Source organism: Sebastes fasciatus, chromosome 12 (genome assembly GCF_043250625.1).
Source record: "Sebastes fasciatus isolate fSebFas1 chromosome 12, fSebFas1.pri, whole genome shotgun sequence".
Lineage (NCBI taxonomy): Eukaryota > Metazoa > Chordata > Actinopteri > Perciformes > Sebastidae > Sebastes > Sebastes fasciatus.
The window spans coordinates 12,098,770-12,170,104 of NC_133806.1; the positions used below are offsets into that span (position 1 = coordinate 12,098,770).

At 40.3% G+C, this 71,335-nt stretch overlaps 5 protein-coding genes across 9 annotated transcripts in view; 4 read left to right on the plus strand and 1 right to left on the minus strand.

Moving 5' to 3' along the window:
- The first annotated feature begins 16,500 nt into the window (after positions 1 to 16,500).
- On the plus strand, positions 16,501 to 35,372 carry ctps1b (CTP synthase 1b). Of its 2 annotated transcripts, XM_074653140.1 has the most exons (19): positions 16,501 to 16,693; positions 19,168 to 19,348; positions 20,888 to 21,058; positions 21,228 to 21,328; positions 22,988 to 23,104; positions 24,328 to 24,411; positions 24,650 to 24,730; positions 26,392 to 26,543; positions 26,790 to 26,922; positions 27,109 to 27,197; positions 28,150 to 28,244; positions 29,637 to 29,699; positions 29,830 to 29,873; positions 29,964 to 30,060; positions 30,145 to 30,200; positions 30,402 to 30,498; positions 32,231 to 32,375; positions 33,041 to 33,139; positions 34,586 to 34,726. In XM_074653140.1, the coding sequence occupies exons 2-18, from the start codon at positions 19,183 to 19,185 to the stop codon at positions 33,108 to 33,110; spliced, it is 1,761 nt and encodes a 586-aa protein (XP_074509241.1). In that variant the 5' UTR covers positions 16,501 to 16,693; positions 19,168 to 19,182; the 3' UTR covers positions 33,111 to 33,139; positions 34,586 to 34,726. The 2 variants fall into 2 exon arrangements, with proteins under 2 accessions (XP_074509241.1, XP_074509240.1); XM_074653139.1 differs by having other exon boundaries at positions 33,041 to 35,372.
- A 1,630-nt stretch (positions 35,373 to 37,002) lies between these two features.
- rab42b (RAB42, member RAS oncogene family) lies at positions 37,003 to 40,285 on the plus strand. Of its 2 annotated transcripts, XM_074654886.1 has the most exons (3): positions 37,003 to 37,299; positions 37,494 to 37,720; positions 38,542 to 40,285. In XM_074654886.1, exons 2-3 carry the CDS (start codon positions 37,503 to 37,505, stop codon positions 38,987 to 38,989), a joined length of 666 nt encoding a protein of 221 aa, XP_074510987.1. In that variant the 5' UTR covers positions 37,003 to 37,299; positions 37,494 to 37,502; the 3' UTR covers positions 38,990 to 40,285. The 2 variants fall into 2 exon arrangements, with proteins under 2 accessions (XP_074510987.1, XP_074510988.1); XM_074654887.1 differs by having other exon boundaries at positions 37,291 to 37,720.
- Positions 40,286 to 40,782: 497 nt separating this feature from the next.
- Positions 40,783 to 45,602, minus strand: taf12 (TAF12 RNA polymerase II, TATA box binding protein (TBP)-associated factor). Its single transcript, XM_074654888.1, has 6 exons — positions 45,454 to 45,602; positions 44,011 to 44,230; positions 43,267 to 43,344; positions 42,865 to 42,979; positions 41,724 to 41,812; positions 40,783 to 41,602 (listed from the first exon to the last, which is right to left on the minus strand). Exons 2-6 carry the CDS (start codon positions 44,086 to 44,088, stop codon positions 41,567 to 41,569), a joined length of 396 nt encoding a protein of 131 aa, XP_074510989.1. The 5' UTR covers positions 44,089 to 44,230; positions 45,454 to 45,602; the 3' UTR covers positions 40,783 to 41,566.
- A 4,301-nt stretch (positions 45,603 to 49,903) lies between these two features.
- On the plus strand, positions 49,904 to 60,858 carry LOC141779865 (basal cell adhesion molecule). The gene is made up of 7 exons (XM_074654889.1): positions 49,904 to 50,144; positions 50,832 to 50,953; positions 51,818 to 52,016; positions 53,053 to 53,198; positions 55,835 to 55,979; positions 59,125 to 59,269; positions 60,199 to 60,858. The coding sequence occupies exons 1-7, from the start codon at positions 50,093 to 50,095 to the stop codon at positions 60,284 to 60,286; spliced, it is 897 nt and encodes a 298-aa protein (XP_074510990.1). The 5' UTR covers positions 49,904 to 50,092; the 3' UTR covers positions 60,287 to 60,858.
- A 5,084-nt stretch (positions 60,859 to 65,942) lies between these two features.
- cadm4 (cell adhesion molecule 4) overlaps positions 65,943 to 71,335 on the plus strand; it is a 198,029-nt gene continuing 192,636 nt past the window's right edge. The window contains exon 1 of one of the 3 annotated variants that reach the window (XM_074654891.1): positions 65,943 to 66,342. In XM_074654891.1, the coding sequence (XP_074510992.1) occupies positions 66,267 to 66,342 (76 nt within the window). In that variant the 5' untranslated portion in view covers positions 65,943 to 66,266. The remainder of the gene's footprint in view (positions 66,343 to 71,335) is intronic. The other 2 variants (XM_074654900.1, XM_074654896.1) reach the window with 2 other exon arrangements.

Here is a 71,335-nt window from a genome sequence, read left to right on the forward strand (position 1 = left end):
GTTCTGAATGGCCACTAATCGCTGTTTTTTTCTTCGCATTTTGCTGTTTATGAGGAAATGGAGTGGCTTTATAATTGGGGGCAGAGAACACTTAGGGCTACTGCTGCGCCTCCATTTTTCCATCACTGGTGTCAATGTTGTGATGCTGGGCCTGCACGCAAGGAAACATTCATCACACCCACAGAGAAGACCGAGATAATGAGTTTTAATTGACAGCAGAACAAACAGTTTAAGTTGCCCTAATGTGTTCGCGTGATGTAAAGCACTTAATAATGTGTTTACATCTAATGCTAATAACACGGTAACTGATTTGATAGGTCTTTGCAGTACGGTGGCGCAGTAAGCAAGAGAGAGCGAGGGCATGGGGGGGTGAGGAGATGAACAGAGAAGCAGATAATGACCTCAGCTTCCATCTGCTGGGCACGGCGGGGCGGAGACACCTTCAACCTGCCACCGGTCGGTCGCCACGGCAATCTGCCGCTCCCCATCGTCCTGGTGACATCTGCTTTTGGGTGACTGAGAGATGAATGCAGCACCGGCCGCATGGGCACAGAGCAGACGTCACGCAGACCGCTAGACACACACACTAACACTGCGGCACAGATGGCCAGAGACACACTACTGTGGAGATTACAATCCAGGCATTCTCCTCTGCCTCTAACCTCTCAGTAAAGTGGATGTGATATAATGACAGATTTGTAGCTGTGAATATGTTTTGGGTCTCTTCCTAAAGAGCTGGCGTTGGCGGCCACTGGCTGACATTCCAGAAAACCTCGCCATATAGTTTATTTAATACCCTCCTGTTACGCTGCTCACACACACACTTTCACCCGTGAAAGGAATCAGGATCATGTTTATGTCTGTTTGAGTTCATAATACTAATTTGTTTGTTTTTAGAGCGTGGGGAATAAATTGTTTACAAGTACTCTGTATCTATGGCGATATCGTTTTGCTTGACTAGAGTCCCCAGCTACAGCTGTCACAGTTATTTAGTGCCACTGCGGTAACCTTGGAAACACCCACCCTGCATACAAGTGTTTCCACAAAGTGAGATCCTGAGAAACAGGTGAAGAGCCGGGGATGTGGTGATTACACACAAAAACGGCAAACAAAACCACCTTATGTTTTGGGTTCACTTTGAGGAGAAGGACAGCTGGAGGGAGGACAGAAAGAGAGAGAGAGAGAGAGAGAGAGGAAATTAAGGGGTGTGGCGGCGGTGACAGAGGAACAGTGAAGCAGAGGAAGCAAAGGAAAAAGAGGGGAATTCAGGTCAGTGTTGTGGATTATGCATGCCGAGCTGGGCATTTTGATTCACCTCTGGTTTGGAGAGAGAGAATGAAACGCTGGGTGAGAAAAGGCAAATGAGTGATGGATAAACAAACAAAGAGACGGAGAGGAGCAGCAACGTGAAAACATGATGAATTATAATTGGCTTTCATAATTTCTCAGGGAGCCGGGCTGAAACTTTGTCGCAATCATCTCATGAGACAGCCGGTTAGATTTAAAGGCAGTGCTGACAGATTATGCCAGGCCTGAAATATTACACTATATGCACAGTTGGATGAATGGGATCCAAGACAACAAGACAGCTTTTTGAAATCAAGAAAGTAAAGCTGTGGATCTGGCATTTTTTGCAGGCACCACCAAAGTTAAACCCAACTGTAGATGTAGAAGAACACTAATTGTTAGCTAAAACAGGCCAAACTTTAAGGGTTGGGTTGATTTCAGTTTTCTAAAATACCAGGCAAGCTTAGTTTATAAATTGTAATTCCAGGAATGACTCCATGTTTCCCCGTAGTTCGGTTAAGCAGAGCTGTTTAGAGTCCAGAATAGCCCTTTTATGGGTGTTAGAGGAGCTGAATACCTCCCAGGCCAGTGTCACAGGCGTCAAAGTCTAAAAATGTGTCAACCATCAGTGTTTACTGGGTCAAAACTATTTGGGTCAACCTGGTTGCACTGATTTTTGTGTTGTCTGATCCAGCTGGAAGTGTCAGCGTTTACCACACAAACATTCAAGTACGCGTTTGATGAATAGGCAGTTGCTATATGGTAATATATTACATAAAACTATACTTAATTGAGTTACAACCCACATATGACAAACCCCACCCTCGTGGCATTTAAAGGGCCATGTCATCCTCTCATTGAAATGTGGGTGGACATGGGAAAATGTGTTATTAAAATTCCAATAGAGTTTTTACATTGTGCCCCCTCATCTCAATGCCTTTAGCTCTGCTGCATCTGCAGGGGTTAGAGGCCTGGCAGACAGGTGACTTAGACTGGGCTTTCTAGAAAGACCACCTCTGAGAACTGTGTCACAAAGGTCAGAAACAATGAAGCTCCTCTATCTAGCCAAGTTTATCAAACACACACCATGTCAAACGACCTTATTACATGACCTGTCATAGATAAACACTTACTCAGAAGTCCCCTGCTCTCTTTTTCTTGGTGGCACTGATTGTTTCTTTCTGTTTATCTTTGAGCCAGCTGATGATCAGCATGATACCTAACTGGCAGCTCTGTGTGTGACCGAATGGGAATCTCAAAATCTTCTCTCTGCTGAAAGAAACAACTATAGTGCTCTCAGGTCTACAAGATCAGACGATTACTGGTTATGGCAAGTAATGTAAAATGTCCCTTCCATAGCTTAGTGGCTATCTGGTAGAATTGAGCCTTTTCAGCTGCACAAAAAATATCCATAGACTTGCGAAGTGGGCAGGGCCGCTGGTTACGGAAGTTATGATACCAGAAATTTAGAAGTCGATACCAAAAACAGTGAAATTCCACAATTCTCATACCAGGGTAAAAACAAAAGTAAAACATTCAATCCCATGTATCCCAAAACACTGTCTGTTAAATTTGTGAGCAAACGATGACACTATAGTTGCTGAATTCATCCAAAATTACCCAAAATTTAAAAGTTAATTGATTAGCGGCGCACGTAATTTAAAACGTAATTCTATCTTGGAGATTGGATGTTTCTTGCCGATAATCACCTTGGGAGTCATAGTTAACTTCACCGTTGAAGGACAAAAAGGAAACGAAGGAAGGAAATAAGGAAGGGAAATGAGGAAAACAGGAAACAAGGAAGCAAAAGAAAGAAAAAAAGGAATTAAAAGAAGGAAGCAAAGATAGATCTCCAACTGTTAAACATGTGCAGTATGTCTATGGGGAAAATGAATGGGACTTTTACATCCGTAACCATGTGCACCAGAAATCACTCCTCTAACTTTGCAACTCTATTGGCCATTGTTGAGTTGTTGTTGTTGTGTATTAATAAAGTAGCCAATACGTTCAACAGTAATCACCTGTTGCATGTGCCATTGCACACAGTATTCTGTGTCACAAATGTTCGTATTCTAAAATGTTAACTAAGGCATGGCTTGATCGACATATCTGAAAAGGCTGGCTTCCATAACCAGGGGTAAATAGAGACATTGCATCGCTGACATGTACTGCAGACAAACAGCTTGAACTTGAAGTTGCATTTCTTTGCTATCTAAACAAATGTACAGAAAATCCAATATTTACTCCCTAGTATTTGACGAACTCCTGAGAAAACATCTGGATGTAGATGTTTGACTTTTCTTCACACCGCTAGTCTGTTACTGTCTGTCTGCCTTCTTCATGCTGGGCAGGTATAGCGTTCAGTAAAAGCTAGAACTTGAGCTAATAAAGCTAATTTACCTCCCTGCGTGGCTTGTTTTTGCTCATAGCAACAAAAACACTGTTGTACACCAACTGACTTGTGGAAGATTCACCAGCCTGTTTCTGGCTCTAGACTCCAGCAAATTTAACATCGCACTCTGAAGATTCCACTCGCTACCCCCAGCCAAGTGTGGAGGCCCACAGCACACACACACACACACACACACACACATAAACACCAACTCATTTAAACACACACGTGCACACATGTTGCCACGAAATCACATGTTCCTCGATACACATGCGGGCACATACCCACACATGCAATCATGCTGCCTTACATGTGCACACACACAAACACTCACATGATCCCTGCTGTGCCTGTAAAATCAGCATAGCTCTCAGAAATTCCACTAACACCTCCCACCCCATGTGGACACACACATATACACACACACACGCACACACACACACACTCCTGTGAACCCACACAATTAATGTGAAATCACATCCATCTTCCACCCCTCTACCCCTCCCCTGTTCTCCATTACAAATAGCTGAGGATTGCATTCTCTCCCTCTGGCCTTGCCTGATGTTGTTTTTACATGTCTTGTTGTGTGCAATACTCTCCCTTATGTAAGACCAAATTACCCAACATGAGTGTTATTCTCAGTGGGGGGAGATTGCACTGGTGCATTCCAAACTCAATGAGAGATGGAGAGAGATTGAGAGAGAGGTGAGCGGGAGATAATCTTTCCTTAATGATTATTTTTACGGCAGCCATGCTTCACTAGATGGCCTACGATGAAGATAGAGAGGGGAGCAGGGGAGAGGGAGGAATGCTGCGAAAGTCATGAGTCAGATTCAAACTCGCGAGCACCTGCTGTGCTACCACGACGCCTTAGAGTCAACAATCTTAAGTGGATTATTTCTTTGCAGATTAACCCCCGCCTCAGCGTGAGCACTGAGGATTCCTTGATAAACATTGACCAAGAGATAAGGAGGCGGTGTGCGCAGTTAAGATCCTGTTTACCCTGTACAGAGTCACAGGGGGATGGAATCTAGTCCAGCACACATTGGATGGAAGAGATTAAAATAACCTGGACTGGTACCATATATAGTGCACACTGTATGGAAGGAGAACCTAATGCAAGGTATCCTAACACAGTCTCACGGCAGGTCGTGAAATAGTCATGAAATTTAATCTATTTGATTCGTGTGCATAGACACGTATTTCCCTTTTTTTGTGACACTCAGCACGACTTTCAACAATGTTTTTTTTCATGCGTTTTACTATGAATGTCCAGCAACACGTGACACAAATGTCAATTTCCGTTTTTCCAGCCTTTTCAAAAAAAGAAAACGACTTAGTTAGGTTTAGGAAAAAAATCAACGTGGTTAGGCGTAGGCGACAAACTACTTAGTTAGGCTTAGAAAAAGATTGTGGTTTGGGTTAAAATAACTACAGAAATGCTTTAACTTAAATACAGAAGCTACGTGACATATAAATCAACTTTGACTTGTGGTTTCACACGGGACACAAACGGTGGTTAACAATTACATGGATTACATACAAATTGATTTCATACTATCACAAAAAAATGGGAAATTTTTGTCTGTGTACCCAAATCAATACATTCAATTTTGTGACTATTTCACGAACTGCTGTGCGACTGAGCTGCGCATCCTCATACAACAATTCGTATGATATCTTACAAAATGTTATTCCTCCTCTTTCGTGCATTTTCCTATGAATGTCCATCAACACTTGACGTACGTGTCAATTTCTGCTCCAGTCTTTTCAAAATAAACTTCCATCTTCACAAGAAACAACTTGGTTAGGTTTAGGCAACTAAACTACGTTAAGTTACGCCACTTCTGGTGTTGTTTTAACTCAAACCATGACTTTTTCTAAACCTAAGTACCATTAAAAAAAATGACTTAGTTTGGTTCCATCCTCTTTGGTTTGGGTTAAAATAACACCGGAAATGGTTTAACTTCATTACGGAAGTTACGTGACAAATAAATCAACGTTGACTTCTGGTCTCCTGGGCGAAAGTCCGGAGTTTTTTGACCCACCCGTCCACCCTGACCTCCTCCCTATGTGGCGTTTGTCACTTTTTATACTTTCTGGTTCAACTGTGTATGAGAACAGCCTGACCTACAGTATGTATACATATGTAGCGCCAAGGCATAGAGGGAGATCTGCCACAGAGAAACAACAGAGGGACAGGAAATGTCTGTCAGTAGCTTTTTGTTATGCCTCATACGGACAACAACTAACACATTCAGTCTTTTCGCCTGGCATGACCCATAAAAGTCTTTGAAGCGCAGTCCCATGGCGGTCCTTGATGAACCTTTGGTCTCTGTAGAAAGTCAGCGTTACATCCCGGCTTGTTAGCAAACAGTACACAATCCACAAGGGGCCAAATCACGTTGGTTCCGGCTGGGTCATGTTCCTGCATTCTTCCATACATGTGATCCAGTGTGATATGTCCTCTAATCAAGTTATTCATTGTCCTTGCAATCCTTCATGAAGACTTCTCACAGACGAAGCAAGTGGCTGGGATACTGACAGAGACAGATCCTCTATTGATAAGGCGACCAAAATAGAACAGTTCATTGTATAGTACTGTAGCTCGCTTGTGGGCATAAGACACTGGCAAGTGCACATGAGGTATGGGACAGGAATGGAGACAGCCATGCGTGTGTAACTGGGAACATTGTATGGTTATGGAATACATGAAAGCATGGGAGAGTGCTAATATGGAAGTATACAGACATTTGTTTCACCAATTTGGGAATTTGGAAATTAAAGCTTAAAGTTTCACTTATCAATATTTTTATTAGAACAGTGAGTCAAAAGATGATGTAATGTGAAAGATGCTTGTAGCTCTATAGAGCTGTTAGTGTCTTTCAGCTCATTGTTTTGGTTTTCTGGCCGTCACCTTTACTATTTTGGTTTCAGTCCTGCTCTCATCTACCTCGTTTCCAGAAGCAACAGGATGTTTTCTATGAAACAAGCTCACATAAATCCACTGTACGCTACCTGCCCAGCATCAAACAGCAAGCAAAATTAGCTAGTGATCATGGAGGAGTATTTGCAGCTAAAGACTCTAAAGACTATTTCCCTCAGGAGTTGGTGGAGACAAAAGTTAAAAGGAGAGTGAATATTAAGCTGCTTTCCCACTGGACAAATAAACACTAACACACACTACCATCTGACTTTTGTCTTAAATGTGGAAGATTACAGTTGGCATTCATTCCCGGGACAAATGACTCTACAGTAGTCACTGGTATTTATCGGCTCCAGTTCCGATCAGCAGTGATGGAAACATGACACCCGGGTGGACACATAAATTTTCAGCCCTTTTCCAACGTAAAATTGAAGTGAATACACTGTATATCAAATAAAATTAACAGGGATTTGGACAATAACTATAATTTATCATTTATATGCTCTCCTCAAAGCCACCAGACTCCAGTCGGACAATAGTAATTTAACCTTGCTGATCGAAACACACTTCATTCAAACTCAACAAAAACAAAGTAAATCACATCAAAACCATCTTGGTTAGTATTTCCACTGTTCCAACAATCACCAACTCTGGTTTGGTCCAAATAAACCCTTAATCCACTGAGTTAGATGAAAAAAGAAACATCCGTTTTATGTGCTCCTCAAAGCCACCAGACTCCATTGACAAAAACAGTCATTTTACCTCACTGATCATTGTAAAGCACACTTTATTTAAACGACCAAAACAAAATAAATCAAACCTGTCTTTAGTAGTCTTTCCACTGTTCCAACAATCACCAACTCTGGTTTGAGAGTTTGAAAAAGAGACTGAATAAGTAACAGATATAAAACAGAAGTAACCACCGTAACATTTTCACAGTCTGCTACCCAAGTTTTCCGGCGTGTTCGTGACATTGAACACCAGGAGAAAAAAAAGAAAGGCATACTCGTCCAGCTGGCAATGGGAAAGGAGCCTATCACCTATTTTTAGCAGGTTTTCCCATGTTTCAAAACCTGCAAATACGCTCTAATTTTGGTGGTAAAAGAATATTTGACTCTTCAGGTTGCTTAGAAACAGAACTTCAAATAAATGCTAATGTAGCTTATTGTCTGTTGGATATGGAAATTGGCAAACAGTTTGCCTTTCACCATAACAACTTTACAAGGAGATAATATGTCAGTGTTGTGTTAACAGCTCCCCCCAAGTAGGCAAAAAAAAAAAATACAAGCCAATGAATGCCAGTTTAAATAAAAAAGTGTCCCTTCAATGAAAAGGTTTCTCAGTATGAAAAAAATGTTCCCAGAAAAGTCTAAAATGTGATCAGTGAGAAAATGTTTTCCTCTAAAAACAAAAAAAAAGATGTGCAGCAGTGAAAACATCTTTGAATGATACCAGGACATATGCCTGTCTTGGGGCAATATGAGGAAGGAAGTAACCTTAAATGGCACCAAACTTTATGGCTGTGAACTATTTTGAACTTGATGGCAACTGAAGGCAGTCCCACCTCTCCTCCTGTAAAGCCGGTAAAGAATGCTGCCACGGCTAAGTGGTGGTAGCAAGCTGAACAGTCTTCGATGCATGAAGAGGTTGAAATGATTGAATAACTGAGTTAGTGATAAAAGGGCTGCTTGTTCACCCCGGTCTAGCATCTGACTTGAGAATGACATGTGGTCTAGAAGTGCAAATGCACGTGGTCACAAGGCATCAGGGTGTATCTCTTCTTTATCTTTGGTATGATCTGTTATCAAACTCGATGTCCAGGCTGTTGTGAATGCCACTTCAGTTATTTTGGAGAGCAACATTGAATATGAAGCTAAAGACGAGAAAGGGAGATAATCTCTCAGTGTGTTTTGATTTAAAAAAAACAAAAAACAGTTATGCTACTGAATTGAATCATCCTCTTTTACATAAAATGAGGCACATTTCTGTGGCTGTCTTTTTTATGTGAAAACCTTTTCATTAAAACAGAGCTGTTTTTTTCTTGGAAGAACAACAAAAGCATCCCTCTGTGTTTGGTCTGGCTTTGACGTATCGATCTCGTCACTGTTCCACCATCAAAAAACTCTTCACAGAACATATAATAGCAGTCCCGGTCAAAGGCCACAACCCTAATGCTGGGGGCTTGTTTGCACATTACTCACATTATTTATAATGGAATACACGGCTTGATGAATGAGCTCCCATGATCTTCCTCTCAGTCTCTCATTGAGCAGGCATGTCCTCCTGAAGGGGGGGCTCGGTGAAGAAAAAAGAGGAGAGCATGCGTTTTAAATTAATCAATCCTTCTCATTTCCCCCTCTCCTCCCAGGCAGACAGACCTCTCCTGGAGGGGGGTCTGCGGCAGTGGGGAGGAGAAAAAAAACAAAACACTGTCATCTGTTTTCATGGAGGTGGCTGAGGCCCAGCCTCTCGCTGTGCTTTGGCTAGGAGAAAGAAAAGAGAGATAGGGAGAGGACGAGTGAAATGAGGGTGAGGAGGAGGAGTATGGGGTGGAGGAGAGAGGAAGGATGGGATAGGGAAAGGTGCAGGAGGAGGGGAGGTCACAGGAGAGAGCAGGAGGCCACATGCTAGGAGTTGGGTCGGGATAATAGCCGAGGATCATGGGATATGCTGGCCTCCATACGTGTACAAAGGCGGCTCACAGATGACAGTGCAGTGGCATACCGGGCACCGATCCAGAGCCGCGTCCCCGATGGGAAGAGTCTCTCTTTCACTCCATCTGAGTGTCTCTCTCCCTCTCTCTCACACAAAATCACTCAATTTGTATTTCTCTCTCCATTTCTCTCCCTCTCATCTCTCTATTGTCATCCTTTAGTCCCATGTTATCCAATAAACTCTCTCCGTCAATGCCTTTCTTCACTGGTGCTCATAATCAAATTAGATTTGCTCCAAGTAGCGGGAGGAAAGAGTAACTCTCTCAGTGCCGACACCAAACAGACAACGCCCTTCAACTGACATTTGTTTTCTCAATAACTTGTGGCTTAGGCAATGAGATAGAGCGTGGTAGATGTCACACTCCCACACAGGCGTGTGTGCACACACACACAAAAACACACAAGTGTAGCGTAAACAGAGTATTAACTAGGTTTAAGACAATGACAACAAACTCAGTGTGGGTTTCCCCTAGAGGTCTATATGAGCTGGATTTCTCAGTAAGGCCATTGTCTCACTCCTGTTTACAACCGCACCTGATCTTGTTGTCACATGTGTGTCACAGCTGACAGGAATTCAGATGTGTGTGTGTGTGTGTGTGTGTGTGTGTGGGTGTCACCTAAGAACTTGTAAACTTTCAGTAATATCTCTGATCTCATATTGGTAGAAGTGCACTAAATATAACTTAAGCATTGCATAATGATAAATACATGTAGATCCCTTTATTGACGGGTGCCTCAAATTAATCTTTTAAAGGTCCATTGTGTAACATTTTGGGGGATCTATTAGCAGAAATTAAATATAATTTCCATAACTATGTTTTTATTAGCGTTAGGGCTGACCCGAATGCTTCAAAGCTTTGCCAGTTGCCATGGTAATCGGCCTCCAAATCAGTATTTAAATGTTGTTGTTGTGGTTGTGGTTGTGGTTGTGGTTGTTGTTGTTGTTGTTGTTGTTGTTGTTGTTGTTGTTATATAAGTATGTAAAAAATAATGTATAGATCCCAAAATAACCCATGAAACAAAGAATAATCCCACAACATTATTCATTATTCACATTCAACGTGAGTTATTATTAGTTATTCTCAGGTTATCGCTGTTTGTTGTGTGTAGAGGTGCGTGTATGTACAGTAATTGCCAAATTGGCGCTGTCCTGGGCACTGAAAAGGGGAAGATGAAGACAGACAGAAGAACATGTCAGCCTGCTGCTCCGCAAAGCTTCAAATACCTTCCAATATTTTTCACCGAAGCTTCCAAAAAATGGTATTCAGGACAGCCCTAATTAGTGTGTAATCACCTGAAACTAAGAACCGTTGTGTTTTCATTAGCTTAGAATGAGCCCTTCATATCTAGGGAGTGGGCTCTTCATGGAATCCGCCATGTTTCTACAGAACGGACAAACCGAACACTGGTTCTAGCGAGGGCCTTTCGCGTTTTTTACGTTACCTGAAGGCCGCTGTAGTTCTCAGACATGTTTGGAGGAGTGAGCAGAGGGGTATTCAGTTGCCGGCAATCTGCAACCACACCACTAGATGCCACTAAATCCTACACACTGGTCCTTTACCACTGGTGCTGAATTGATAAGTTAATAATTTAATTAGTTGATCAACAGAAAATGAATAAACAATCATTTTGACAGCTGATTAATCATTAAAGTCATGTAATACATCATAAAGCAAATCAATCAAATTTGCTGGCTGTAGTTTCTGAAATGTGAGGATCATCTTATAGACTAAACCATTATGTGATTAATTAAATAAATTGTCGATTAATTATTTCAATTGACATCAATAGTTATTCACAGCCCTATAACACCTGATATACTGCCTGCTTCTTCTGATTTGTCTGATCAAGAGAAACCTTTTGTATTCTGTCCATCACCTGGTTAAGATGGTTAAGTCTGTGTGTTATAGCTCTGCTGCAGTACTGCACTGATCATCATTATCCATGCTACCCACATGCCTAACCATTTGCCGCCACAGCCACTGTTTATCCAGCCCACCAAGCACATGAGCAGCCATAATGACACTAATTGCCCAAGAGCTCACTTTTCCTCTGAGTGGTTGTGTACTGCATTGTGCCTTAAGAGCCATCTGTGTTCCCGTCTTAAATCGATCTATCTTGCACATTCCAAAACTACAAAAGGACAGGGAAAGGCACCACTCCCATTCATAAATAATGTGTATGGGATGCGGGGGATGTGGGCTACTGTTTCTTTGTGTGTCTGTTTGAGCAGGGAGTCGGACCTCTCCAGCCTGCTGGAGGTCTGGGAGAGGAAAGCAGCCCATGACATCTGACCCTAGTGCTATCTAACTTCACAGGGTGGAGGTGATGAAAACGCTGCCGACACAAACTGATATATTTATTTTAGAGTGTTTCTATCCTCCTTTTAGCCTGTGGACATTTTGTCATTTTTGATATCTTTGCTTTTACAATTTTGTTATGAACCAGTTTAGTTTATTCTTAAACCACCGCATTATATGCAATAGATGGTGAAGTGAGTGGTACAGGGGTTCAGTTAGCCTCCTAAAACATAGTAATTAGTTAAAGATACAGTGTGTAGGATTTGGTGACATCTAATGGTGTGGTTGCAGATTGCAACCAGCTGAGTATGCCTCCGCTCAATCCTCCCTGTCCAAGACTGCGGTAAGTTTAGCTGTCGAGTGCAAAACCGTGGTGACAACGTTCTCCTCACTCAGAGGCCATCCTCACGTTGCCGCAGTTTAACAAGCCTGTCAGAGAACTACGGTGGCCTTCAGGTAGTGTAAAAACGTAAAAGGTTCTCTCTATAGCCACAGTTTGGTTTGTCTGTAACGTGACAGAGCACCATGGCAGAATCCGTGAAGAGGAACCGCTCCCTATGTAGATATGAAGGGCTCATTCTAAGCTAATGAAAGCACATAATGATAATCTGCAGCACAGCTATGAAAACCAAAAATAAGCTTTTTTTGCATTTTAAGGGAAAACAGATCATTTTTAAGTTGTTAAACTTTGAGAAATGTTAAAGGAATAGATCCACATTTAAGGAGATACGCTTTTTCACTTTCTCGCCTTTAGGGTTAGATGAGAAAATTCGATACCACACTATTCTAGCTCCATGGTATCAGTGCTTTCAGTTACCCCTTAGAAAGAAAGGAAATAAGCGAAATTCACAAAATGTCAAACTATTCCTTCAAAATTCCAACCAAACTGAAACAAGAGTCCAAAAACACATCAATTTGTATTTTCACTTTGCAGTCACTGACACACTAAATGATGCTATGTCCATTTTAATAGTAGCAAAGACTATCAATCTTGTATGAGCTCCAATATGATTTCAATCAAGTTTGAATAAAGTTGCATTCAATATTCAGATCTCTCCAGACTCATTGGCTTCCCTTGCTCTGTGTGGAAGGTAGAAAAAAACAACAACATTATATAGACAATCATTAACGAACAAGGATGAGCTGTCACAGCTGACTTTGCCCATAGTCAGACATAAGATCAAAACACATTGCAAAACATGGCACTATCTTGTCCTCCGTATCAGAAAATGAAAACATATTATAGGTGGGTAATACTCTGCGCTGCCATCCACAGATGTGTTTTCCAAAAAGGTGTACTCAAGGGGGTGGAACTACCTTTGAATTGCCCTGTCTGTTATTTTAAGATTGCAGAGAGATGAGGGAAGCACAGTACCTCTTCATGCAGGAGGTTAATGTGTGTCTGTGCTCACTTGTCAGATGTAATTGAAGGGAACAGCTTATGAAAATGAGGTGGCAGGGATGAGGTCTTTAATTAGATCAAGATCATGGACAGAAATGAATTAGAATCACCACTCTCATTACCCACAGCAGAACTGGAGCAGCGCGACAGTGAACACATGAAGGGAAACTTTAATATCTCACTGGCAGTGTTGCTGTATCAATGGGGATTTTAGGGATCATTATTTTGTAGTGCCTCACTTGAACCAAACCAGAAACTATAAGGGCATCTATGATTACAGTGTTGATCTCTTTGTTGCTGTATCTGATGCCTTATTTCCCCCTATAAAGTCACTGGGTTAAATATGTGTGAATTACCATGTTAAATGCTCAATTTAGCCTAGAAATATGATTAATAATGCAACATAGAACTTACATGCCATCTAGTGGTGAAACTGATGTTTGAAAGAAAAAATAAAAGAATAGCAGGGGACACAATCACATGATAAATGATCACATGATATGTTGAATGTATTAGAAAAAAAATTGTTTAAATTATATTATTATATTATTTATTTTTTAGATTATATATATAAATACAAAGATGTATTATTTATTTATGTATTACATTATATAAATTAATAAAATTACATATATGTTTATATATATGTATGTATATATACAGTACATACATATATATGTGTGTATATATATACATTTATGATTTACAGAATTTTATTAATTTATATAATTTGATAAATAAATAATATATCTATTGTTTTTTTACTGATACATTCAACATATCTCGATACTTTTCATCATGTAATATACAGTATATGTATATATGTGTCAGCTTGCCCTACAAGAACAGGACAACTTTATGAAATCATTATGTTTCAATAAGGCTGATCAATGTTTAAGATAAGATAGGATAAAACTTTATTCATCCCGAGGGAAATTGCTGTGCAGCAGATGCAATGCAAAGTGAGAAGAGTGCAAATATAAAAGACTAAGATCACATTAGCAATAAGGTGCAAATAAGGTACAAATCTAAAATATAATATATGCAATGCCAAAATCAGTAGATCATAAAAATATAAACAGGTTAAAGGTAGTAGGGATCTGTCTGGGTGGGTATGTACACTATCAGATCTGAAGTATAACGTTAGGTAGTGTTAGTATATGGTTAATAAATTAAGATAAGATAAGATAAGATAAGATATTCCTTTATTAGTCCCACAGTGGGGACATTTGCAGTGTACAACAGCAAAGGGGATAGTGCAAAAAACAAGAAGCATCAGCTGACACAGTAAAAAAAAAAAAAAGAGTTAAATAAAGTGTAACAAAATATGAACCATTTAAATAGAAGGAAGTATAAAAATAGGAGCAGTATATACTATATCAACAATAAACAGACTATTAACAAAATTGCACAAGTGGAAAATTATATTGCACAGTGAGAATTAAATGAAATTCCACCTGAAAATAATGCACAGTATGAATTACACCTTAGAAATAATAATGATAATGATATTGGACAGTCATTATACAGTATAGTGCAGTTATTGTCAGTTTTTGGTAAGTGTAAGTGTAAGTAATTGTAAATGTTATTTTTAGGTATGTTAATTTTAATACCTATTTATTATATCCTTTTTAATGCACTGACGGGAGCTGGGGGAAACAATATTTTGTTTCCTTCTGTGTATGCAAATACTCAGTGAAATGACAATAAAGTGAATTCTTGAATCTTGAATCTTGAATCTTGAATATATTGCAATGTCAAAGGATAAATGTAAAAAACAACAATAATGCAAACAATATTGCAAAAGCGTCAATTCAATAATAAAAAAAAATTAAAAATTAAAAAAAATTAAAAATAAAAATATATATATTTATACATATATTCAATTCATTAAGCAAATTGCAATATATAGATATTTAAAAAGAACATGCATGTAAATGGAAGTTAACATAAAGAAGTAATTAATGTCTGTTGTGTCAATAAAACAAACAAACAAATAAAAATTATATTGCAATATCAAAGGATAAATGTAAAAAAAAAAAAAACATGAAGTAGAGGAGTAAATAAAAGGCACAGTGTGAGTTACATCTATTATGTGTTGTTGTTGTTGTTGTCTCTTAGGCTGTGTGACATGCACTGACATATCCATCTCGCGAGAGTTTCCCCCAACTCTCTCAACACGGGAACCTGACACTGAATACGTCCATCTGATTGGTGAATCCTGTGGAGGGCGGTGGCTAAATTCTGCCTGAGAGGCTGAGAAGAGGGAATACATTTTTCCCTCAACACTGACTGTAAGGGAAGGGAATTTCGGCTCTTTTCAGTGAGCCAGATCATTTGGCTCAGCTCACCAAGACAGCCGGCTCTTTCGACTCCCAAACGGCTCTTCGTTTTACCACTCCTGCCTTTTATAATTCAGCCAAATTTAGCGCCGTTTTGACCTATAATTAGTATGTGTGCACATATATCACTTAAATTATTCAATATAATTATACTAAACCTTATAATTTCCAGAATATCATAATTTTACATGCTGCTTTGTTTCCGACTTTCACTCATCTTGTCTGCTATTTGCGCACCGCTCTCCTCTGTCTTTCTCTCCTCCTCTCCCTCCTGCTCTGTACCTGTTGACCGTCAGCGCGCCGCGCACCCCCGCCCCTCCCTGCTTGATGGTATAATCCTTACCTGTCATCACCTGATTGGTCGCACGGACGTCATTAACACAACATTCAGTCACAGTCAGTGCATGGAGTGCCCGTGGCGCGGAGAAGATCATCCTAGTGATGGCGAGCTGAAGCTTCATGAAGCGTTGAAGCTTTCCAGGAAATTGGTTCGTTAAAGGGGCTTCATGTGCACATGAAACCACCTGGTGGTCAAAGAGTGTAAAACAGGCAGATGTATTTTGCGTCAGTAAAAGCTGTTGGGAATGACTATAAACAATGAAAAAAATATCTATTACCATGTAATCCATTTATATCTATATAATATATAATATAATGTCTATTTTCTAGTAAGTATATTGTATATAACATACATGTATAATAAACTGTAATTGTTTTAAGAGTAATGTATCTTATGTGTGTAAACCAATCCTTTGGTAAATAATTGTATTGTAGTGTAGTGTAATATAATATAATAATGGCAGGAGGGGTTATATTAGTATTCTTTGTTATTGGTTTAACCAGCGAAGATCTGAATTACTTCCTGAACCAGTCAGCGGTATGGCCGGGCAGCCAGGCTTCGGATGTCATCAATGACGTAATTGGTCTAAAACGATACAAGCCTCGATACGCGCATTGCGGAAAAAACTTCCTGGATTACTCGACACACGCTCCGAAGCCTCGGCACAGCACGTAACATCACTACTTGAATTAATTAAAGAAAGAAAGAAAAAACGTCTCTCGGACGGGAACCGGCTCTTATCGTTCACTTAAAAGAGCCGGCTCAAAGAACCGGCTCGTTTGTGACCGACACATCACTACTGACGGTAAGGGAAGAAAACAAACTGTCCCAGAGACTTTAGAGGACAATAGTTGGATCAGTCTGTCTCCTACACGTGCTTCTACCGCAGAGGGGACATTATTGTTGGGAACTTGGAGACTGGTGCTTCGTAAACAAGAAGTGAAATTCACCACAGTTACCGTGACTACACGTCTTTCTCTTTAACGCTAGGTAAGGCTGTGTGGTTTTGAAGGCATTCATGCTATGTTAGAGTCTTAATTGTAGCATGTTAGGTGTTGCAAGTCTAAACTGTACCTCAGTGTCGATAAACATGTGGCTTAAAACTCAACTCAAAGTCAACATTCAGCCATATCTGTCATTGTTTTGTGTTGTTCATTGATTTCCAATAATCTATATATACATACATTTGCATAAAGCAGCATATTTGTCCACTCACATGTTGATAAGAGGATTAAATACTTGACAAATCTCCCTTTTAAGGTGAATTTAGAACAGATAAAAAAATGTGTGATTAATTTACAATTAAATATATTTTTATTATTATAATATATATTAAATATTTTAATGGATAATAAATAAATAAAAAAGAACAAAATAAAAACATATATATACAATTCATTAAGCAAATTACAATATATAGATATTTACGATTAAATATATTTTATTATTATAATATATATTACATATTTTAATCAATAATAAAAAATAAAAAAAAGAATAAAATAAAAAAAAACATATATACAATTCATTAAGCAAATTACAATATATAGATATTTACGATTAAATATATTTTATTATTATAATATATATATTAAATATTTGAATCGATAATAAATAAATAAAAAATATAAAAAACGAAAAAAATTAAATATATATATATATATATATATATACACAATTCATTAAGCAAATTACAATATATAGATATTTAAAAAGAACATGCATCATGTAAATGGAAGAAACCAATAAAACACAACGTAAAGTCAACATATCTGTCATTGTTTTGTGTTAATTGATTTCCAATAATCTATATATACATACATTTGCATAAAGCAGCATATTTGTCCACTCACATGTTGATAAGAGGATTAAATACTTGACAAATCTCCCTTTTAAGGTGAATTTAGAACAGATAAAAAAATGTGTGATTAATTTACAATTAAATATATTTTTATTATTATAATATATATTAAATATTTTAATGGATAATAAATAAATAAAAAAGAACAAAATAAAAACATATATATACAATTCATTAAGCAAATTACAATATATAGATATTTACGATTAAATATATTTTATTATTATAATATATATTACATATTTTAATCAAAAATAAAAAAAAGAATAAAAAAAAACATATATACAATTCATTAAGCAAATTACAATATATAGATATTTACGATTAAATATATTTTATTATTATAATATATATATTAAATATTTGAATCGATAATAAATAAATAAAAAATATAAAAAACGAAAAAAATAAAATATATATATATATATATATATATATATATACACAATTCATTAAGCAAATTACAATATATAGATATTTAAAAAGAACATGCATCATGTAAATGGAAGAAACCAATAAAACACAACGTAAAGTCAACATATCTGTCATTGTTTTGTGTTGTTAATTGATTTCCAATAATCTATATATACATACATTTGCATAAAGCAGCATATTTGTCCACTCCCATGTTGATAAGAGTATTAAATACTTGACAAATCTCCCCTTTAAGGTGAATTTAGAACAGTTAAAAAATTGTGTGATTAATTTACAATTAAATATATTTTATTATTATAATATATATTAAATATTTTAATCGATTGACCGTCCTAGTGATAATGCAAATAATCACTAGTTAGTTAGATACTTTATTTTAGAACTTGTTCCTATATACATTTTTAAGGACACCATAAACATAATTATATGCATCAGTAATACATCATAATACCATTAGCATACATTACCATAGCAAACACTGCTTGTGGCAAAACAGTTTAAACATCTAGGTCAAACTTCCCCAGCTCTAGTCGAACAGCTTTCTACCTGTAGCCTACTGTCAATTAAAAATGTGGCATCATATAATGACTCACTGGTATTTCCCGCCCATTTGATTTCAGGTCATGTGGTTCAACACAATGTTAAATTCTGCAGCAAACTGTAAGATATGATCTGCTTTAAACCACCTCCTTTTGACATTGTCAGATGTACTCTGTCAATGTCACCATGTGTCAGGGTTGTGAGGACCACAATCTACTATCCAGATGTAAACATATGGGTAGTCCACACTTCCAAGTTTCAAAACTAGTGTCAGAACCTCCATATCGACTGTTATTAATGTCTTCTAATGCAGGTTTATGTAATGTTACATTGATTGCAAGCTTGAAAAAACACAGGAATACAAGGAGTACCACAAGTTTCAAGTTTGATCCAGTGAGAAACTTTATGTAACATTCTTCTACATAAATGTAATTGTATTGTCAATACACGTGTATATTAAACCAATTGAGACTTTTTAATATTAGTAGTCCACTTGGGTAAAATAGAGCACATCCACTCATGTTGTCTTTATCGTATCATTCGTCTCACATGTGGTCGAACAGGTTGAGTTGGCATGTTCTCAATGCCTTGGAAGTGTAGGTAAATTTTTGTATTATTTTCTTTTCAGACTTTACATGCCACTATGAAGTACATCCTGGTTACCGGTGGGGTCATATCTGGTATTGGCAAGGGCATCATCGCCAGCAGCGTGGGAACAATCCTCAAGTCCTGCGGCCTTCACGTCACAGCCATCAAAATCGACCCGTATATCAATATCGACGCTGGTACCTTTTCACCATATGAACACGGTGAGTTAATTGAGTGCTTTCGTCATGGTTGCTTTATATTTGTTTAAAGGGGCTGTATGCAAGAATCAGAAATTGGCTGTTAACAGTGACACCTGTGGCCGTTAAGACAGCGTCCTGTTGCTCGCGCTTGTGCTTGCACTATGTAGACGCGAGCGAGCATCGGTCAAAAACAGTGAAGCGACACACATGACACTGAGGATACATCCACACTGATGTTTTCGTTTTAAAACGGCGCTTTAAAACAAAAATGATCTCCGTCCAGACGAGCGTTTTAGGGCCGTTTCAGAATTGATCTCCTTCCATACTACTGTACCACGCCTGAAAACGCATATTAAATGACCATTCATGTATACTCAGCATGCGCGTGCCGGTGTAAACAGGAAGCAGCGCTGGACACGGGAATTGATGTAAAGCGGTCAAATAATACCTTGTCTCCTGTGCACGTAGGCAGTAGCAGCATTATAAAATGCAGAACTTAACTGCACAACAGCTGCTAGCAGAGACAACAATGTCAGCAACGCTTGTAACTTATTATCCATGTTGAAATTAACCACTGGTGGTCGAGGCTGATGTCGTTTGTTTTCTTCCGGAAAAGGTTCACGTGATGGGGCGCGACGAATCAGGGGAGGACACGTCGTGACTGATGAGACCCAATTAAGTTGGTGTCTGCGTCATCATGTTTAAAGGTCTCCTTTAAACACAACCCTGGAGTTTTAAAACTAAAACGGGGTCAGCAGCGTTTTCAAACTCTCCGTTTTAGGGGCTTGAAAACGTCGGGAGTAGTGTGGACGCTAGGCATAAGCGTAGCAAAAGTTATGCGCTGCGGAACGAAAAGGTATTGGTGTGGATGTAGCCTGAATGTGATTGACAGGCATCATGATGATTAACGTTAGCAACATTAGCCAGCTAAAACCACAATATCACTATATATTTCACATGCTTGGCAGTAATGTTAGCGTACCTGTCCAATACGAATTTTACCAGCTTGGGCAACGCAAAACCAAACAAAAGTCCCTCCATGTATCGAAGGCCCGGCCTATGTTGATCCTAGTTTTGCCCTTAACATCGGTCAGATTCCTGTTTTGCAAGACGGGTTTCACTAGATGATTTTGTTCTTTTGTCCATTTCTAACCAAACATTAGCTATGTTTGCACACGGAGCTGAAAATAAAGGCACTCAGGAGCGCGAATGACATCACGTCCGTTGGACTTTCCCGGAAAAACCGTCCCGCATTCTTCACATTAAATGCATCACAGGCTGATAGAGGAAACTTAGAAAGTTGCGGAAGGTCTAATAGAAAAGGTTAGGTTACAACCGGTTCACACATTGGCAATAAAAAATTATTAGAACACGTTTAAACGTGTAAAAACTTAGATACAGTCCCTTTACCGCATCATCTGCTGTTATGTGTGTTAAAGTAATGCAGCTGAGTGGTGATAGTTGTTATGTCAGTGAGCAAAGCACTGAATTTATACCAGTCTTGGATCTTGCCGTTTCACTAACCCGATGATAAATGGATATAATGTCTGTGTTGTGCAGGTGAAGTTTTTGTTCTCGACGACGGCGGGGAGGTGGATCTGGACTTGGGGAACTATGAGCGTTTCCTGGACATCCGTCTTACCAAAGACAACAACCTCACCACTGGAAAGATCTACCAGTCGGTCATCAACAAGGAGAGGAGGGGAGACTACCTGGGCAAGACTGTACAGGGTGAGCGAGTACACCTAGCGGCACAGCAGCACACTTGTTTGCATTTGTGTTTTTCGGTGTGTCTGCAGAACAGAGAATTTGGCAAGAGCTTTATTCTTCTTCACACACATGTCCAATGAAAAGTGTTGATCGGTTTTACATTACTTTTACTCTGTAAATCTGTTTCCAGTGGTACCCCACATCACAGATGCCATCCAGGAGTGGGTGATGAGGCAGGCCAAGATCTCAGTAGACGACGATGGTGTGGAGCCTGAAGTTTGTGTCATAGAGGTAAGTTGGTGTTGTAGGGGCTTGTTTCTGTTCCCATCAAGCGGGAATTTATGTAAATGGCCAAACAGGATTTTGAATTCAATACAAAAGGACACTGAAAACGTTCAAAAGTGTCGTGTATTTCAACAACTCCCACAGGAAACTCATTCGCTTTGGCTCAATTCTTGAATGAGAATGATTTTTTTTTTCTCAAAAAAGTAGGCTCAAATCACTGAACAATTAGTTTTTAGACAGATTTTAATTTCTCATTCATTCAAGCAAATTGCACGTATTTTTGCACGTGTGTGCAATAGAGTAACTACAATTTGCATAACAACCATATGCACATGTCTAGTTGATCAAAACGGATGAGTTGGTTCGGTGAAACTTTCTTTCATTGTCTGAGCTGTCGCATACAAAATGATCCATTCAATAATCAAACTCTGTCAGACATACATGTATATTCCAAAAATATCTATGATATGGTGTTATGTACTTTGAGGAGGTACAATTTGTTTTTTACTGAACAACCGCAGCTTTTTTCATGTTTTTAAATTTTTTTTATTATTCATTTATTTTATTGGCGTGGATGTCATTTTGTGGCAAATATTCTGTTCACTGTATATGTCTTTACATGAAAGCTCAAAGGTGAATTTTCTTTTAATAATACATGTAAATGCATATCCTCTTTCTGTGTGTATAGTATTGACTTTAACCACGAAACTTTTAAATGCTGTTGAAATGGGAATCTAAACAGCTCAGTGCGATACACAATAGCCTTCACGTAGACAAAACTGACATTCTGCTATTCTAGCCTTCAGTAAACAGTCAGTTTCAGCAAATAAGTAGAACAAACAGAGATTTGCATACACACACATCTCCAGGGTTGACTGTCATGGAGACAAAAGATCTAAACATATTGACCAATATGGCTCACACGATGACAAACAACTTTTCATTTTGGTGACATTGGCCAATTTACTGACATAATAACTAGGTTTTGAAGCATGAATGAAGTGTTTTGGGTGAGTTACTACCTTTTGCAGACATGCAACAGAGTTGCGATGTCCCATCAAACAGTTGTGACAATTGCACTTACAGTTTAGAGAATGCTGAGACTGTTTCAAAAAATGAGCTGAAGCGATTGAGAAAAACTGTAATTGATTGATGTGATTTGTGACCTTTTTTTAGTGTGATTAAGAGAAATAGAGGTTTTTGATCAGCAATGAAACCAAGCATGTTGCCTGAAGCAATAGATCATTGACACCTTTCAGTAAGCAGAGACATTGCTGAACTTAAACAAATGGGTTTGTCAGCGAAGCAGAAACATTTTATTTTGAAAAAACGAAAAAATCAAGGGATTTCAAATTGATTTGTTGAGGAGAGTCTGTAAAATATATATACAATATACAATATATACTGCAAAACTATATCATCTTTAGTGTATATGCAGCTGAAATGGGCCAAATCTTCATAAACAGAGTTAAATTATTACCCTGCCTCGGGCAGTTCTTTTCTTATGGCATTAATCAAAACCTGCTCTGACAGTATTATTGGCTCAGTACAGCTTATACAATTCAGTAATTTCTAAGGGCGTGGCAGTTATATAAGGGGCTGAGAACCAACCAAAGTGTTCGTGCATGCAGTTCTGTGGTCTAAGCAGATGTTTTGTGTCAACAGCTGGGAGGCACTGTGGGGGACATTGAGAGCATGCCCTTCATCGAGGCCTTCAGACAGTTCCAGTTCAAGGTGAAGAAGGAGAACTTCTGCAACATCCATGTCAGCCTGGTGCCACAGGTATGGGACACTGGTGAACACATTTCACGTAGAATATTACTTTTAATTAGGGTTGTCAAAGTTAATGCGATAATAATGCGTAAACGCAAATTTGTTTTAACGCCCCTAATTTCTTTAAAGCATTAAAGCTGAAGTATGCGAGATTGGAGCAAATATGATTTTTAAAAAAAGTTATTTTTATAAAACGGTCGCTATATCGTGACAGTAGTACATGAAACTGGTAACCTGAAAGAAATCATGTGCCTCCGTGTCCTCCGGTGCTCCTAACGGCATCTGCAAGATTTCACAGACCGGGGGAAAACAAGCAGTCAGAGCTTATCTGAGGTCTGCTGTCCATCTGCTGTGTATGAGAGACGGCTGTCAATCACTCGCGAACTCCGACCAAACGGTCAAATTAGGCCGCGCTGATAAAATATGAATCAATATTATGTTACTGTAATGCCTATTTCTCACCTCAAATGTTTTCAGAATCATCTTGCAGTGCACGGTTTCGCTGTAAAATGATGTTTGCCCAATGATGCCAAAAAATATACTGCCTACTGCCACTTTAATACAACTTGCGATTTTTAGCTAGAGTGAAGATAGTGGTATCATACAAAACCACGTACCAACCATGTCATACTAGCTTGTCACGAAGGATATTAAATAACGCTCCAAATTTACGCTACATTTTGGCGAGAAAAAAACTGTCATGGCCATTTTCAAAGGGGTCCCTTGACCTCTGACCTCAAGATATGTGAATGAAAATGGGTTCTATGGGTACCCACGAGTCTCCCCTTTACAGACATGCCCACTTTATGATAATCATATGCAGTTTGGGGCAAGTCATAGTCTAAATGAGGATTTCTGGACAATATATGTCATTGTTTTGTGTTGTTAACTAATTTCCAATAATTAATATATACATACATTTGCATAAAGCAAGCATATTTGTCCACACCTATGTTGATGAGGGTATTTAATATGTGACAAATATCCCTTTAAGGTACATTTTGAGCAGGTAAAAAATTCGATTAATTTGCGATAAATCGCGATTAACTATGGACAATCATGGGATTGAATATTTTCATTGATTGAAAGCCCTAGTTTTAATATTTTTGCTGTATTCGGGTTTTTTTTAATTGAAGGAAAGGAGCTAGAGAACAGTGAAAATCGCCACTGGTTTATTTGTCACGCACACATTTAAGCTACAATTTGAGGTGAATTTGCTTTCATGTCCTCAGCCCAAAACCACAGGAGAGCAGAAAACCAAACCGACCCAGAACAGTGTCCGAGAGCTCAGAGGGCTGGGCTTGTCTCCAGATTTGGTGAGTCGGATTATATTTTGCTTTTATAAACTTGGCACTCCCTCCTGCACCCCAGATATAAACAGGCAATGCCTCTACTTTGCCTGCATTTGTAGAAATCTATTAATTCATCTCATGGTGTACACAACCAAATCAAATCGGACATATCGGACATAAAATCTACGGTATTTATCAAGGAACGTTTGAGACTATAATCTTGTCCAGTTGTATAATAAAAATAAACATTGATTCTTTTCAGATTATGTGCCGCGGTTCATCGCCCCTAGAAACATCTGTCAAGGAGAAGATCTCCATGTTTTGTCATGTGGAGCCCTCACAGGTGAAGTAGTACGACTTTTCTTTTCTCGAACAAACAACCTCACTTGAAGCTCTATGTGCAGAGAATGCTGCTAACCTAAATGCCGTGTAATGGAAATTCAGACTTTTGTTTCTAAACACATTATAAATGTTGGAAAATAATTACTGAAAACATGTGCAAAGGCCGTGAACATTGTAGTACTGGATTGTGGAGTTAGACCGTTAAACTGTTTTTGTACAGTTTTGTGTTCAGGATTTTTTAGGCGGGGCTGAAATTTCAAATAATCTTTTAAAAAGGCAAAAGTTAAAATGTATTCATGCTGAACTTGCACAAGTTTTTAGTATTTCTCATTCTGACTTCAAGAATAACAAGTTATACAAAAAATAAAAACTGCTGCCTGTTACATAGATAGAGGTGGTAGGCTTAGGCGAGCTGCCTTTTTATTTCTCAGAAACTTGCCAATTTCAAAAATATATTGTGCACAAAATAACACTGTAAAACTGGTATTTTTCAACAAATCACAGGCATTATGTCCATGACACCGTGACCTAACTGCAGTTTGAGGCTGTTTGGAGCTGAACTTTTGTTAGATGTCCTGGCTGTTAGTGTTTTATTCCTGTCGCCCGCTTTGAAAGCGCTGCAGCAGACGAGGAACGGCTGATTTGTGAAGGTGAAATGAGAAGTTATCTATACGTTACCTCCACATTTCACTGTAAAAAAAATAAATAAGGTGACAGCTGACTGGAGGGAGATCGCCTGAAAGTTTTCTATTTGCTGTTGGTTATATTGTATGCTAATTCCAGTAAATTTCATAATATATATATATAATATATCCAGTTTCTTGTTTAAAAAGATAGCAAAAACTACTCATCCATCTTGTAAGTGGTTATGTGTATAGTCTGATCTCGAGCGCACAGCTGATACGTGGTTTGTTTACATAATGCAACACTTGCTGCTGTTGTTCAATTATTGTTGAATTATTCTTTGTTCAACTTGACCTAAGGTTACATTTAATTTTCAATTAATGAAAGTGACGTTGGGTGCATTCGGTTCACGAGGCAGTCAACCGCGATAGTGCCGCTTTTTTAAATCTCACAATCAAATACAGTTTTCATTTTCATTAGTTTTGTTTTTGTTTTCAATTTGAATATATATTCAAATTTAGAATATTTGTCGACAGCCCTAGTGTGTAGGATTATTGTCCATCAGTAGCAATATCTACTGCAGGTTCTTTTGTAGGAAAAAAATAATTTTCCTAAATCAATTTTTGTAAGTTGTGAATTGATTCAGAATCTTTGAAGATGAGACTCGATTCCTACATGAATCAATTTTTTACCCCACTCCTACTTATGAGTCATGTAATGGTGCAATGCATTGGTATAATGTTCAAATATAATTTTCAAATATTTGATAGACAATTATATTGTTAATTATACAATTATATATTAATTCTATTGTGCCAGAGTTGAGTCCTTGCCGCAGCGGCCCGGGGTTCGGGTCATCCCCTCTCTCTCCCCCTTTCATTATAAGCTCTCCCCCATTATCAATAAAATGCATTAAAAAAAAAGCCCAAAAAATAATCTTTAAAAAAAATTATACAATTATATTTAATTTATTAAGTTAATGTTGATACAAAAATGTTAACACAAAACTGAAATAAGATGTTTTGTAATTGTTTCCAGGTGATCTGTGTCCATGACGTCTCCTCGGTCTACAGAGTGCCCCTGCTGCTGGAGGACCAGGGTGTTGTGAGCTACTTCTGTCAGCGGCTGAGCCTGCCCGTCGAGGTGAGGCCCAGGAAGATGCTCTCAAAGTGGAAGGTGATGGCTGACAGGTGAGGAAGTTTGTCTTTGCTGTTATGCTTTTCTAACTGTGTGTCTTGTAAGGAAAATGGGACACAAATCATTTACCTTTTACAGTCAGTTAAATCACTCAGGCACAAACCAAAGTACCAAATGTTCCTCAGTCACTACATCACACTGTGGAGATTAAATCACTGAACATTGAATTGTTCTTTGAGTAGCTTTAAAGTTCTGATTAAATGATGCAGTACAGTTAATCCTCTCCCCTCTCTTCTCAGATCTGCTCGTCTCTTGGAGCATGTCTCCATAGCCCTGGTGGGGAAATACACTAAGTTAGCTGACTCCTACACCTCCGTTATCAAGGCCTTAGAGCACTCAGCCCTCGCCATTAATCACAAACTAGAGGTCAAGGTATGGAAACATTTCACATTTTTATGTTTTATATATTGATTTCTGGATTTTTCAACACTGCAGTTTGTGTTGACTATTTGTCACCGAACACTTTTAATACTGACATAATACATTTGCCTATATTTAAACAGCAGTCAGCCTGTCGGCCATGACGTTGATGACTGATCACCTTTGTTATTATTACAGTACATAGACTCTGCAGACCTGGAGGCTACCACTCTGCAAGATGAGCCTGTGAAATATCACGAGGCCTGGCAAAAACTCTGCAGTTCTCAGTGAGTAGACAAACTATCAATATCGAGTTGTTTTATTATGTGTGCCACATGATGGCAGTAGAGTGCTGTCATCAGTGGTTTATGCAGCTTCATAAAATGGTCAAGGCCTTGTGTGTTTTATAACATCTTCATGCAACAGTGCAGTGTACTGGGGGGGAGTGTATTTGTGATTCCTGTTGCTGTTTTCAAGCTTACAGGCGTTTGGAGCATTGTCGTTTTGGATGCATTAGTTTTAAAATTCTATGACGTAAGCCAGTGTTGCCTAATCAGATTACGAGCAATCATTTCTTACCACATATTATCTCACAAAGTTTTGCAAAAAAACAAATCAAACGCATGCTAGATATCAATCTAGGCTAGTAGCCATTAGTATGTTATTGAATTAGCTTACTAGATTGATCGCTGTCCAGAATTTTGCCCCTAAACTACCTTCAAATATGGAGAGACGGAGGATTTGAATACAGAGATCAGCAGAAAGTAGTTAGTGCCACGGGAACATTTTTCCCCAATGTATATGTGTGAAGAATAAAGAATTGACTCCGATAACTTAGCCTCTCAATTATGTATGTGAGTTCACATACATAAATGTATTGTGTGAATGGAGGTGTAGCAATGAATATCCCTTTTTATTACAAGTTCAGGTTACATCTCCATCATCACCTTAAATTACAGATATTGCTTTGCATAGTATCCTAAAAATCCTAATGTTGTACTAGCAGTAGTCTTTCAAGAGCTGTCCCTGTCTAGTCAAATGATAGATCATGACAGGTCATTTATAAAATGTACTCTAACTTGTCTTAAATGATACCTCTCCGGCAGTCTTCATAACACTGTTATCAATAATGTGTCTCCGTATACAGGTGTTTGAATTGTGTAATGTTAGCCTCAGTTCATTTTATAAAATGAGTCCAGATTTTCTTTGAGACAGTCACTCTTTCTTTCCTCCTCACAGAGGCGTGTTGGTACCAGGAGGTTTTGGTGTGAGAGGGACAGAAGGCAAGATGCTCGCTATTAACTGGGCGAGGAAACAGAATAAGCCGTTCCTGGGTAAGAGAGATTCCTTCTTCTTCATTATATGAATGTGTTGTCTGTTGCGTAAGATATGAAGGTTAAGTTTGGTTTGCAGCTTCATATTTTTTATTACTGTGGACAAAACAACAAAATGAATAGCTACAGTGTCTCTAAAGAGTTCTTTGTTGCCTTGGACTTTGTCATGTTTTATTGTTTTACACGGCTGAGAGAGGTCTACTCTGCAGGATTTCCCTGAAAAACAATGTATAGACTCATACAAAAGTAATCCCTCTCAATCATCACGTATGACCTACCAGACCTGTGTGTCTGTATCTGCAGAGATCCTGCTCTCTGCCTGTATTTTTTTCTTTTGCTGTGTTTGGGCATTTCTGAGCGTCAGCCTTGAGCCATTGGATGTGTAGCCCCCGCAAATCCAAGAGGAAGCTACGAAAATTGCGGACACAGCACCGGAAAAACGCAATTTTTAGTGAGACGAAATGCCAAGTGGGCAAAGTTCACTCCAAAACTAGAGTGAATCTAAGGTTGGCTTTCACTTTCGCTGCCCTTATGCGATGCAGGTGGTACACCGGGCTGTGTTCCAGGAACCGCGGTCAGGGGAACGTGCGCTTCTATCGGTCAACCTCTTATTGATTGCTATAATTACTTACTTTGACACACTTAAATCCTCACTGGTGCAGCCCCAGAGTATTTAGACATTGCAGGTTAAGGTCAGTGCCCATCACCTGTATGGCAGCGTCATTCTGCGTGGATGATTCTGTGCAGTCAGCACAGGAAGGTTTGTGAAGGGCAAAATAAGTTGAGCAAAATACAGCAAAATCTTTAAGGAACAGCTACCAACAGTCTGCCAGAGAACTCTGACTTGGGATGAAATTTATCAAACATCAACCTGAAGTATAAAGCCAAAGCTACACAGAATGAAAAACATGTATTTGAGTCCAAACGAATCGCAAAAGTGTGGCAAAACTTGAAAATTGCTGTTCTAGAACTATCTCCGTGCAATTTGGCATAGTTTGAGCAATTATTGTGTAAAGACGAATGAGGAAATAAATGCGGCGTTCAGGCGTATAAAGTTGTTGCAGACCCACTTTATCTGTGAATCAAAGTTGAAATTGCTGCCATATGTGAAAAATACACACCCGAAGGCCATGAATACTTGTGCAATCAGGTACTTGTTGTGTTATGTTTGTACATAATTTAGATCCATTTGTAGAGACAATAATTTAATTTGACATTAAAGAATCTATTTGTTTTTTGTTGAATATTTTTTTACAGGCAATTTACAATCACTTGCAACCGCAGTAATGTTAGTCACTCAAGTGGTTTGCACAGTGGGGATCTTGTTCGGTCTTTTCTTTATTTACAATAGCTCTCATTATGCAATAATCCCGCTGGTCTTGTTTTGTGCAGGAGTATGTTTGGGCATGCAGCTGGCAGTGTGCGAGTTCGCCCGCAATGTTCTCGGATGGGAAGGTGAGTGATTGCGCAGGTCAGCTGGTGTCAAAGCATTTTATTCCCACGGTTTCTAATTTAATGATGAAGGAGGAATAGACCCGATGGGAAGTTGATCTGAGCTCAAATCAGCTTTGTTCATCTTTTTCAGATGCCAACTCTACAGAATTTGATCCAGAATCCACTCACCCTGTGGTAGGTTATCTTTTTCTTCCCAGCTCATATCCCATCATAACAGCAGAGTCTTCACCGGAATGGCATTAACATCCTATCTGATGTCGACAGGTGATTGAGATGCCAGAGCACAACCCAGGGCAGCTGGGTGGGACTATGAGGTTAGGGAAGAGGCGGACCCTTTTCAAATCCAGCACCAGTGTACTGAGTATGTATCTTTATCTTGAATTAATAGTTGGATTTGTGGTCTGTCTAGCTCGTGTTTCTGATGACTGATATTTCATTGTTCTAGGAAAACTGTACGGAGATGTGGAATATGTTGACGAGAGGCACAGGCACAGATTTGAGGTAAAACAACATTTTAAAAGCTTTTTGTCTGGGAGTGCAACAACAAACTACAGTAGTCTTATTCTGCTTGAGGCTCCATTTAAATCTTTCCTGTTTTCATCTTTGTGTCCAAAATCTAGTGTTGGAAGTATTATAAAATGAACACATAACCGTATTTCTCAAAAAACCTTTCCTGAATCCGTGAACCATTGCTCATTTTAGGTGAACCCTGAGCTGAAGCACCACTTTGAAGAGAAGGGTTTTCAGTTTGTCGGCCAGGATGTGGAAGGAGAGCGAATGGAGGTCATTGAATTGGACGGTGAGTGGAAAGTGTTATTGTAAACAGGCATTCACCTGCTGTTGCTAATGAATGCAACACAGTAAATGGACTACATTTTTGTAGCGTTTTTTCTAGTCTTAGCGACCACTCAGAGCGCTTTTACAACACAAGCCAGCATTCACCCATTCTCACGCACAGACAAATACACTGGCAGTGGCTCCCACACAGGAGTGATAAACCTGCATACTCACAAGAGAACAATTTGGGGTTCAGTATCTTGCCCAGGGACACTTTCACATGTAGACTGCCGGGGCCAGGGATCGAACCACCGACCTTCTGATTAGTGGACGACCGCTGTACTGAGCCACAGCCACCCCCATGCTGTATATTACCCTAAAGCTTTCACCTGGCTAACCTTTAGGATGTACTCTTACCATCTCTACTGTTTCTAAGCAACAAGCAAGCTACAGCAAATATGATTAAAAAGTAATTTTTATAAAACGGTCACTATATCCTGACAGTAGTGCATGAGACGGGTAATCTGAGAAAAATCATGTGCCTCTGTGTCCTCCGGTGTCCTCTGGTGCTCCTAATGGCATCTGCAAGATTTCACAGACCGGAGGAAGAAAACAACCAATCAGAGCCAAGCTGGAGTCTGCCGTCTCTGAGCAGCTGTCAATCACTCGCGAACTCCGACCAAACGGTCAAACTAGGCAGCGCTGATCAAATATGTATCAATATTCTGTTACTGTAATGCCTATTGCTCACATCAAATGTTTTCAGAAACATCTTGTAGTGTGCTGTTGAGCTGTAAAATGAGAAAGTTTGTGACCTGGCAGCCATGCAGAGATCAGTTGAGGAAATACCAAGCACCGCCCCCCAGACAGAGCACAGCCAATAGGAACACTATCTGAAATGACCTGTGATTGGCCAAAGTCTCCCGTCACAGGCTAGATTTTTTTAAAAGCCTGCAAACAGCCATGAGGAGTTGCAGGAGTCTAGTTATCTCTCAGAGCACTTGAATGACAATATGCTGAAAGGTTATTATGGAATCTTTGGCTAATGATGCACAAAAACATTCTGCCTACTGCAGCTTTAACTCCTGTACTGTGACGTATCTCACAGTGAAAGGGAATATTTGAGCAGTGTACAGTTACAAGAGGGATTTAAATCAAATTTTGCACCGTCAAACTCCAGAGGACTGTTGGCTCCATACACACCTCTCTCACCTGTTGTTAGATCAGGATGAGGACGAGGGAGAAATTAGAGATTTTCAACCATCTGGTACTGCAGCGCCGGCAGTACATGCAGATGAACGGTGCCCGGAGTCCCCCCGCTCGCCTGCCAGCAAAAATCCGCAGGTCATTTCACGTTCATCCGGTGGTCCTATTGCCGTTCATCTGCATGTACTGCCTGTGCCGCAGTGACAGAGAGATGGCTGGAAATCAGCGAAGCTTCCCTTGAATGAATTAGACCTCAGCCACATTGTTTTGGAAATGAAAACAATGATTTTGCGTCTCTTCCTGTCTCTCTCCATATTGCTCTGTTAGCTACTTCAATCGACAAACAGTGAATATCCTCATGATCTTTCTGAGGCGGGTATTGTGAAAGCTAGAATATTTGGCATATAACAAAAAATGTATTTTCATTTCATGGGGACTTTCATTATGTTAGTCATGTGTTTTATACAAGTCACACGCTAACTGTGGTATACTGTATGTTGCATAATGCTGTGTAGGAGGTTAATCTGTCTGGGTCTTTATTGTTTCAGATCATTGTTACTTCGTAGGAGTGCAGTACCATCCAGAGTTCACCTCGAGACCCATCAAACCTTCTCCTCCATACTTTGGTCTCCTGCTGGCTGCTGCAGGAAAACTCCAGGGCTTCCTGGCCAAGAACTGTCGCCTCTCTCCACGGTAAGCTCTGACACGGCCATGTGTTATTCTAATGTTATTTGGTGGAAGTTTATGATAAAAATTACTGTATGATGCTCCAGCAGGTCATAGTTTAGATCTAACTATTCTCTGACATTTATTTTTTTTTATACAATTTTGCAATAAATTAGACTTTGAAGTATCATTTCAATGCTTTGTATGCATGTTTGTTTTTTCTCTCTGCACTGGCTAATTCAATTTAAAAGTGGTTCTTATGGAGTGGCATGAAATCACATTTAAAGTCATGGAATACATTTTTCATATATAATCTGTTAACTGACATTAATGCTGATTGGCTAAAATAAAAATACCTTACCTGTGATTGGGACATTACATATATGAGGCAGCAATTGCTACCATAGTGTATCAAGTAAAGACATTACATCTGTGTTTTTATTAAGCCCTTTACACGATACTGTTATATTGTTGGCATTTTTATGCGTCATTGAATTTACTCAAATGTAGTTGACCTGTCAACCCCAATGGAAATTTACAAGCATATTTTTTATTCTGTGTCATAATCTACTCTCTTGCAGTTAGTTTACAATGACACTATATCATCACTGCAACCTGCAATCACAATAAAGCAATCCCTGTCAGACATTACTGCTATAAACCTCACTTTATGTATTCATCTTCCGTTGCAGAGACACGTACAGCGGCAGCAGCTCCCCTGAAGAAGACATCCCTGAGCTCAAGTTCCCATCATTGTCCTGAGACTAAAGCACCATGTAGCTGTTGTGTTTGTGAGTCACTCCTGCAGATGAATGCAAGGCCGGTCTGCTCTTAACTGATGCCGCAAAACCATTTTTTACATTCATATGGGTACAATATGTTGCTACGGTACCTATTTATACTCTAGATATATTAAGTCTTTTCTTCTTATTCTTGATTGTGTAAAGGGGAAGGGACGTCTTGCTGTTGCAATTTTCACATCTTACTCGGTGAAAAAAAGGCTTTATTTTATATATATATTTATTTTTTGTTGGAAAGACTAACCAAGATGGTTCTGGTGAGTTTTTTTATATAATTTCTGTCGAGTTGAAAGAATTGTTACAGGATGCTCCGCGACTAGAACAGCTGATCCCCCCCAGGCGAAACTATGGCAGCGGAAAGGGGTAAGTGGGGTGCGCGCTGCGTAGGGTGACCAGATCCCAACAAACCAAATGTGTTACAAAGAGTATGTTTGTGTGGGACAAGTTACCAAGGCTGAGAGGTAGTCTACCATTTTGATAGAATGTCTATCTAGCTTAAATAATAAACATTTCTATTCTGCCCCCTTATCTTGTAACATCTCTATGCTTTGCCCGAATGCATCCATAGATCGGCACATCTCCTTTTGAGCCGCACGTTTCTTGTGAGACTCACATGAACTGTGTCGCTTCATGTCGCATTCCCCCCTGTGTGAAATTGCAAAATTTCACACACAAAAAAAGCTCTTGAGAAACGCCTTCCACCGGCTTATAAGTAGTTTCACAGTCTTTGTTGTAGTTGCTCTTCCTTTTCTTTGTGGTAGTTTCCTTCATATTCCGCCTAAATCTGCATAGCTTGTGACTTTGCGGTGACTCGCAATATTCTGACAGCAGACACAGCCTCGTGATGACAGCCTACCCTTTTTTCTTCACAGCCATTGGATAATAGACATATTTATAAAAAAATAAAAATTAAAAAAAAAACGTGTTTGTCCTGCAGTGGTTTGACTTTTGAAAACTAGAGCCAATGAAAATGTTGGATATTATTATTGACAAGGGATAGAAATGCTGTGCGAAGTGGGACACCTGGTCACCCTAGCGCCATGTGCACAAATACAGATAAACACACCTGCACGAATATACAGCATAGGCAATCGTCGGTTGTTTGGCTGACAATGGCCGGTTCGAAAATTTGAACATATTGCCCAACCCGTATTGAGTATTAGAAACTTGTGACTAGCTCAGAAAAAGCAGATCAGTTTGCAGCATTGACCGAGTCAGGGTCTGTGCAGTCAGGTTTCTTGTTGGGGGCAGCCGTCCCGCAAATCAATCCTAAGAAACATTATGACTTTGCACAGTTGTTTGCGACTTGTATTGCAAAAATTGTGCCTTTTTATCACGACAATTAGACGTATCGATGATTAATTTACTTCTTTGAAAACCTGTTTTATTGTCTGTCTTACAATTTTATTTTATGTATTGATGTGTTTCTCTTTTTAGGTGTAATACCAGCTTACATAACTCATTCAGGGGTACTACACAAAAGTGAGTAAGCTACATGCCACTCTGGTTTCAAATAATCTTGCAATATTATATTGAGTGAACATGCGAAACGGTACGAGTATGAGATTAAACTGGATCACTAAGGAGGTGACTGGGGGGTATATATATATATATATATGATTTTCTTTTTTTGTCGTAATAAGGTGAATTGTTTAGGCGTCAGCCAATATCACAAGGACAATGGGTTTTAATTTCTTCATGAAAGTTGTAATGGATTATGCACTTTGGGTCGTTGGTACTTAAGTTTTTATGCCTTAAACCTGAACTCACCAGTTCTGCTTGCATGACTTTTATGTTTGAGACCTTTTGCCTGCTGACATCAACAAACAGTTTTTAACTCCATTACCTTTTACTGCCATATCTGACCCAGAAGATCCTAAAATGAATTATACTGATGCACGGTCCTCTGACAATCCGGCAAGCTGAAAGTGACCCTTCAGTGAGTCAGCAGTATTAACTGAAAAAGAAAGCTCGGCATATGAAAACGGATGTCTTAAAAACTGAAAGGCAAAACTTGCAACTAGCATCAAGCTTTCATGTTACATTATCACTTGGAGTCCTGGATAGTTCAATCATTGATGTCTCTGCCTTCATTTCTCTGTTTGTGATCTAAATGTATGGGGGGAAAAAATGCAGTATTTTTATATTTATGAAGTTCAGATGCATGTGTGATGCGATATGTGTGTTTATTCTGAATAAATATATTTTTATTCCTCTTTACAAACTGGCCTTTTTTATTCTAGTGGACCTGAGAATCAGCAAGTTCTGCTTTTTACCAGCAACTGTGAGACACTTGAGATTTTAAATCAAAACTGTAAAAGGACATGCATTGATACTCGCACGTCTTAAAGGAACAGTATGTAGGACTGATATGTGACAACGGGGTGTCGAAATGGGCAGTGGACGGGATCACACAGATCCAAAACAAAAACAGACCGGACAGGAATGGAAATTTCAAAGGAGAACATACAGGCTTGTAGCATTGTTGTCAGAGAAGCCAGTATTTCCACTTAGCATGTTTTAATGTTATGTTAATGTTAATATCTGACATATCATGGTCATTTTATTATTTATTACAGTAAATATATTACATATTGCTCCTTTTAAAGAGACTGAAAAATATTTGTCTTCACTTATCGCACTATTTTCAGTGTTGTTTGGTATTTCTTCACTTGAAACTGCTGGTGTATTTACTGAATTTACATACAAAACTAAACGTCTAAAGTGGTCTAGCAATCCCTAGAGGCTGTTGCACATAACAATATGAAAAGGTTGCAGCTGATGTTTTGACAAACCTTTTAAAAGAACCAAAACACAATTACTTAGATTTAGTTAACTGAGCTTTTTAAACCTGGTTATAGTCATGTTTAAAAAGCTCAATCAATTTGGGAGTGATATCTTTTCTTTTTTGTTCTCTAATGTTTATATTTGGACCACAGATTGTACCTTTTAACCCATTTGTGCCCACAACTGAAAATTTGACTTTCCTTTGGAAGTGTTCTCTGGGATTGCCTCAGCACAAATATGAAGACATTTAGCTGAAAAGAGAGTTGTTCTTATTATACTACATCTAGTATTTGGGCACATGGGACTACTGTTTTTGCAATAGACTCAATTATATTTATAAAAAAATAAATTAAAAAAAACATAACAAGTTGAATATCAAATATATGTAATATATGCACACATCTGCAGGGTAAATTTGATAAACAATTTGAGCCATTTTGCGCATTCTTCAAAAATCCTGACTATTAATCATGTGATTTTTCATGTGATCTAAAAATGTCAAAGTTGCACTGTAAGTCTCTTGCCCAAAGTATATGCGTACCAAAGTTCAAGACGTTTGACCAATCAAAATGCTGTGGCAAATGGGTTAATGACACATATGTTCAATACTAAAATAGCCACAATGACTAGATTAAAGTAAGCACACATGTAGTCATTACTAAAAAAAATTGAATCAAATCTAAACAAACCTATTGTAGAAAAAGGAATTGCATATTCTGAGCCGCTCATAGTGTTTCCCCTAGTGATAATAAAGCAGCATTGTTATCAACTTCACTTTTTAGGTGGCAGTGTTCACTCAGACAAGACCATAAAGTTGTGTAGGCAAACAGCTGCCCACCCTCAGATTGTTAATGATGACATGTAGTTACATGAGCTGGAAACTAGGAAACGACATGGTCTGCCTTGATATGGTAAAAAATCCCAACCACTACTTCCTTATAATTCCCCCTTTTTCCTCCCACATCGGTCCCTCCCATACCACCACAGCCCTCCCCGTGTCCTTGTGCAGCCCCGCCTTTTGTCAAGTATCAACAGGCAAACTTTAGTAGTCCACACCCCTCCACAGCACTCACTCATGCACATACTCACAGTAGCAGCTGAGAACTACAGCTGTACTGGGATCTACACTCTGAGGGAAGGATTTCTCCTCCATACCTGCTTTTGAAGATGTTTTGCTGAACCACCATGGGAATGAGACTGCGACTTTTTCCGCAGCCATCAACTTGCATAGGAGTCTGTGATGACTGTCAACACAGACTGCTCTACTGATTGTGAGATTTAAAAGGAGTGGCTGCTGTTTCTCAACATTTGGAGCGTCAAAGCAACTGGTGGGAAGCTGATGTGGGATTGCTAGTCTCTTACAGGTATCATCTCTTTTTTTAATCTTTCCCCAACCCCCATTGTACCATCTAGACTACTCAATGTATTCCTCCTCACTATTCCTAACTTTTCTTTCAACCTCTTTAATAATTCCTGCTGCATATATCTTATTTCTTTCCCACAACTTTTACACACCTCTGTATCCCCACTCACTGTCATCCCTCTCTTCCACTACCAGGCAGCAACAATGGACCTGACTTTGTGGCAGTACCAGTTCCGGATCATCATGCTGGGAGACTCCACAGTGGGCAAGTCCTCCATGCTGAAGCGTTACACTGAAGACTTGTTCCTGGAGTCCATCAACCAGACGGTGGGGGTAGACTTCTACGTTCACTTCCTGGAGGTGGAGCCGGGGGTCCGAGTCAAGCTGCAGTTCTGGGACACGGCTGGACAGGAGCGGTTCAGGTGAGGATGCACTAGGCCTCGTAGATCTACAAGTCAGTCCTTGAGAAAATTCAAGAAAAAACTCCCCTGTATGCAAATACACTATGCAAATACACTACCACTGGTTCTTCATTCACACCGGAGCTGTTCCATCAGTGTTTGCTTTCAGCTACGGTTGTGTATCCGCCCTGTCACTCTCACAAGATCAGTGTGCAATGTGTACAGAGATGTAGTAAGTGTAATACTTAAAAGTTGAACGGGCGTTATTCTTCATGCTCAGCATATTTAATGAAGAAAAAAAAATTTCATTCTGTCTCTAAATTCATTATATCAGTTCTCCAGTTGAATGAACCGCAGCAAATTGCAAACCGTGGCTGTTTGTGTTTACCTCCTCTCTGCATGGCATCTGTAGCCTGCTAATCCCCACCTGAGTCAGCAAAATAACTCGGCCAGATCAGGTTTGGTTTCACGCAGAAGTAATGCAGAAGTACGTTCTTACCAACTGGCTGCTGGGAGAGACGTTTACCAAGCCTGACTCATGGGGGAAACTACTGTACATGCCTCTTGACGATATCAAGATAAGAGTGAGGAGAAACACAGTGGCTATCAATTTCTAACAAAGAAACAGACTCTCTGTCAATCAGCTTATCTAAAAAGCGCTCAACTCAAACAGTGCAGAGAATCAGCTGATTATTTTCTCACTAGAACAGGAAATAAGTTGGTAGCAAAGTCTGAACTCTGCACAACCCAGTGAGGGCTTTGTGAGGTGCTCATGTGTTGAAATTCCAACCTCCTCCCGTGTTTCTTTATGTTTTCACCCCGTGTCTCTCTCCTTTCCTCAGGTCAGTGACCCGTTCTTATTACCGCAACTCGGTCGGAGGCCTGCTGGTGTTTGACATGACCAGCCAAGCCTCCTTTGACCACATTAAGGAGTGGCATGCTGAGGTGTGCGAGCGAGTGCAGCCGTACAAGGTTCTGTTCGTCCTGGTGGGACAAAAGAGCGACCGAGACGAAGAGGGCGAGAGGATGGTGAGTCGGGAGGACGCGGAGAAGCTGGCCGGCGAGCTGGGGGTGCCCTACGTGGAGGCCTCCGCCAAGACGGGTCAGAACGTGAAGGACGCCTTTGAGCTGCTCGCCCGGCGGGTCTACCAGGGTCTGCTGAGTGGAGAGGTAGAGGTGCAGGAGGGCTGGGATGGAGTGAAGTGCTCCATACCACATACTCTGACGTTGCAGAGAGCCAGCCAGGCGCAGGCCTCCAAGGACAAGAAGAAGAAGAAGTGTTGTGCTTAAACTGTGGACTGGTGGTGGTCACCTATAATGCACACATGTTACCGTACAACCAAAATAAGATCCCCCAGGAAGTGGGAAAAAACATTTTGGGACTTTATGTACAATACTAACTGAAATGTGTTAAGATTTAACTTTAGAAATAAAGGTGTGTAACTGGATATTGTTTAGCCTACAATGGCGGCGAGGCAATATTGGTTGGTTGGTTGGACTACCATCACTTTGGACCGGACTGAAATACCTAAAAACTATTGGATGGATTGCTATGACATTTTGCAGACATTCATTGTCTCTCCCAAGGATCATTTCCTACTGACTTTGGTTAATCCCCTGACTTTTCATCTGGCACAACCAGCAACCAGTGAAATTTGTTCCGGGTTTTCCCTTTACTTTATCTATCACAATCAACAGGTCAACATTTCAATTTGCCCAATAGCTTGGTTTATGAAATGTAATGACATTTCCATCTATCATAGCTGTACTTTGTGTAGTGCTAATTGACAAATGTCGGCATACTAACAGGCTAAATGAAGATAGTGAACATGGTAAATACATTACCCGCTAAACATCAGCATGTTAGCATTTAGCTCAAAGTGTGCCTTAAGCTGCTGTAAACGCTTACTCGTTTAATTGCAAAATCTGTAGCTTCTTCTATTTATAGGGCTTTTAAAAAAGTGACGGAGAGGTCCATGCTCTCTTGTGTGAGATGCTAGGCCCACAGCGGATCAGACTAACATGGACTGATGAGGTCATTGCTTATCTCAGTTCAAAAGGGCAAGGGTCGTAATGATGACATATTGAGCCAAAGCCATTGGTGCAAGATGAGACTGAGTGGCCATTGTATTCAATCTACAACGATTACATCTTCTCTCCTATTGATTTTTTTGGACCTACAGTACAGAGGAAACGTGGTTGTCAACCTTGGGGTCCTGCAATATATCTAAAGGGGTCGCAAGAAAATTTGTAGTTAGGTTACGATTCTTTTTTTTTAAATTTTTCTTTTTGCTTGTGAAATACTTGGTATTTGTTATCTTCCGCAGAGACAAAAATTGATCTTCAGCTCATGTCCACACTAAGGTTTTAACCTGTAGTGAGGGGTTGCAAATAGGCATTGGTTTATTTTGATATTTATTTTGGAGGGAAAACGTGAACAACTGTACAAGGACCTTCTGCCTTTTCCTCAGAACCCATTCCTGCACATAAATCTGTGATCTAGTCTATGCTGCTCGTTCTGTCGATGATTGGCAGCAGTTACGGTGTTATTCGGTGCCCTGGTTGAGATTAAAGACGTTCCCCCCCCCCCGACCCGTGACTCTGTGAATTAATGCTTTGTTTGGGCTTGAGTAGTTGTCTGGGAAAGGCTTTGTTGCATCACTAATAATTGCACAGCATGCTGAAAGTGAGCGATTGTTTTCAGGTGCTGTTGTTGAAATTAATTAAATCAAACAACTCTAGGGTGCCTTTGGATATTGTTCTTTTGAAATGTTGCGAGAGGTTTCCATAGCAATTACTGTCCATCTGGCTGATGAACGGCCTCCTGTGTTTCTGCAGCCAATTTATTTAGCTACTAAAAGACACCCAGATTAAAGACGATCACTGACACAGTGTTGTGTCTGTATACTGTGTTTGTGTCCTTAGTTCTCTGTAAATATACAGCAAGTGAAGTGATTTTACATTAGTTACAAGCTAAAAGCCTATCCCCTAAACACAAATATAACACTCTCCTATGTATGTAGAACACTTGATTGATGTTTTAACGCTCAGGCAATAGATGCCATACTCCAAAATGTCTCCCCTTTTTTGATAACAGATCAGTCATTTATTTATTTTTCAATCTGACATTGTGAAAGTCAACATCTGAGCACCAGTTCTATCATTATTTTTGATGCAATTTGCTGAAATAGACCAAAGTAAAAATAAAATGTACATGGATGGTTGAAATAAAAGTTAATGTAATAAAAACCTACAGTCAGTAACAATACACAACAGCACATACATGTCTAACAACAGAGGCAAAGAATTTACTGTTTGTAGCCACCATTCGCAGTAGGAATATGGTACTATAGACCCTCTATTTATTAAGAAAAACCTAACAGCATTGTATGAGTAGAGTGGGTAAACAGGGGGCTATAATCTCTTACATACTCAACGGTTATGATTATCTATTATTGGCAAGATCACACCAAACATCATTTTTAAACATTCACATCCAAATGCTCTAGAGTATCAAAAGGCCAACCGGATACAGCAGTGGTCATCATCCAAAAAAAGTATTCCAGTAAATGTTTATTGACAAAAATGCAATGAATAGCGCTCTGCCAGGCTTAGCTTAATGGCAACAAAACAAATCAGAGACAAGAATTACATTATTGTGTGATGGTGCTGGCAAAACACTCAAAAGTTAGGGAGACATAACAATGAAACACTATCTAAGGTCTAATGAAAATAAAAACACCCAAACCATCTCTTTCTTCCTCAATAGTCCAAAAAAAAAATCCTGACTGAAAAGGAAAAAAAAAACTAACAAAAAGAAAGAAGACAATACACAGAGTGGGTACAACGTATCGGTGTACAGGCTTGCTACTTTTTGGTTGTCTTGCGGATCAGCGCCATTCTCTGAAATGAAACCAAATGAAAAAACAGTTAAGCCCGCTGTGCGTGTTCAGTAGAATATAATAGAAAAAAAATCAATAATATTCTAATACGCCCAACGTAAACAAAGCCTCCTGTTTCTCACCTGTTTGTGAGCCTCTGTGGTGCACGCCTTCTTGAACGGCCGGATCTCATCTGAGCCGTAACCAGGAATCCACATGTTCCACTGGCGCTCTGAGAAAAAGCAATGCACAATGTTAGCAGGACACAGGCTGTACAGACTACTCAGGACTTCCAGTTCCAACACTTAATAATTACAGTGTAACAAGGACATTTGCTATCAGGGCCATCATTTTCCTTGCACATAACTCAGTCTAACAGCTTAGTGTCACACTCCCAAGATCTAATTTCCAACTAGAAGGGCACTCTGAGAGCACAGGCCTCCACCAAGGCTGAATGCCCTATCTCGCAATGTTAACGAAAGGGGGAAATTATGTGTGTATCTGCCCCGTGATTCGGATCTGATCCAAAATGTAATTCCTCACGCTGCACCCTTAAACCAAGTTTCATGAAAATCAGGCCAGTAGTTTTTCCATAGTCCTGCTGACAAACAAACCGAAAACACAATCTCCTTGGCGGAGGTAAAAAGTTGTTAATAATGTTGTTAAACTTCTGCAACTGCCTTGCCTGTCCTTACACTGTGACATTCTGTGTGTACTTTAAAACTGAACGCCTGCAGAGCAGAGATGGCAATTTACCTGCCAGTGATTTGGTTGCCATGTTACCCTAAAACTGTCTATTTTTCTCAGGAAACTCTTCCGACTGTGAATGTTTGCAGTCACTCAAGGAGATGAGCACAAATTACTTTCACTAAAGGGCAGAACACACTTTTTGTGGCATAAAGATCCTTGTCTTTGTATTTTCTCTACAGCCAGTGGATCCACCAAAGGCTTCCCTTTAAGATGACAACTGTTGGAGGTTTTTTCAAAATTCAAAAAGAATGAGTCTGCACCCTTCAATTATCACAAATGTAATTAACTGTCATATTTGAACAGAAATATCATGAAACTTTGGGTTAAGAAATGAATGATTCACATCAAATTGACATGGTATATAGAGCATCATTTTGAAGCCCTGAGACAATTTTTGAAAGTAATTATCCACCAGTAATTACAGGCTGACCATCATATCATAGATACTTGAGATTTGTTTCTGTCTCACACTTAAACCACCCTTGTAAAAATATTAGGTGTTATAACCTTGCAAAAAAGCCAACAGCAACTTACCAAGATGTAATTGAACGTCCTTCACCTCCAAGGTGTTGGACTTGCGATGGCGAGCCAGTTGACAGGCCGCTGTCACTACACTCTCTATAAAGTCATCTGCAATTTGCAGCAGCATCTGAGAAGAGACGGGCATATTGAAAACCATCAATCGTGCTCATAAAAAGAGAGCAGCGTTCCACAACGATTGTACAAGTCCCTCATTATTTCAGCTGCTCAAACTATTTTTCATGCAGCCAGGCTTTCAATAGAATAACATTTCCAAATGATGGATGTGGCAGTAGGTTAGGAGAACTGTAGCGCAACAAGAGCCGGTAAAATGAAAATGCCACTGCTGCTTATGTTTACAATTAAAAATCTGAGTGCAGAGTTAATTTGAAACTGCAATTAAAACAAGTGACGGACCTCCTCGACATCCTCGTCCAGCTGCTCATTCGGATCGATCTCTCTCACCAGGTCCTGCAGCTTCTTCTTACTGAGCACCTGTAGATAAAACAGATGGATCCATTCACAAAACAGTACAGGTGTGTTCCCTTTATAGAAGTCTAATGATGGCACTAATTGCAAAAATGACAAAAAGGCACCCATTAGGCTTCTGACATTTAAAATCAAGAACCACAAAATGGGTTATGGGGCTAAAACGTGAGTTTAACACTGATATTTATAAACAACATGATGACATATTGAGTCATACATGTGAAAACAAAACATGCAAAATATAATACAGTTCCAAAATCAACCACATTGTATAATCTGTCACTGTAATTGTTTGAGGGGGGACTATCCTACTCTTTGGGTAGCTCTGATGTAAACTGTCTGGTAGAAAAACTGCACAACCAGGGCTATAATCAAAATTATGCAAAATATCAACATGCAAGTTAAGTATACTGAACTCTACGAGTGTAGTAATTCCTTTTTTAACAGCAAAACTATTGCTTCCAATCTACATGAGAAGATGTGTGTATGTGTGCAGCCTATAGACAGGAAATAATGCTTTCAGAATCAAACATACATCCAGCTATACGAATGACCATATAAACGTAGAAAAATGTTTGTGTGAGAAAAGAATCGTTTATAGAATCAGAACCTATATACAGATGCTGGTGCAGCAATGTCTTTGGTTTTGGTGAATAAAAACAATTGACTGACCTGAGATCCCTCCGGACTACTTCTGCCAGCAGGGCCAGGGGTTCCAACCTTTACTGCTGTTGCTGTGCTGTTAGCCATGCTGGTGGCCACAGTGAAAAGTGGAGGGACTCTGTGGAGTTTCACTGGAGGCAAAACTGTTGTGTGGTATGTGTCAGAGTCCTGAGTGACAGTCCAAGATAGATGTGATAGATTATCGTTTACAGGGACCACCTCCGTAAATCTGGGGGAAAACAGTCAGGTAAGTAAACAAAGTTAGCATCACAGAAGCAATAGGTTGATATAAACATGTTTCATAACCTGGACGAAAAAGCAGTTTATTAGTATTAGCCTTTAATTGTTGTGTGTAATGTTTCATCTGTTTACTAATTTTATTTTGTTGTGGTGTATTATTATATTTAATTTTCTGTTTTTCCTCCCCGTTTTATTTAATTAAATTGTAATCTATCCCCCATGTTTGCTGTCCCAAAAGCTCGGAGAAAAATTGGGGAAAGGGCTTTTGCATATTCTGCAACCTCAGCCTGGAATTTGCTCCAAAATGACCTAAAAAATAAGGAGCTGGTATCATTAAACATTTTTAAATCTAAAATGAAGGCTTATAGAAGCAGACTCTATGGCATGCCAATGTTTTTAGCCCCCTTATTGTACAGCTGACTCCCAGAAAAGTTCCCTTTTGTCCCCCCATTTGTCTTTAGATAGTTCTCTTTTAATGCAGATTTTAGTGCTTTTGTGAATTGTATTTTATCTCTATTTGTGTCTGCAACTTTGTGTTCTTTCAATGGGACTAACCTGGTTAAATAAAGGTTAAATAAATAAAAATAAATAAATGTAAAGCACTTTGTAGCTTTGAACGGTGCAGTATAGTAATGTTAGTAGTAGAAGTAAAACAAGTGAGCATCACAGAAGCAATAGGTAGATATAAACATGCTTCATAACCTGCACGAAAAGGCAGTTTATTAGTATTAGCCTTAATTGTTGTGTGTAATGTTTCATCTGCTCGATTTGTTTACTCATTTTATTTTGTTGTGGTGTATATTATTATTTTATTTAATTGCAGTACAGATTGTTTAATCTCTCCCCTCCATGTAAAGCACTTTGCAGCTCTGAACGGTGCAGTATAGTAGTTGTTGCCTCTCATTAGCCTCAAGACACATGCAGCAACTTAGCCGTCAACACACCGCTTTAGGATCTCCTCACAATATTAAACGAGTTAGCACAATAACACCACACTCCTAAAATACTAAGACAACACGGGTAACTACTGAGCGCCTCTGCAGCTTTAACAAATAAAGCAGAAGCAGTGAAACACCGACTCTAACATCACGCTAGTGCTAAAAACAATAGCAGCTAACAAGCTCTGAGTTTAGCCGGACAGGCTAACAGTAGCAGCTAATCTAGCTTTATGCCTGGTACATCCTACAATCACGCGTTAAATAGACAACTTACCCAATAAAACAAACACTATCTGTCCATGTTTCGGCGTCGTTGCGACAATGAGTGAGTTTGATACAGAAATATGTCCCTGAAGCTCTCTGCTGCTCAGCTGGAAACAAATGAGCGAGCTTTCACTACTTCCGCTTTGGTTATGTCTATTTCCGGTGGCAACATAGTCGCCTCTCTGCTGCCACCTGATGGAGAGTTAGAGGAACTACATGAAGGATTCAACATGACATGGAAATAAATAAATAAATAAATAAATAAATAAATAAATAAATAAATAAATAAATAAATAAATAAATAAATAAATAAATAAATAAATAAATAAATAAAATGCATTTTTTTTCTGGTAATTAATCACAATGCTTTGAAAAAGTCGGAGCCACACCCATATTTATACATAAAGTACACCAATAGGCATGTATAAATTATTTTTGTTTATAGCTTATTTTGTATATTGGTAGAAATTAAAAAAAAATTCTTATGTTATTCTAACGTTTTTATCTATTCAATTCAATTTATTTTTGTATAGCGTCAAATCACAACAGAAGTTATCTCAAGACGCTTTATATATAGAGCAGGTCTTAGACCGTACACCATAGTTTAGAGACCCAACATGATCCACCAAGCGCGCTGTTCTTTTGTTATTATTCTTTTGTTATTATACTGTTTACTTGCACCAACAAAACCAAAGCAAATTCCTAGTGTATACCTCTAACACCTGGCAATAAACATGATTCTGATTCTGATTCTGAAATAGATTTTATTTAATTTTATTGTTTTTAATTTTATTTTTTTTACTTGTGTATATTCTTTTTACTTATTTATCTATTTTTTGTATATAATGTGTTTTTCCTGTATCTATATTGGCTTATTTTATATTAGTATTAGTTTGTTAAGTTTGTTTGTACCGAGAATGTTATTATTTGGGACGTTTGTGAATGTTTGTTCTGTTGTTTCAAAATGAACAAAAAAACAATAAATATAATATTGAGAAAAAAAAGGTTACAAAAAGTATAACAATAGGCAAATACCAAATGGCAGGTGTAGTTCATCCAAAACACCAGCATGATAAAAAAAAAATCTAAATTTGATAAAGTACATAACAACAGTACATAAAGCCATACTTTTAAATATCTAAATATCAAACATGTTATTTATAAAAAGTAGGTCATATTCATCATCACATGTGTCAGAAAATCATTCCATATTATTTGGAATTATTTGGAACCCCCCCCCCCTCCCACCTCCCTGTCTATTCAGGTTGTGATCAATAACCTGCGTGTGTAATCTCTGTCCACATGCAGCCACCCTGCTCATTAAAGGGCCAACACAGCCGGTCCTCGAGGGAAACAGCATCACACTGGAGTGTCTGTACTCAGACTCTGAACGCAACATCAGCAAGGTCCATTTCGAGGTCTTCTCCCAGGTGAGCTATGGGAACAAAATAGGAGGAAATAGAGGAAAAGGTCAGGCCCCCTCTCACCATTATTCATGTTTGCTTACAACACTGCAGTGTTGGTAAGAAAGGCCAAAGTGCTCGAGTGGTTTGTTATTGTTTGAATTATTAATTGATTTAATACTTCTTGTAGTGAAAAAAAAAATAGTTTTACATATACAGGCTGATACTCAACATCATGACAGGACATACTTTAAAGGTCACATATTATGCTCATTTCCAGGTTCATAGATGTATTTTAATGTTGCACTAGAACATGTTTACATGCTGCAATGTTCAAAAAACCCTTTATTCTTCTCATACTGCAGCCTGAGTCTGCCTGCCTCAGAGCCTAATTCAGCCTCTGTCTGAAAACCACTGATTCACAGCCTGTCTCCTCCCACTCTGCTCTGATTGGTCAGCGTTTTCTGTCAATCAAACTTCCTCAACAACACAGCGTCACTATCTCCCCCTCCCTCCCGGAGAAGCTCTGGAGAGAGAGAGGAGTGGAGAGATAGCAGCTAGAATAGAGCTTATAAACCACTTTAAAGTTTATAAACCAGAAACTTCACCCAGTTACCGGAGGAATCTGATCAGAAATCGGCGACACATGATGAACATCTGCGGTCCAGATTCCAGGTTTTCCTGACTTTCTCTCAGGTAAATAATACTATTTATAGCTCTGTTAGTTAACTCAGTGTTTACCTCATGCATCAACTCTGTAAACCGTAAACATACACTCTGTTTTACGTCTGTCTTTACAGATCCATCTGTGAGAAATGACCGACAGAATCATCCCAGAGGAGAGCAGATAGCTGAAAGCAGATGGGAGATACAGAGCTAACCCGTTAGCATGCTAACGGGTTAGCTACATGCTACCGCTATGACACGGTGTGTAAACACAGCGACCATCAGGGTGGAAAATAGAAGATGTGAAACAGTAGTCAGTTCATTATTTCTGCTAAAAGATAAATGTATGGAAGATCAGAGTAATGGTATATTATTTACAGTAGTAGCTGTCTCTGTGTTACCATGACTACAGACCACCGGAGCTTAGCTTACCATAGTTTACCAGAGCTGAAGACTTTCTCCTGTACCATGTCACATAACTAACTAACAGGTGAGATGATTACAAATGCTGTGAATAATTAATATTGTCATCTGTCTACTCAAATAAAGTTTGACTGTGAAACAGAAATGTGTTGTGTTGCTTACAAGTCACTATTTACTACCTGTACTCTGCTACATGCATGACATCAAATATATATAATATATAAATATCATCTGTTTAAACAGTGTAATTACATAAAGCCTTTGTGAATGAACATGTTATATTTAGATGATGGGAGTACATGAAGCCTGTTCTGCTGGTTCTTGCAGACTTTGCTCAAGTTAGGTTGAGGAGGAGAGACAGTGACGCGCTGTGGGGCGGGGTCAGCTACTGAAGGTTCTCTCTGGTTCGACCAGGAAACCCTTACATGGCTTGCATTTCTCTAATGACGTCAGAAGAGAAGGAAAAAAAGCGATTTTTTTTTCTGCACCCATTTCCGGACAAACGGAGGAGGAGAAAAAGAGAGAGGATGGTCTTTTATGATACTATGGTGGCCTGTAGACACACTGGGGACAGATATTGATGTTTAAAAGACATGGAAAAGTGCATTTTGCATAATAGGTGACCTTTAATGTTAAGTAGGCAATACAATACCTCCAAACCATCTATTTTCTTTTTCTTTTTTAAAAGAATGTGGTTTATTATTCCAAATAAAGTCATAGAAAGAAGTTAATATCCTTAGCAGTGATGGAAATTTACACAAGGAGATAATACAGTACAGACAAAGTGGGAGAGAGACCCTCTGCCTCTCCAGAGAATAGAGAGGTTTGCACTTGCAGCCAATGGCAAGGCAAGGCAGCTTTATTTGTATAGCACATTTCAAAGTGCTTTACATAAACATTCAAGAACATTGCGACAAAGTGCAAAAGAACATTAAGACATAATTAAAACAGTTATAAAAACATAAAAACATTAAAGATTAGAAAATAAAAACAAGCTCAAAATAAAAGCTAGGATATAAGCTAAAATAGAGTAATAACACACAAGAGTAAAAGTTATAGTGCAGTATAAGATCATTATTTGGTTTGATAAAAGGCAGCAACAAACAGGAAAGTTTTAAGCATTGATTTAAAAGAACTCAGAGCTGGAGCCGGTCTTGCAGTTTTCTAAGAGCTTGTTCCAAATATTTGGTGCATAAAAACTGAACGCTGCTTCTGCATGTTTAGTTCTGACTCTGGGGGACACTAAGCAGACCTGATCCAGATGACCTGAGAGGTCTGGATGGTTCATAACATAGCAGAAGATCAGAAATGTATTTTGGCCCTAAACCATTTAGTGCTTTGTAAACCAGTAGGAGTATTTTGAAATCAATTCTCTGAGAGACAGGGAGCCAGCGTATAGAGAACTCAGAACTGGACTGTTGTCCTGTTAACAATGGTTAGATATAGTTTAAGTATTTATATACATAACTCACTGAAAGTGAAAAACTAATATTTTTAAAACTAATATTTTAAAGGGTGTGTGTCACTCAGTGAGTCTAAAGATGAGACTCAGTAAGCGTCCAGTAAACACACTGTGAGACGCTGTCTGACAGACTGAATCTCTTTCTCTTCAGCTCTGGTTAACAGTTAATCAATCAAAGGTCAAAGCCAGTGAAGCGTTAAATGTTTGCTTGTTCAGCGTTACATATCACAAGGGGAAATTGCAAAGCTCTGCGGTTAACATGTCGAGACTCCTTTGAAATCCTGTTGAACTTTGAAGGGAAAAACACTGACCTCAACAACAAGCTGAGACTGAAAAACACCTGATAGGCACGACTCTTCTCAGAGACTAGTGACGCACTGAAAGTGAGCAGCACTTCCTGTATTTACACTTCACATTTAAACTACATTTCAGGCGTAAATTGTCCTCAGAAAGAGCAAGTCATAACACCACCAGAGACTTAATAGTCTATTGAGCAATTTATTTTTGACAATATCATAATTTAGATGGTTATTTCTTTGTGTGTTCAGACTTTCTGTGAGCCTACTTCCTGAAACTGCAGAAGCCACACCTCCACCTCCTTATAAATAAATGCAGAGCAAACTTTCACTTCAGATAAGAAACTGCACAGGAGTGCACAGCATTTTTCTAATACTGAAAAGTTTGTGTTCACAGTCATGAAAGTACTTCTGGTTGCTGCGCTGGTCGCCCTGATTCATGGCAGTTATGGTAAATATGTTTTATTTTCTCATCCTGTCTCCTCAAACCAGTGAATTGTGTTGCTGCTCTGTAATGAGCTATTGGTTTGATCTTCTAGTGTGTTTCTGGTCTTTTTCCTCACAAATATATTCATACAGTTGCTATGTTGTGTGTGTGTGTGTGTGTGTTTGTGCCTGTTAGTCTGCTCGCCTGTCTGTTTCTCAGTGCGTATGTCCTCTGGAGAAAAGGGCTTTATTTTCTCTTCTGTCACACTGATGGGTTTCCCCTGGTGGTTACAAGACTCAAACAGGAAATGTTGGGGGAATTATCAAGGGACTGATGAAAAGAACAATTAAATATTTTTTTTTGTTTATACACACTGTGTACAGAGTCTTGTCTCTATAAAACTCACAGCTTATGTGAAAACATAATGTTTGTGTTGTGTAACATTTCTTTGCGTGAAGTGAAAGACAAACAACCTCTGTTGTCGTGCAAGTAAAGTGGAAGAACCTGTTTCTGGTCATGCGGCCGCGGTGACATTGAGCGTATTGGCAGTTTTCCCACAGGAGGCTGGAACAAATGTCAGGAAGGGAGCGGTTGTTTTCAAAGTGTTGCCCAGAACAGCAGCTCGATCCCCAGTGAGCCGACCCCGCTCCCACCCCTGTCTATTCATGTTGTGATCAATAACCTGCATGTGTAATCTCTGTCCACATGCAGCCACCCTGCTCATTAAAGGGCCAACCGAGCCGGTCCTGGAGGGAGACAGCATCACACTGGAGTGTCTGTACTCAGACTCTGAACGCAACATCAGCCAGGTCCATTTCGAGGTCTTCTCCCAGGTGAGCCATGGGAACAAAATGGGAGGAAATAGAGGAAAAGGTCAGGCCATGTTTGCTTACAACACTGCAGTGTTGCTAAGAAAGGCCAAAGTGATCAAGTGGTTTGTTATTGTTTGAATTATTAATTGATTTAATACTTCTTGTAGTGAAAAAATTTTGTTTTACATACAGGCTGATACTCAACATCGTCACTCACGTCATAACATTTACAGTCGGAACTAATTTGCACTGGCCGTCCCTACATGGGCAGTCAAATGCTCTATGTAAATATCACATCATCGAACAGCTGGCTGTCTGTGTAGCTCTGGCTTTTGGCGAGGAAAAACTGGCATGGCCATTTTCAAAGGGGTCCCTTGACCTCTGACCTCCAGATATGTGAATAAAAATGGGTTGTATGGGTACCCACGAGTCTCCCCTTTACAGACATGCCCACTTTATGATAATCACATTCAGTTTTGGGGCAAGTCATAGTCAAGTCAGCACACTGACACACTGACAGCTGTTGTTGCCTGTTGGGCTTGAGTTTGCCATGTTATGATTTGAGCATATTTATTATGCTAAATGCAGTACCTGTGAGGGTTTCTGGACAATATTTGTCATTGTTTTGTGTTGTTAATTGATTTCCAATAATAAATATATACATAAATTTGCATAAAGCAGCATATTTGCCCACTCCCATGTTGATAAGGGTATTAAATACTTGAAAAAAAACTTGAAGTACATTTTGAACAGATAACAAATGTGTGATTAATCATGGACAATCATGCCGTTATGAAACATTTTAATCCCATGACTAAAATCTTTACCATCCCTGCCTTTTAAGCTTAATAAAAGTCTTTCTTTGAATCTTTCTGTCTTCACCAGTACATGCGGAGATGGCGTACAGTTTGGGAGGGATCTATCTGCTTCTATTCGCTGGAAATCAAGCAGACTGCAGAGAGTCTAGTCCTGTCTATCCCCCGTGCTGGAAGGTACTATCAGGGGCCCTACCGCTGTGTGTCCGACGCCGAAAATGTGACTGAGCCAGACAGCTCCTCCCGGACGCTGGATTTCAAAGTGCATTGTGAGTGCCTGGGTTGCTATGGGTAGGAGGAACAATGACTCAGCGACACTGTATTTCCCTTTTGATAAATAACGCAACCTTAGAGTTTTCATATAGTCTGTGTCCTGCAGAGGCCAAAGAGATTTCTGCAAGAATCTGACAATAGGCAAAAATGTGAATTGCAAATAAGATACCCAGCTTCTGAGTTTGACTTTCCAATAAGGAAATGTGGGGCAGCATAACTGAGCGTACTGACAAAGAAGGAAGCATAAAAAGTACCTGACTGTACAAACAGTCTAGGTGAGAAGACGGAACAGAGAAAGACTCTCGCAATTTCCGTCATATTTCCAACCAGCAGGAGGTAAAGCACATTATTCAGACACTGTGGACACAGCTTTCTTCACAGTGAGGGATAGAAAAACACATTAATAGTTAATAAGACAAGACACATATGCAATGCAGCTGCAGAAAGTACAGATCCAGTGCAAACACGGTTATGTGTTGCTATGATGGGTTGACTATAGCCATTTCATTTCAAAGAAAAAGTGGAGCTCAAGTTTGAAGCTATCAGTGCAGGATATAGTTGCATGAAACGGCATCCATTGCGTAGTCAGTCAGATTATCAGTGTCCTCTATCTTCTCAGTGGCCATCAAATCGACCGTAATGCTGTTTGATAGGCTCCTCGGCCTCATGGGGGGAATCAATACGAGGCAAAGATTAGAATGGACTAAAGGACTGGAGAGAGGAGCCAGGAGCTGGATGGACGTGGGCCATCTATTGAGATGGAAGATGAGCCATTATTCACAACACTGCCTCTCTAAAGACTCCGATAAGATGAAGCCTATTATCATTATTATTGATTGCTTGGTACAGTCTGTGCCTTTGGGAGGCATTCATACTTGAGCCTGTATACTTAGAAGATCGGAGTGCTTAGCAGCTGCCGCCACTGTAAACATGTGTCCAGTCACGTCCTGATCTCTTGTAGAGGACGCTTCAGAATAAATGTCTTCCTTCATTAATGCTCGATCATTCTTCCTCTTTCCCGCTGGGTTTCAGATATGGGGGATCTGTCGCTGTACAGGGAAGGCTACACCAGCTACCTGGACGTCTCGCAGGAGCTAAAGGTGCGACTCGGGGAGGACGTGGTGGTGAAGTGCTCTGCCAGCTCATCAGAGAAGCCGAGCTACTTCTGGAATAAAGACGTGAGAAAGCCTCTGCACAGTGCCAGCGTCCTCATTATGCTGTTGGAAACTTGTCATTCTCTCTCCGGCTCCCTGCGCTTTCATGTGACCTCTTTATTTCTCTCCCGTCTTGTTCCAGTCTTTCTAGGTCCCTCTTTCTTTTAATTTTCTCTCCTCCTCTAACACTCTTCCTCTCCCCGAGTTCCTCAAACCACTTGTTCCCCCGCCTCGGCCGCCGTCTCTCCATCCCCTCCTCTGAAGAAGAAGTGCTCTGTATTTAAGTGACCGGTTGGCTTAGGCCCACCGCTCGCTGGGGATTGCAGCTTGCCCACTTACAGAGGATTAATAGTTTAATGAGGTCTAGACAAGAGCCAGTCAACCTGAAAACAATTATGTGGATAGATTTCTAATGATTTTTTCGTGTGCGTGTTTGGTTAACCAGTATTGAATTATTCAACTTGGCTCTTCGCTGGGCTAAGAAACCTTCGTCGAGGGAAATTAAGTCATCCCTGTGTAAAACGCCACAGTGACAATAGGCATGTAGAACAAGAAGTTGATGAGATACACGGTGCCCTTGTGGTGAGAAAGTTACATTACACTTTAAAGGTGTCATCAAAAGCATATAAGCACCATAGATTAGGGTCAATAGGGGCATACAACACCCAATAGTAAGTTTTATCATCTATTGACATGGTAGCTCATCGAAAGAAGGTATAAAAGAACAAAACAGCGACCTCTAGTGATCGCAGTAATTATGACATGCGCATAAGCGGAAGGCAGGCACTGTAGTATAGACAGCAGGAAACAACATATGTGGTGGGTATGATGGATGGGACACAACCAGTGGGCAACCTCCGGGGTCTGAGAAGTGAAGCCAATGCTGAAGTGCCTTAAACTTGCATTCTTTCTAATAGCCAGCAGGGGGCGACTCCTCTGGTTGCAAAAAGAAGTCTGATTGTATACAAGTCCATGAGAAAATGACCCTACTTCTCACTTGATTTATTACCTCAGTAAACTTTGTAAACATGAGTTTATGGTCTCAATCGCTAGTTTCAAATCTTCTTCATTACAGCATGATGTTGAAGTTTTGTTGCCTAAATCTAGAACGTGTTGCTTTTACGTTTCGCTTTCACTTTTACAACGTAGTAGGTGTAGTAGGCCCCTACTGACCCACATCTATGGCGCTTATAGCGACCGATTACGCCTATTTAATGGCCTGATAACAGTCCACTACCGCCACCAGCAAGTCACAGGTGTAATGAAGCTCCGCAACCATGGAGATATCTTGGGAACAGGCAGACGTAATTGCCAAGTTCCCCCTTTTGTTATTCTTTTTGATGTTGGCTCGGGGTTAATGTGCTTGTTAAAAGGTCACTGCTAATCCGGGTTTTAAATGGGCTTACAAGACCAAATCCAATTCATTGGACATTTTATACTGCTAATACTATTTGTCCTCCGCATGATCATATGTAGTGCTTTTTTTTGTCATTATTTGTTGAATATACGGCACTTTGATGAATAATAATATCTATTGTCAGCATGACTGACAGAGTTGGAATCACTTACCAACACTCATGATTAACCTGTCAATCTATTCGTGCTCCATTTAGTCACTTTGGAATTGTTCAAGATGAGATAGAGTGTTTGGTGGGTGTGTTTTCCTCTATATGTGTGTGACAGCTTACTGTACGTATGACAGGACTGGATATATGGGGCAGAAAGTGGCATCAGAATGGCCTACTTTGACAGACAGCCGCCGTGGGCTCATTGGCCCCCGGTAATAATGACAGCAGGACAGAGGCAGGAATGGGCCACTGCTTTGGGAGCCAGTGGATTTGCATACAAAATGCTGCTTTGGCCAGACCTGGCCTTTATGGGAAATCCTCTTAATTCAGATCCATTCAAATTGAAATGGACTTTCTTGGCAGGAGCTGCAGCTCCCAGGAGCCAAATCATTTGCATGGTGTAATGTCTTTTTTTTTTTTTTTTACCTCCTCCTCCTCCATGTTCGTTTGTTTTCCAATCCTAGTGTTTGGCCTATTATTTGTTTCCTCCCATGTCGGGCTCTATCTCATAATAGTGCTGCTATTTTTGTGTCAACAATTCATCCCGCTCCCTCGCCATCTCATTATGTGTTGTGTTAACAGTCTGTTGTCGCGGCTTCATTCTTTGCGGATGATGGTGTTATTTGGGTTATTGACTTGTGTCGATGTGTGTTCGTTCATTTACTGAGATTACTGTTCAGGTAAATACACTTAATTTAGGACTTTGGGAACTATTCTCTGAGGGGCCGTGCACCAGTTGTCTCTCTGTCTGTCCCACTTCCGTTGCCAATTTCTCCCTTTCTTGTCCTATTTTGTTCTCTGTTTGTCCATCTTTCACTTATACACACATCAGCCACTTTTCCTTCTCTTTCTCTATTTTACACTCCTCACATCTGACTGTTTCTGTTTCTCTCTCTTTTGCCAACTAGCATCGTCTATTCTCCATCTTTCTTGTGCTCTCAGCTCAGCACAATTTTAATTTGTTGGAGTTTGTTGATTCTCTTAGGGCTGCAAACAATCCAGCCAATATTTTCTTTTCGACTTTCTGCCCCGCTTTCTGTTTGCTCCCTTCTCCTGTATGCTCTCTTTTAAATCTCCATCTTTCTCTCACAGGGTGACGACTGGATCCTGCCTCTCTCCACGCTGACGCTGAAGAAGGTGACTGCGATGGATGGAGGCCAGTACACTTGCATGGCCCAGCATCCCTCTGTGGAGTCACTCAGCAAGAAACACACCATCAGCATCACGGTGCTGTCTGGTAAGAAAAGACTATAGATTTAACTGGACAAGTCCCATTGTCCTTTACACTGTATAGAGCGGTTGTTTCCCAACTTCCTCTTTCTAAGAACTGGTATGGGATTTCTTTGTAACTGTAGGGAAATGCTGCTCTCCACTCCCTCTAAGCATAAACAAAAAAACGTTGTGTTCTACTTCCTTTTCAATCAACCGCTTAAATGTTACTAGACAGGTCACCTGTTTGTGTGCAATTACGTCATCAGGAGCATAAGCAGAAGTTGTCATTTGTGAAAGTGTGAAACCTTTAAAGCCCTGCTTTTCTAAAGAAGCAGTAAAGAGGTCATGGTTTAATTTATCTGCACACAAGAATGATAATAATAAGTAGGAAAAAGACTGCTATTCTAAGAGAGATGAAGACATTTATGAAAACACCTCACATAAAGAAAGGTGACAAAGAAGTCCAAAATTAAATTACCTTTAAAATGTCAAATGAAAGTAGGTGAGATGATACCAGAGGACATTAATACATTTAAAATAATATAAATAAATGGCCATGACAGAACTACACCGACTTTAAAGGATAAGAGTATAATTATTGGATATAGAGTAAAAGAAGCAATGGTTTTATCTGACCTTTTGATTTTTTTTTTCTTTTGACAGAAATGTCAAGTCAAACATAAAGGCACTCTAGAGCAGAGGTTCTCAACCTTTTCTAACTTAAAGGGGACATGTCATGAAAAACTCACTTTTCCAGTGCTTGTGCACATACATTTGGGTATCTGGAGTGCCTACCAACCCACAAACTGTGAAATAAGACAACCCAATCAATTTTTTTGTGGGCTGCCTAGATCAGAAAACATGTGATTCAACAAGCCATTCAGATTTGGCTTCCCTTCCTATGTCACATGCAGGCTCATTAGAATATATCGCCCACACGTTGACAACTACCTTTGCAAAGGTGCACCATATTTTTCTCGCAAGCCAATTAGAGCAGACTGAGCTTTTTTGGGAGGGGGGCTTAAAGGGACAGGTCCTAAAACGTAGCGTTTCAGACAGAGGGTGAATACAGGTATATTCAGACAGACGGTATGAGAAGAATAATATGTTTTTTGAACATTAAAGGGGAACAACGCCCATTTTCAAAATCCATGCATGTTCGTCCTATGGTCTGTGACAGTCCAAAAAAAACATTAGTAAACTTGAACAACTCTCCAAAATCCCAAAATTGCAAACGACTGCTAAAACTGAAACTTGTGATGTCATAGGGTATCAAGTCTGGAGCTGCTCTATAGACAATGAATTGGGAGAGGTGTTATAGACAACACTGAGAGCACCCAGGGGAACGTTCTGTCTATATGGGAAAATGTTCTGTTTCCCAACTGAGAAGAGACTCCAACATCACTTCAAGGGAACGCTGGCTAGCTAACAATGGCAAAACATGCATTTTAATTTGACATTTGCTCCTTAACTTCTCTCCTACATGGGCTGAACAAAAAAGCATTTTCAAAAGGCATAATTTCCATAAGGGCCTGCTTCATGCATGAATTATTTCGTAAGACTTGAAGTTTATTGAATTTTAAATTTAAAACAACACAAAACGACATCATAGAAAAACCAACAACACAATCCCTGAATGCCAGACAGAAGAAAGAAAAAATAATAATAAAATTAAAATTAAATAAATAAAACAAAATAGGTGAAGATTATCTTATAGTAAAATATAAATAAAAGCAAACAGACAATAACTAAATAACCCCAAAATTAAGGTATATCAAAGTTACAGCATTGACATGTTCAGTAAATTTGTCAGATGACAACCGTACCACGGTTAGTTATCCACTCAAAGTCCTTAAATGATGAATGTTTAATTAGTGTCCATGTAATGTTTTTATATTTATGTGAATTCTTGAGCAAATAAGTAGCTTTGTACCAAAACATTTAATTGTAACCATTTGGCAGTACCTTCGCCACCCACTAGAGGGCGCTGTGAAGCCCACCACGGCTGCTCTAGAGCACTCGGCGAAGAGTTTAGAGTTTCGTTATAAATACTTGTGAGCCACGAGAAACTGAAATTTGCGAGCAGCCGATTGGTTGCTGTACTTTTGTTATTTTATTTTAACTTTTTTTGTTATATTTTCCAAATGATGTTGTATAGTCATCTGAGATTTAGATGCACCCGTGGGACTTTCTAACATCACGAGAAAGTATACAGTACCTTACAGTGCATGATAATGATAGGTGAAAGTCGGGTTTTTCTTTGTCTGTATGACTGACAAACTGTCTTATTTCTCATGAAACGTGAAGATTGCATTCAAGTGGACAACTAATTTCATTACAACATTCCAGCTAATCCAATTTACGGCACTTCATCCGTCTTCATCATCTTTATCAGTGACCTGTGAGATGACTGCACTGTGTTAATGCACTGCAGTTTTCAAACACCGTCCTCTCCCCCCAGTAGGATTCATAAGCCTTGTGATTTCAATCGTCGAAATTATGCAACCTCTAAAAATGCAATTAAGCCAATGCATGTTATTTATTATGCTAGAGTTGTCTTATTACTTCTGCAATTGACTCACTGGTCATTGAGCTCCACAGTTTCTCCAGTATTTTCTCTGAAGCACATGTAGTAATTAAAAAGGTAATCATCTCTAGATGCTGGAAGGATGTTTGCTCATCCTTGAAGGTATGGTGAGCAAAACGCTGCGTGTTACCGCTGTTGCTTTGAAGTTGCACTACAATAGCAGTACAAACCTTAAGCAAACACTCCTGTTGCCAAGAAATCCTCTTAACATAAGGAAGAATTCAAAGCATGTGTTTGTTGCTGCCTCAAATCCTCATAGCCATAACTCTTCAATCTTTGTCCACTACTCTAAAGAAAGGTTTTAGAACATAAGGTTCACGAAATCTGCAAATGTATGTCATTTGTAAATGTATGCACATGCAGGGGATAACTTCTCAAATTGTAAAAAGCAGACGTCTTGAAGATCACTGCTGTGTCCGACAGCACGGTCGTCTGAACTCTGCACAGACGCTCTTTTCTTCCACAAACAAACAGGAGGATGCCTTTAGAAGCTTTGCCTGGAGGCAGGAAGCTTGTAGTTTTGCTGATTTCCGAGTCCGTGTGATGCATGTCTCCCTTCATGTCTGACTGATCTGTCCCACAGAGGATGCCCCCTGGTACGCGTCTAGTAATGGCCGTCTCATGTTGATGACCTCAGCGGCGGCTGTCTCTCTCCTGGTGTTCATCCTCTCCATGACTGTATTCCTGTGCCGCAGGGCCAAGCAGGCCAGGACCAGCAAGGGACCCATGTAAGAAACAACTGCTGTCCGCTCCTCTCATACATAATAAGCATCTTTTTAAATCAAAATCAGATGGATAACGTGCCTCTGAATGCGAGGGGAGTGTTTGTGCGCCTGTGTGATTGTTTGATTTCTTTACTGCACTTTATCCACACTCACCTTCCTATATTCCCTCTCTCCTCCCGCAGTTTGACTTCATATTACGGATATGGTTATTGCTGCAATATTTCATTCTGTCTCATGTGATAGAACCAAGGCCATTTCGGTTACAGAGTGTGTTTTGGTGCGTGTGTATACTTCACATTGTGTATTTGTTATGTATTGCCAAGCTATCTTGCATAAATCCTTTCCACACACGTGCAGACGAGCGCTGGTGTGCTTTTATGCTGACCCCGTCCTTGATCTCTTCCGTGCTTCCTCCTCTCCCATGTGTTTCAGCACACGTTCTGCTCGTGAAAAGCCTGGGCTAATAGCGGCAGCTTTTATTCTGTGATAAAGTATATATATATATATATAAAGGCGACAGCAATGATAAGAGCAGTAACGGAAGTCCCATTAAACTCATTGCTGACAGCATGCCAATGTGCACCGTGACCCCACGCAGCTTCGCTCATTAACTTCTTTCCCACATGAGCTGCTTTTTCAATAGGCATAATTTCTATAAGGGCCTGCTTCATACATGGTTTCTGTGTCTCTGTGGTGGCATTCGGATAGAAGAAAAAGGTTTGATTCTTTTGTGGCCGCTGTGCTGCCATGTGTTTATGAGCATGTGTGTATGAAAAGAGAGACAGAGAGCTAAAGAGAGAAAAATGGACTTTCACATCGTGGCTCCATCGCTCGGTTCTAGTCTATAATTTCCTCACTTATACTTCTCCAGTGCTTACTGGGAGGTCGATATACTGATAATAATGCTCCTCTGTCTTTCCTTCTCTCGCCAGTGACGACAAGTCTCAGAAGAAGCCCATCTACAAAGCCAGTGTTGAGTCCCTGCCCTCCACCTGCGGAGACAAACAACCTCTGGTTTGACTGCCCAGCCAGGTGGAAGCATGAAGAAGGGAGGAGGAAGATGGAGCGAGCGGCGAGGAAAATGGGAGTGGGTGGCCAGAAAATGAGGGATGGTGTAGAAGGGCTACTTAGAGAGGGAAGATGTGCAGTATACTGCATGAGGGAGGAAATGAGGGAAGCAAAGAGGGATATTTGGAGACTGCAAGGAAGGGAGAGCTTAAAAAACTTAAGGGCAAATGATTGCTTTAGAGACTCAGAAGCTGCTTTGCTTGTGTGCGTAGGCTGTACTTATGCATCCTGGACAGCAAAGGTGGGCAATTTTCTCTTCATTTATTCTGCAGCGTGGAAAATGGTGAGCTACATTCTTAGGGAAATGGTGGGAGATTCATCTTGTGTACTGTATGAGCTGTAAAGACTCCACATGCAATTCCCTCTTTTCTGTTGCAAACATAATTGCTCAGCTGTGTATTATGAATGGGTGATAGGACAAGGTTTTATTTTGTTGATTTTGTTTCCCTTTCAACCTCGTTTTTTCCACACCAGAACCAGCTCAAAGCATCTGTGGGAAGGTTATTATAATCTCTTTTACTGTGACAGCTCTCAAGCGCATTGCACTCTACTATTTAATTTACTGTACTTTGGATTTCTTTGATATTAAATGGCTTTCAGAAAAAATATTATTTGCTGTCCTCCTGCGTGCGCCATTGATTTTGTTCCATTTTAGAGACACAAAAGAGGTTGGGGAGTATTGACAACGTGGTGAAAGCTGGACATGCACCGCTTCTCTATTCAATGCCATCTCAGACTTGCATCAGGTTGTTTACCAACCTTCCCTTTCAGTCTGTGAGACCTTAGTCTGAGGCAATGACCTTTACTCAAAGTGCTGTGCCTGTGCATGCTTGCGTTTCTTCCAATCTGCCTGCAGGCACAAACCCATTCTCAGTCAGTTCAGCTAACAAACACGTGTGAACTAAAAACTCACACTCGCACGCGGTGAGAATAAAGTCAGGTAACCTTGAAACTTTAAAGAGTACTGCTAGTTCTCCTTCAATATGAACTAGTCTATTCTGATTCCCCCTCCAAACTAACCATCATAGACTACAACTTCATCTTTTTAATTTTCTCCTCTGCTGCCTTGTAACCCTTAACGCCGTGCCACAGCACCATCGCTTATTACCATAACCGTGCTCGTAATGCAGTGGATTTCATTACGCTTGTCTGTTGAAGTTATGTTGGGTTTTATGCGGTTTTATTATCGGTGTGTGGTTGACCGTAGGCCGCCGTTAATAATGGGCGAAGCGGCAGTTTAACAATGACACTCCATTAACGTGTGCATGCGCCACAGAGCACCGCCAGGATAATGTTATTAAACTGATTATTCAAACCCCCCCCCATGTACAGCTCGCCTCTGCTGCAGACACTCTTTGTCAAGCATTTTACAGACTTCCTTGTTTTCCTTTTCCCAACTCTACTTACTTAATTTAAGTCTTATGTTAAGCCCAGGAATAAAGAGACAACAGATGGGGGCGACTTTAACCAAAACAGTTTGAAAAATCTTCACGCTCTGTAGGAAAAAAATACAATGTTGTAAATTTGAAATGCCCTCCTGCATATGAAATGCCAGCGAGCACCATCGTGTTTTGGCCTTTGAGTCAGTCATGAGTGAAAAGCCGCTGCGTGCTCCCCGGTGGGCTTTGGTTCCTGGGGCTTTAACCGGTTGGCCACAAAAGACAAGATTATGTATCAGGAATTTCACACAGTGGAGGTGTCCCTGAGGTACAGGGCTCTGGTTGGGAGGGAGAGAGGTGTAGTTTACAGAGACATTTTGACCTTGATAGTGCCTCATGGATAAACCACCGGACAACAGCTCAGGGCGATGCAGGAGCTGTGCAGAGAATACCGAGCAGCCGAAATGTTCTGTCTGGTGGCAGGATGAAGATCTGTGACAATAAAGTCTGGCAACTTCTCACTAGTTAGTCAGGTAGGCAAACGTCCTGACAGCCCTCACTGACCTACAAGTAAAGGTGAATTATACCAAACATGTCCCCTCATTGACTAATGCAACAAAGAGCCAGGCATTTGTAACTGTGTGCCATCGCCCACTGCTGTTCTCGTCACGGTCACTTGGTTTTGTATGTTCATACCGCATATGTTGTGTCAAATGGCTGAAAATGAAGGAGTGGAGTTCGTTGGAGAAGCAGGTGTTTTCCCCTCATTACTTCCTGACAATGCCCCATCTGGTGCGGGGGAGCTGCTGCCTGCCTGCCACCGACTCCCTGCCAACTGGGGAACAAACACTCGCAGAGAGGCTGACAGGGAAAAATGGGGTGGGATGGGAATTGGGAAATGAGTTGGGCAGATACTATCCTCGCCAAAACAACAAGGTTACAACTTGTGTCGAGAACGAAAAATCAAGGCGCGAGAGGAGAGAGCCCCGAAGCTGAGACTTCACACAGATCCATCCACGCAAAAAGAGGTCAGATAAGAGTTCAAACAACTTTGTGGAAGTCAAGGGAAGAAATATTAATATTAATGCTAATAGACTGCTTTGATGCTTTACTGCCTGTTTGAACTTTTCTGACTGTTTGAACCAAACTGACTAAAGTGTCAGGATTCGTGTCAGATGAGAGAGAGGCCTAAGCAGATTTGAGACCCATGACATGCTATTCCTGAAGTTACCTGCAGGGGGCGCCAAAGATGTTTTTTAAAAAAAGATGCCTTTAAGCCTGGGAGGCCATAAACCCATGGTATCAAACTACTATGAGGGGGAAAAAAGAGATGTGGAGAGAGAAACAATTTTCATAATGAAGCAGCGCTCCCTGACTGGAAAACACAATTATGGGCAAACTGTGGCCACAGCATGAGGGTGGAGTTAAAGAGCCTTTAGCGGGGCCTAATAGACCCTGACTACAGATGAGCAGAAACGCTGGTTCGTCCGAAGCACAAGTTTTTGTTCCGGACCATTACTGTCATTGTGAATGGTGATTTAACCGAATACACTCAGGTCTGTTCCCTGCTCTCCTTGATGAGTCCTATATGCACATTTTGGAGACAAAACAGCTTCTGCGACAGAATGCCTCCTAATCTCAATGCACTTAAAGACTGCTTGCTTCACATAGCCTATTCTGATTTGGCAGAGAGTCAATATATTCCTCCAGTTTGAAACACCACATAGGCAAATAATCATTAAAAAAAGAAAATTAATCTTACAGAAAATAATTGTTTGCCATCATTTCAGCCTTAAAGGGTAACTTTGGAAGCTATTTCAATCAATCAATCAAAAACTTTATTGTCATTATTCTAGCGTTACGAAATTGCAGTTGCCTCAACCCTCAAATGGTGCAATATTAAAAGACTTCACACATATTTATAAGGAATAAATGAGGCATGAATGAATGATTTTCAACATAGACCCTTTTTTCCCATGTTTTTGTGTCTAACTGACTAAAAATGGGGACAACAATTTCTGAAATTGGTCTAGTATTGGGGAAACTGCTGCAGACTTGGCAATGGCTAAACAGGCTGCAATGTAATCCTATCGAGGCAACTCTCACGTCAATGTACATTCACTAAAAGTGCTTGTTTTTTTCCCACTGACAGGCTCTGGTTGTTATTATAAGTGCCTGACAACATTATGGAAAGAGTCTTGTTAAAGAACATATATTGATAAGAGATGAAAGTCAATTGCTCGTTCCATTGCAACATGCAATGGAATTGCAAAGCTACGCTTCTGCCATTTCACACTACCGGACGCCAGTAAAACGTTCCCTAAAAAGTGCTGTTCAAAAGACAAAATGATTTCTATTCTATTGTCATAATCTACCGAAATGGCCTGTGTTGAACATCCATCCATCCATCATCTATTAAATAATAAAATAAGGAAATATTGAATAAAATATTATTAATATAATAAGCGGTTTCAGTCCAAAATGGTGGCAGCGGCTGTTGTAAAAAAAAAAAAAGAGTTTCTTCTCCTTGCTTCTATACTCTTTAGTCTCGTTCAAGAAGAAGAAGAAGAAGAAGAAGAAGAAGAAGGAAATGAAAGTGCTAATCAGGCAGAGTTTGTGGTGTTGTCTAAATTTGTCAATATCATGGCTGAATATTCAGATAATTACAACAATGTGGACGAGGTCTTTGAATGTAACGTTAATTGCCGCCCGTATTTATTCAGCAAGGCCTCCAGGATGAAGAGCAAATTGAAGAGCAGATGAAGAGTGAACAGTGGACAAGGAGAAAGAGAGAGGAGGATGAACTATAGCTCATGTTAGCTGCTACAAGGCCGTGAAACTGGGCAGACTGGTGTTCCTCTCGGTGCTGGACCACAATGCCCACTGAGGAAGGATGCTAGAAATAGTGGGACATGTTGCTGACAACGAGATTTCCCAACGAGACTTTTTTCCTTGGGCAGGACTTGGACACAACAATAAACACCAGATCAAGCGAAAGGTAAGAAACAACGTTATATGTGTCTGAAGGGTCCATCATGTGGTCAGACACTTCAAATAACAATATGAGGGGCAAAAAACAAGCACTTTTAGTGAACGTTAAAGCTGCACAATTGCTCTTGCAACTCGTTTCGCTATATAATATATATATATATATATATATATATATATATATATATAAAATAATAATAATAAATAAAATAAAATATATATAAATAAAATAAAATATAAATTGGTATTTTATGTATATATATATATAAAATAAAATAAAATAAAATAAATATAATAATAATAATAAATAAAATAAAATATATATAAATAAAATAAAATATAAATTGGTATTATATATATATATTTTTTATATTTATTTTTTTATTTGTACTGACATTTTTGGTAAGATATATATATATATATATATATATATATATATATATATATATAATACCAATTTAAAAATGGTGTCCCCATGAGTCACTTAGACATAGAAACATGTGAAAATAGGCTTGAAAAATACTTTAAAATGTGTAAAAAGGTGAGTCTTTATTATAGGCTATAAGACAAACAGATGAATCAGCACATAGCCTCTAGCCTATCTGCTGATTAAACTGCAATAATAACATCGAAAGTGACTTTCAGAACGCAATAAATGACTGCAACATTATTATTGCCCCTTCAAAACAATAAACATCTGCTTCATAATTTCGTCATCTTACTCTCATTGTGCCACACACACACATCATAATTTTCGGTGCGCGCAACTGAATTCCAAATAAATTGGTTATTTGCGTCGGGGAAATTAATGATGGTTATCAATCATATTTAGAGAGCGAATTGATTTCAATTAATTGGGAAGATGCATCCCTTTCTTCCCTCCCCCTTCTCTCTCTCTCTCTCATCCACACACCCCTCCTCCTCCTCCACCTGCTCCTGCTCTCTGCGATTGGTCGATATATATATATTTCTTTTTTTCTTTCCTCATAACAAAATAAAATAAAATGGAATATGGATAAAACAAAATGGAGAGAAAAATAAATTAAAAAAATAAATAAATAAACGTTTCGCTATATAATACTGATATATATATATAATATAATATATAATACCAATTTCTCTCTCTCTCATCCACACACCCCTCCTCCTCCTCCACCTGCCCCTGCTCTCTGCTGATTGGCTGCAGCAGCACGCACAGTCCCGCCCCTATTGGCAAAGCTTTTAAATATATTTACAATGTAAAGTAACCAAGAAAAACCGGCCAAGCCATCACAGTCAGGCATACCGAGACACAGAGAGAGAGAGAGAGCGAGAGAGAGAGAGAGAAAGTGTGTGTGTGTGTAAAGACCTGCCACTGAGCGCTGCTTGACAAAACACACACACACTCGTTTTACGCACAGTCCTCACACACACACACACATATCCACATCCACACAGACGCTGAAGGCGCTGTCGGTGAGAGTGAACCTGCGGGTTCATGTCACTCTGATTTCTTCTCCTATAGCAAGAGGAATAAAACCGAGGAAGAGAATCACACAGAAGAAGAGGAATATCACAGCAGCGAGATGGCTTTCGCGACCGTGTGGAACTACTGCGTCCCTCTCACCACCATCATCTTCGTCGCCTGCCTGGTGCGCACCGGTAAGAGACTGAATGAGTGTGATGTTTGATGTGAAGGAGAAGAAGAGTGTTAAGCCACCTCGATGTGTGTTGTGGTGGCTTTTGCAGTGCAAGTTTGCTTAAGTCCTGAATAAGGAGGAAGGAGACGCTCACCACGCTGGGACATAAGAAACACGTGCAGTTCTTCCAGTTTTTCCAATCATCCTGCGGACTATACTGTTAATATTCACCATCCACAGGGTGATTAGATTCAAAAGCCCAGTGCGCAAGTCTGGGCTACATCCGTTTTTGCTATTTAGGGGAATGAGTCATTGTGTTGACCACTTCTCGAAAAATGGTCAAGCTGGGAAAAACCCCTCAAAACAACACAAAAGCAAAAGTGAAAGGCATGCAGGATATAGCTTTCACTTTTTCTTGCCCCATGCAGAAAAATGGTATGAAATCATCCCATGCTCTGTTGTCATTGTGATTATTTATATTATTGTATCTTAGCTGCTGGATCCTCCCTGGAGACATATATGTGCATACAGCACATGCATGTATAGAGAGAATATTCTGACAGCTACCTTGAGAGAGCTCATAACAACAAATCCCCGCAGTGGACCAGACGTGTGTCACACTCCAGCAGACCCAGGAGTGCTGCTTTTTATATTCTGCAGCAGCAGTTGGAGGGACTGAGAGGACCTTTGAGACCTCACCTTATCAGATACAATAACATCTAACAATCAGTTGCCTTGTAATGGCACCTGCAGTGCCTTTTTCTTTTTTTGGTGTGTGTTGCGTTTACTCTCAGTCTGGGATGGTCCTGCATTGCTCCCTCATGGGGCACAGTATACTCCATGATCACTCCCCCTATAACAAGTGCATCTGCTGCAAAAAACAGGGATTTGGATTGGGCTCAATCGCGAGCAACTTTAGCCCTCACGGTGTTTTGTGCCATCTGCTCGGATGTGGTAAAAAAAACCAGTCTCATATAACAAACCTTATTAAAATCCAACCCAGAGCTCCAGTGATTCTGGCTGAGCATGCATGGCAAAGATGGAAGTGCACACTGATTTGCTTCCTGTGGTTGTTGTTGTTGTGGGGGCTTTTGTTTACGTTGTCCTGAGGCTGTGAGGAGGGTTAAATGCTAGGTCGGACATTGTCACAGTCAGACCTGTGCTGTGCTGTGTTGTGATGATGTCTCTTTTCCATAGGGAGCGCTACATTGCTCCGTAGCCTTTCCTCCGGCTGCACTGATACCAACCTCTCCATGGCCTGCCGTATTGATTTCTTCCCTTGTGTGGATCTATTTGTACGTCTGCTCGGCTGATTTATGCATAAGCGTGTAGGCGTTTGTATATCGGTCTAACTGTGTAAGAGCTTTGTGTCCGTCCGTTTTATGAACATGCTTGTGTGATGCATGTTAATGTGCTTTATGTGTGTGCTGCTGCTTACAGTGCCGGGTTTTGCCTGAGCTGCAGGCAACCTCTGCTGGGGGCTGCTCACTGATCACTGTCATTAATCTAGCCACTGACAGGGGCCCGGGAGAGACAGGGGACCGTGGGGGGTGGAGGGGTGTTACAGGCAGGGGGGGTTGGTGGATGGAGGAAGGGAAGGAAGGAAGGAGAGAAGGAAGGAAGTGTTGAGACGGTCTGTTTCCATGTGTTAAGAAAAAATTCTGATAACAAATCAGCATGTCTCTGTAATTTTGTTTTCCCTCCGTGGAGGAAAAAAATGGCAAAACTAATCTAGCAGAAAGGAGAGAAAAGGTGGGAGGGCGATGGGGGTTGTTATTATGCCAGGATCGAGATGGACAGATTGATTGGGCAGATAGACGGATGAGCAGACAGATAGATTGAGAGGGTGCTGTGAAGATGGCGAGGCTGGGAGACTTGGCCCTCCTTTTGAGGAACGATGGAAGGGGATGGAGGGATGGAGGGAGCGAGGAAAGGCAGAAAAGAGCGAGGGAGAGTGGGAGAAGAAAGGCAGAAAGACTTCATAGTGTGTCTGACGGGCAGGCCTGCGGGGACACACACACACGCACAATCACTCGCACACAGAGTGTGTTTGTGCACCGAGTGCATGGCTTTGTGGGGGTGGCTGATCCACAGCAGCTGTGGGGCCAAACTCAAACCTCACGTACAGTAACAAATGCTGTTAACTCCACCTCGGCTTGCTTGGCCACCCTTAAACCGCCACAATCACTTCCATTCTCCCACCTCCTCCCCATTCCTCTCCTATATATGCCTCCATTACCACCTGCCTTATCGCTGTGGGCACTAAATCACCTCCATTTGTTTATTTGAATGTGTGCAATGAGAGCCATCCGTTCTGAGCTTGTTCCACATCACGCTGTTTGGACCTTGGCTGGGGCTCTGGCTGGTTGAAAAACGGCAGCAGTTGAACGTACTTGTGGGAGGAGATTTGAATACCAATTATAGCTGGTATATGTGTGCGGGCACACACACACACACACACACACACTCTCGCACACACACACACACACACAGAGGCCACGCATAAATCAATGTCGCTGTGAGTCACAGGAGGGAGACTTGGCGTGTAAACACAAACATCAAGGGAAATGCTGCACACACAAAAAAAAATCTGAGCACACGTGTGCACACACACATTCACCTTGCTTACAAACCGCTTGCGTTGTACATTAGTTTCTTTTGAACATTGGAATAGGACTGCTAATGCAAGAGTTTTGCCTGAGCCCTATCACATTTTTTGATGCTTGTCAGACGCAGTTTGCATCATGCCACGAGTTGCGAGATTGCCTTTTTCACTTTCCTCCACATTGCGCAGCGCTTGCTATTTCAGCGCCTTTCTTTGTTCTCATAATGCGCTGAAAAAGTCTTCACAGTAAAGCCAAGGTTTATCCTTTGATCCGAACCTTGGAGGATAATTCAGCCCCCCCCCCCCCAAAAATAAAATAAACTTGTCGACAGTTTAATTAAAAAGAGCGAGACCTCCCTTCCTCGCTCTCTGCCCCGCCATCTGCTGGTTCACGGTGTAAATTTGAGCTGGGCGCACAATCAGATTTCACTGCTCCATTCCCGTTTTCTTTTTTTTTCCTGTGATTCCCTGTCTTTTGTAGGTCTAAATAATTGGACAAGCTGAACTTGGCAGACGTTGCTGGCATGCCCGTCAACACAAAAGAAGCTGAAATTAGCCTCTTTAAAAAAACCAAAAACTGCCTACTGCTGTCGTGCGCGGCCCTGTTTGATCAGCCGATGAAGCCTTAAAGGGTCCTGACAGGGTGGCCCACTATCTCAGCGGAGCAACTGCTCACACATAAGCTCCATAAACAAATTGGACCGTGTCGCTTTTTGGGCGAGTCATGACTGAGAGAGTTGCGGAGCTCAGTGTGGGCTGGTTTTATTCTCCCCTGGGCTTTTATGGGTCCATTACTCAGAAGCAGGAGAAGTTCTTGGGCTCACCGTTTAGTGCAGGTGATGTATTTTACAGTAATTATCTCCTAATCTGCCCCCTAGTCTTCAATGAGATCCATAACTCCTTGTTTTACTGTTGTTTCACACAATGATCGCATCTCAATAACCTCCTCCAGCATTATAGACTAAGTCCAGAGAGGATTTTCATTTCTACATAGACTTAAATAGAAATAAAGGGAAATAAGACATGACAAGTCAGTTCGTTTCCCCTGCAAGGACACATCATTTGACGTGGCCGTCTCTTCTCACATCCTGTTTTTGTCCTCACCGAGAGGTTCATGTAAAAACAGAATGCATGAGGCGCAGTGATGGAAAGGGGCTCGCAAAGACACCAATTGGTAATTGAAGCCTTATATCTCATTTGACCATTTGTTTAATTGTCCATTAGCGAAACTTTCTGTCAATCTAATCAGGCCGGCGCTAATGTAGAAACACTCTTTATAGCTGCCACCTCATCTCCTTCCCATTACTATTCCCTAGACAGCGCCGCTTGTGATTATCATAATGGTGATCTATGTCGTCCTTACGTGTCGCTCTCTGAGAACAACTGGCGTTTCACCAACTTTGTCGCTGAAGTTTTTTAATGCTGAGTGGGATGCCAAGGACGTCTCCTCCATTTGCTGGCATCAGAAGGCTGCCAATCAATCCCAGCGCTTTTTTAACTCCATCTGATCTGATTGGCTCGGCGCAAAAGCAAAAAACACCCTCCTCCTCCTCTTCGGGTGCAGCTTTCCGTACTGTGACCTGGCGTCCCCTGAGCAAGCAGCTTTTTCTCCAGCCGCTGACCCCGCTCGCTGTATATTTGTCTTTGCCACGGGAGTGTGAAATCAGTAAACAGCGATTCCCTCCGCGCTGCTTTCTTGGCACTGCACACAAAGGCAGTTGCTATGTATTCTTCCTGCTGGTGTACGAGGTGTGCTAATGTTTTAAGCCAGTCATAGTTGAATTGTGGTCGGGGGAAACTGAGATGGAAGAAGAGAAAGAGTTAGTCTGTAAAACCACCGTGGGGTGAGCATTCCTCGCCGTGGGTGACACAGTTTCCATGACGAAGAGTAAACGTTTATACCTCCTGCGTGGCCCTGGGCTTGTTTAACACCCTCCCCCGGTGCAGTGACACCTGTCTCCGAAGCTCCCGCAGGGCTGAGCGCTAACTTGGCCAGACACCGGCCTCCAGTAGCGCCGGTAACCAAGGTGATTATCCTCGCTCAGGCGCTGCGACGAAGCCCCCACTATATAGCTGTGATTGGACGAGAGAGGCTGATTGAGCTGAAAAGGGCAAGTGCCTAAAATTGAAGAGCTGGAGACTGTGTACTCTGGCAGTGTGGAGGCTAATACACATCCCATCTGGAAGACTTGATGTAGGAGGGGATGGCTGGTAATGAGGTGCTCATCCCGGGGTAAGGAGGATCAGTTAAGGACTTAAACCCAGGTGAAACTGTCAAGGCCGGGCACGGAGGTTGCCAACAAGACCGCATTTCCCTTTTACCCTTGGGAGGTCTGAGTGTCCAGCGGAGGCTAGCTGATGAAGAGTGACCAGGCTTAGCAGGGGCACCGAGGGACTGATGGGGTCAGAG

Excerpts from the sequence above, each read along its gene's own strand:
- ctps1b (XM_074653139.1), top strand. The coding sequence starts at position 19,183 with ATGAAGTACATCCTGGTTACCGGTGGGGTCATATCTGGTATTGGCAAG. Across the intron at positions 21,329-22,987 it reads CTGAAGTTTGTGTCATAGAG|CTGGGAGGCACTGTGGGGGA; the intron begins GTAAGTTGGTGT and ends TTGTGTCAACAG. Across the intron at positions 29,700-29,829 it reads CAATGTTCTCGGATGGGAAG|ATGCCAACTCTACAGAATTT; the intron begins GTGAGTGATTGC and ends CATCTTTTTCAG.
- rab42b (XM_074654886.1), top strand. The coding sequence starts at position 37,503 with ATGGACCTGACTTTGTGGCAGTACCAGTTCCGGATCATCATGCTGGGA. Across the intron at positions 37,721-38,541 it reads GCTGGACAGGAGCGGTTCAG|GTCAGTGACCCGTTCTTATT; the intron begins GTGAGGATGCAC and ends TCCTTTCCTCAG.
- taf12 (XM_074654888.1), bottom strand. The coding sequence starts at position 44,088 with ATGGCTAACAGCACAGCAACAGCAGTAAAGGTTGGAACCCCTGGCCCT. Across the intron at positions 43,345-44,010 it reads GTAGTCCGGAGGGATCTCAG|GTGCTCAGTAAGAAGAAGCT; the intron begins GTCAGTCAATTG and ends TTTTATCTACAG. Across the intron at positions 41,813-42,864 it reads GGACGTTCAATTACATCTTG|AGCGCCAGTGGAACATGTGG; the intron begins GTAAGTTGCTGT and ends GCTTTTTCTCAG.
- LOC141779865 (XM_074654889.1), top strand. The coding sequence starts at position 50,093 with ATGAAAGTACTTCTGGTTGCTGCGCTGGTCGCCCTGATTCATGGCAGT. Across the intron at positions 52,017-53,052 it reads GCTGGATTTCAAAGTGCATT|ATATGGGGGATCTGTCGCTG; the intron begins GTGAGTGCCTGG and ends GCTGGGTTTCAG. Across the intron at positions 59,270-60,198 it reads AGGACCAGCAAGGGACCCAT|TGACGACAAGTCTCAGAAGA; the intron begins GTAAGAAACAAC and ends TTCTCTCGCCAG.